This window comes from Saccopteryx leptura, chromosome 1 (assembly GCF_036850995.1).
Source record: "Saccopteryx leptura isolate mSacLep1 chromosome 1, mSacLep1_pri_phased_curated, whole genome shotgun sequence".
Taxonomy (NCBI): domain Eukaryota; kingdom Metazoa; phylum Chordata; class Mammalia; order Chiroptera; family Emballonuridae; genus Saccopteryx; species Saccopteryx leptura.
Genome location: NC_089503.1, coordinates 385,681,473 through 385,751,092, shown reverse-complemented (window position 1 = coordinate 385,751,092; position 69,620 = coordinate 385,681,473). Strand labels below are relative to the sequence as shown.

Genomic DNA, 69,620 nt, shown 5'->3' with positions numbered 1-69,620 from the left:
ACGGACTGAGGTGGCATCAACTACCATGGTGGATGAGCCAGTTTCCATGCCCAAAAAGCATCTAGGAGCAAGGCAGCCAATCTAGGGATAATAGAGAGGTAGCCCAACAGCTTGGGGCTGGGCTGGAACATGGGAGCATTCTGATTCGTTCTAGAAAGAACAGCGGAGGCAAGGGAAGTCATTACCAGCCTCTGGTTCTGCCGGGGCGCATTAACCGCGGTTCTGGGAGCAGACGAACGAGGCTGTGGTGCAGAAGGAAGCCGTCTCATTTCCTCACTCACCAAGGGACCGTCCCGGGGAGCAGGGCGCGGCGCCGAGGGCGACCACCAGGGGGCGCAGGGCTATGGGATGTTTACCTCAGTGAGGTCCAGGTGGGCCGGAAAGGGGCAAAGCCAGCCCTGCCGCCCAGGGGCTTCTGGGAAGAAGAAGATCAAAAGAGGAAAAACCCTCTCCAGGGTTCAGCCCCAGAGCAGGGGGAGCATTGGCTGGATAAGGTCAAAGCCGAGGGTGAGTGGCCACCCGGTGGCCACTTGGCACCCACCTGCCCCTGGGCCATCTTTCATGGACAGACTGCGGGGTCATTGCATCTTAGTTTTTCTTGACCTGCTCTGGTCCCCACATGCTATTAGGCAGAACCCAGAGGAGTCAAGGTGTTTGGCTGCAGAGGCACCTACTATAGGGGTCACTCCAGTGTGGACACTGGACTGGACCATGTGGCTGCCTGGGCCTGACCAGGCAGTGGTGCAGTGGATAGAGCACGGGACTGGGATGCAGAGGACTCAAGCTTGAAGTCCCTAGGTCGCCGGCTTGACCAGCTTGAGCACTGGCTTGAGCGTGGGATCATAGACATGACCTTGTGGTCGCTGGCTTGAGCCCAGGTCGCTGGCTTGAGCAAGAGGTCACTCACTCTGCTGTAGCTCCCTGTCAAGCACATATAAGAAAGCAATCAATGAACAACTAAGGAGCCACGACAAAGAACTGATGCTTCTCATCTCTCTCCCTTCCTGTCTGTCTGTCTGTCTTTCTGTCTCTGTCACACACACACACGCACACACGCACACACACGCACACGCGCGCGCGCACACACACACACACACACAGTGCTGCATGGGCCGCAGAGGAGCCACACCCTGCACCCAGGGGGCAAAGTGCCCCCTCCTGATGACCTGAGCTCACCACCTCTGGGCCCAGGGAGAGACCCTCCAATACCAAACAGGACTGGGCATTTGGGGAAGGTTTTTATTTAAACTACAGACAGAATAAAGAAACTATATTTTCTCTACTTCGTTGCAGTTGTGTTGGTTAAGCGTTGCAGCCACCACTGCGGCCGGGGCTGCGGCCATCTAGACGAAGAGCTCCCCTGAGCTGCCAGAGCTCCTGGCCCTTCCCCAGGTCCCCAGTGTCGTCCACATTGAGAAACAGCCAAGTGCTGACCAGTCCCGCCAACGGCCTAGGCCTGAAAGCCCAACACCCTTCCAGACAGCGCTGGGCCCCAGCTTTCCAAGGGGCGGGCCAAACATACACACCTGGGCCAGGCTGCGGCTCCCCACGCCCCGGCCTCAGGCCAGGTGACCCCTGGGACCTGGGCCAGGCTGCGGCTCCCACGCCCCGGCCTCAGGCCAGGTGACCCCGGAACCTGGGCCAGGGGAGCCTCCTCGGGGTCTCTTCATCGACCCTCCGGGGTAAGTGACAAGCCTTGCGGGCAGGGGGTTTCGGCAGCCACAACCAAGGTGCATAGGACCAGACAGGCCAGGGCCGGAGATGGGGCAGCGTGCTAACCCCTCCTCCAGAGGTGAGGGGCCCTCGGCCCAGACAGAGCATGAAAACGCAGAATGCTGACGTGCTGCGGGAGCCTGGGAACACCCGGCTGGGTTCTCTCGGCCTAGCAGTGTGCCCACAGCGGGGTCTCCTGAGCGGGTGACAGGACCGCAGCCAGGGAACACCCGCTGGGCTCTCTCGGCCTAGCAGTGTGCCCACAGCGGGGTCTCCTGAGCGGGTGACGGGACCGCAGCCAGGGAACACCCCGCTGGGTTCTCTCGGCCTAGCGGTGTGCCCACAGCGGGGTCTCCTGCACGGGTGACGGGACCGCAGCCAGGGAACACCCGGCTGGGTTCTCTCGGCCTAGCGGTGTGCCCACAGCGGGGTCTCCTGCACGGGTGACGGGACCGCAGCCAGGGAACACCCGGCTGGGTTCTCTCGGCCTAGCAGTGTGCCCACAGCGGGGTCTCCTGAGCGGGTGACAGGACCGCAGCCAGGGAACACCCCGCTGGGTTCTCTGGGCCTAGCAGTGTGCCCACAGCGGGGTCTCCTGCGCGGGTGACGGGACCGCAGCCAGGGAACACCCGGCTGGGTTCTCTCGGCCTAGCAGTGTGCCCACAGCGGGGTCTCCTGAGCGGGTGACAGGACCGCAGCCAGGGAACACCCCGCTGGGTTCTCTGGGCCTAGCAGTGTGCCCACAGCGGGGTCTCCTGCACGGGTGACGGGACCGCAGCCAGGGAACACCCGGCTGGGTTCTCTGGGCCTAGCGGTGTGCCCACAGCGGGGTCTCCTGCACGGGTGACGGGACCGCAGCCAGGGAACACCCGGCTGGGTTCTCTCGGCCTAGCCGTGTGCCCACAGCGGGGTCTCCTGAGCGGGTGACAGGACCACAGCCAGGGAACACCCCACTGGGTTCTCTGGGCCTAGCAGTGTGCCCACAGGGGGGTCTCCTGCGCGGGTGACAGGACCACAGCCAGGGAACACCCCACTGGGTTCTCTGGGCCTAGCAGTGTGCCCACAGCGGGGTCTCCTGAGCGGGTGACAGGACCGCAGCCAGGGAACACCCGGCTGGGTTCTCTGGGCCTAGCAGTGTGCCCACAGCGGGGTCTCCTGAGCGGGTGACAGGACCGCAGCCAGGGAACACCCGGCTGGGTTCTCTCGGCCTAGCAGTGTGCCCACAGCGGGGTCTCCTGCACGGGTGACGGGACCGCAGCCAGGGAACACCCCGCTGGGTTCTCTGGGCCTAGCAGTGTGCCCACAGCGGGGTCTCCTGAGCGGGTGACGGGACCGCAGCCAGGACGGCTGAGGGAGGCAGGGGAGAAGCCTTCCCAAGGGTCCAGCCGGGAGCCTGAGCACTGCCGCCAGGCCCACCAGGAGAGGCAGCGTGGCACGCAGGGCTGGAGCCTGGCCATCGGGACCCTGTCCATCTTTCTGCCGTTCTTAGCACGTCACCTTATCCTCGTGGTCACAAGATGCTGATGCTCCTCTTGGTCCCAATGCCCACAGGGAAGGGACAGAGGCCTGCTGGGGCATCCTGGGCCCTTTGGGCCCAGCACCTCTGCTTAGACCCATCAGCCAGAACCACCCACACCCTCCCTGACGGGGCAGGGCCTCTCCACCGGCCCGGAGTGCTGACTGGGCTCTGCGGCCATGCAACAGCAGCCACGATGCACAGGCCTCCGCCACCCCTACAGTGCCCCGGGGCAGGCGGGCACAGCGCGGGGTGTCGGGAAGCACATAGGAGGGACGCCATCCCAGTCTGGACAGGGCAAAGGGGCACAGCGCGGGGTGTCAGGAAGCACATAGGAGGGACGCCATCCCAGTCTGGACGGGGCAAAGGGGCACAGCGCGGGGTGTCGGGAAGCACATAGGAGGGACGCCATCCCAGTCTGGACAGGGCAAAGGGGCACAGCGCGGGGTGTCAGGAAGCACATAGGAGAGACACCCTCCCAGTCTGGACGGGGAACAGCAGGGAGAGCTCCCTGGAGGCGGAGCTGTCTGAGCTAAGACCTGAGGATGGCGGGGAGTGAGCCATGCGATGAGTCAGGGAGGGTGGCTGGGCACAGCGGAGGCACCGGGAGGCATTCGGCTGGAGTGCCAGGTGAGGCCCACACTGGGCGGAGGAGGCAGGGCCCCGCCAGGAACACGGGGCTCCTCGGGCCACACGGAGGGGAGTGGACAGCTGTGGGACCCAGTGTGGGCTGGAGAGGGGCCTGGGCCTGCACTGGCCAGATGAGGGGCAGAAAGCCAGTGAGAAAGGCAGGGGGAACCGAGGCCGGAGCTCAGGAAACGACCAAGAGGGAGAGAGACGTGGGAGACAGACCCCACCAGAGCGATGAAGAGACGCCCGCGGGCTGCTGGGGTGGGAATGGCCGCTCGCTGGGGAAGCCAGGGCCAGGCGGCCCCCAGAGGGGAAGGGACTCCGGGTAGGGGCCGGCTCCAGGCACAAGAGGCGTGTTCTGTCGGGAGAGGTTGGGTCGCAGTCTGCTGAGGACGAGATGCACGGTGCAGGTGTCCAGCCCAGTGGCTCGGAGAGGCCCGCTGTGCGGGGCGCTCACCAGGGGAAAGCGTCCGCCACTGATGACCAGGAAAGCAGGAAAGGGTGATGACGTGCACCATGGCTTCTGTCTTCCTTCGGGCGAGGCCACACACACAGCACGTGCTCAGGAAACCCGAGCACTCGCAGCGGGATTCAGGGCACACGGAGCACGGATGGCCCTGCCTCCCTTGCACCCCGCACCCTCCCTCGCTCAGCCCGGGCTCCTTGGTCCCGCCACACTGCCAGCCTCTGGGCCCACACCCCCTGCCCACTGTCAGTCTCAGTTCCATGGGTCGGACTTGCCCTCGAGACACGTCACCCTCCTCCCCTCCTTTTCTCCATTTAAGTCTCGTGGCACCTACCCACCCATCCACAGGAGAGCCCTGGGGGCAGACTAGCCTCAGCCAAGCACACTGCACTGTGGAGGCAAGTTCTCCAGCACTAAGAAGGAGCAGGTGAGAACCTGACTCCCACCCCTGGAAGCGGGACAGTCTTGGTGGCCATGGGAGGAGATCACAGTCTGCCCTTTCTCAACTGGTTCCTGGATTCTGAGACCTTCTGACATCAGCAGGGCTGTGGGCGTGGCAGCTGGCAGCAGCAGCCAGAGGCCAGGAGTCCCACCTCTCCCACCAGAACTGAGCATCCATCCCCCCGGGAGTACCACAGCCACCACGGGACATCCCTCCCCCCGGGAGTACCACAGCCACCACGGGACATCCCTCCCCCCGGGAGAACCACGGCCACCACGGGACATCCCTCCCCTCGGGAGTACCACAGCCACCACGGGACATCCCTCCCCTCGGGAGTACCACAGCCACCACGGGACATCCCTCCCCTCAGGAGTACCACTGCCTTTTTTCTTTCTTTCTTTCTTTTTTGGTGACAGATTCCTGTTTTTTAGGTGGAAGATAAGAGGTTGTGCAATTTCACAGTCGTCTTTGGCAGCCAGATGTGGTGAGGGAGGAACAGCAACAACTGTAGTGAGGGAGGAAGGGCCCAAGGACTGAGTCTGTTTAAAAAGTAACAAACCACAGCCATGCAGCTCCTTTACCAGCTCCCTGAAGCAACTTGCAACACAAGCAAGGAAAACAGGATATGTGAATGGTCAAGGACAAACGGTCAGGTCCGAATCTCCCCTTCACACCCCTCCCCTCCGACACACGAGGGACACATAGGTCTGCAGACAAAGAAATCAGGCTGAAGCTATAAAGGTATATACCTTAAGACTCAGAAAAGCTAACTTCGGGGAGCCCGTGTCTTGGTGCCTGAAGGTTACACTGCTCTGCGGGCTAATAAATCCTCTTCCTCTTGCACACTGTCGGAGTGTCTTCGTCCTCTGGGGTCACTTCCTTGGTTCCTGCGACAGTAGACATCAGGAAGCACCTCAGGGGGGCGCGCTGCTCATCTTCCCGGCTGGGAGGCAGAGAAGTGATGGCTGCTGTGTGTGACCATGAGGTAGAAGTCGTTGTGGGCATGACAGAGCAGCCAGAGGGGCATGGCACCACCATGAGCCAGCCCTGGACTGCCTAGTTAAGGTGGGAGAGAAGGAGAGAAACATCTATCCTATTTAAGTCATCGTTTCTATCGTTTCTGTTTCTGTGCAGGCAAACCAGATCCTGATACATAGTATCAGAACCCTCCCTCCCCCCCTTTCTCCTCTCCCCTCTTCCCTCCCTTTCCCCTCTCCCCTCTCCCCTCTCCCCCACCAACCCTGGGGAAGCGCCTACCCAGTGAAGAGCAGAGGAGGGAAACTGAGGCGCTAGGGGCAGTTTAGGAGGGGTGAGGATGCCATGGTAATGGAGGTGGTGTGGGCAGAGGAGGACAGAACCTGGGGAAGGTTTGTTAGATACGGGTAGTGGGCAGAACCTTCTGGAAGGGCAGGGGCAGCAGGACCTGCCCATCCATCCCCATGTCTGCCCCAGTCCTTCCCTGGAGGGCCCAGAACCCCTCCTTCACCTCCCCACCTGCCTAAATAGCCTTAATTCCCTTCCTGGTGAGGCATCTGGACTGGTCTGATGAGAGGGGCGGTCTGACGAGAGTCTGAGGCCAACAGGGAAGGAGGGACTGTCTCACCAGACCTGAACGTTTTTCCAAATCAAGACACTGGGTCTAGAGGTGACCACAGGGCTCCCGCCTCGTCCCGGAGTCCCTGCACTGTCCCTGTAACTATCCCTGTGGCTCACTTCTTAGAAGTGGGCTTCCCACTGTGGCCCCTCTGAACTGAGTTCAGTAAGCACGTAGAGCCCTGCTGCGTGCGCTACGTGTGAACGTGTACACAAGAAGGCCAACACCGAGCCCAGGGCACCTAGGGCACGGCCCTGCTGGCCCAGGACAGCAGCCTGCGGGCCGCGCTCAGCAACCAGCCTCGGGTTTATAGGGTTTATACGGTTTACCCTTTCCCGCGGTCTAACTCCTCCGCGTGGCCAGTCCAAGCTGCACATGAGGTGCCTGGCAGTGGAACTGGGCAGGGAGCCCAGCTAGCTCCACGACCCGCACACCCTTGCCAGCGGCTTCCATCACCAGCTACAGGTCCCTAACCTCTCCACGGGGTCTTGGCCCTGAGCGCACAGGTGGCCTGGCCTGGGTCTGTCCCCTGGGGAGGCGGGGACTGGGCCCCAGAGCCCCCTACTAGCCTGCCCCTTTGTCATTAGCAGATGAGCCACCAGCACGGGGTAGAGGAGAACTGGGAGCGAGTCAGCCTCCAGAGCGCCCTCGGGAGGTGCTCAGTCCCCAGACTCCTCCCACCGTTGCCCCACCCCGCTGGGTCGCGGACTCCGCCTCCTACTTTCCCCACGTGGCGCCTCCTCACCTTCAAGTCCTCCTGCTCCTGGTCAGAAGGGACCATCTCCCAGCATTTGAGACCGAGCCTCCTCCTCCCAGCCCCAGAGCCATTCTCTTCCTCCAGCAGGGATTCTGCTTCCCCAGCTGTCTCCGCCTGTCACCCCCTCCCCCCTTCGGCCCTGCAGCCAACCTCCCTCCCCCAGCCCCGTCCCGGCTGCTTGAGGGAGGAGCCGCTCTGCTAACTGCTGTCTTCCGGAAGGCGGACCATCGCCCTCGGCCTTCCTCCCGGCTCTCCCGGCTCAGCCCCCACCCATCCTGGCATCTTCTGGTCCACCTCCAGGCCACTCAGAGCCGGGCCCACTCCGCCTGGCGCCCGGGGCGCTGGGCCTTTATGGCTCCCGGTTAGGACTCTGGATCTGGGCCCCAGGCCCCAGGCTCCAAGGTGCCGGCCCGGCAGGAGAGTTGCCTTAATGACCTTGTGAGCAGTAATTACACCCCAGGGCCCGCTCTTAACTACCACGTATTCTCCCTGTCAATGTGCCTTAATTGAAAATGAGTAGGCGATACAAGTTGCTGTGAAGTTGGCTGGCAAGCCCTTAACGTGATATTAATTGTAGTAATTAGTAGTCACTTTGTGTTGGAGTCATCTATAAATAGGGGGTCCATTAGTTTAGCAAAAGAGCATGATTTAAAATGCAAATAAAAGCCCAATTAGACAGATAAATCACCGTTATTCCCAGCAAATGAGGGGGAGGGGGAATGGCAGCCACTTGGAGGATACATTGGTCAGTTCAGGGGCTCGTGACTCTTGCTACCCACCTGAGCAGCCTATCGGGGACACTGTCCCTTTAAACAGGTGTCCCCCTGGCTCCCTGAGGAGGCTGTCACTCTTGGGGAGTCCCACGGATTCTTTACTGGCACAATTGGTGGTCAAGCCCCAAAGTATCTCCTCCCCATCTGTTGATTGGCTCCCTCCAGTAACAGGAAAACACGTGTTAAAGGGACAGCAGTACAGTTCATTTCTAAGCCCTAGATTAGAGGAAATGGCTGGGGTGTGGAAGGACTCTTCTTGAATGCAGCTCTTCCTAGTCCACAGAGTAAACCCATGCGTACCACATGGTGTTCGGTGATCCATATGAGTAAAATTAAAAAACAAAAAGAACAGACCCTCAATATTGTTCCGGGCTGAACAACTTACTCTCCACTCCTTCCTTCCACAAAAACACTTATGATAGTTACCAGAGACAAACACACAAACCACACACACACACACACACACACAGAATATTTCTCACAGGCTTTGGGCAAACATTGAAAGTGGGAATGACTGAAAACACAAGGTGGCAGCTGTGAGGCTGAGAGCGTCAGCATCACGGCCAGAGGGGAAGTGGCCCAGTTCAGCCCTAATCAGATGAGAGCCCCACTATTCCCAGCACCTTCTCCCACGCCTGCACCTCCGACCTCACAGTTAGCAGCTCCCCCGTGAGGTGCGCCTGGAGACCCGTGTGCCAGTCCTTCCCTCTCGGGAGAGTGGCGCTGCTGGAGACCCAGTCTGGGCTCTGCACGCACCCGCTGCCACCTGCCACCAGCCCCTCCCCTTCCCAGAGCCACTGCGCCCTCACTGGGCAACTGAGGCTGGTGCTCTCACAGTATTTGCATTTTAATGAGTCAAAGCCATAAGATAAAGCAGTAATTGTCCATTCCAACAAGACTTTTCACCTTATCCAAGAAATGAGGGGAAGCAGGCAATTTGAGAGTATTACTTTTTAATTTTTATTTAATTTCATTATTATTTTTTATAACAGAATACTTGCAACAGGTGATAGTACTTGTAATTTTTTTTTTTTTTTAGGTGAGAGGAGGGGAGTTAGTGAGACTCTTACACGTCCCCCTACTGGGATCTACCCAGCAACACCACTGGGGTTGATGCTTGATACTGAGCTATTTTTATTTATTTATTTATTTATTTTTTTTTTTTTTTACAGAGACAGAGTGAGTCAGAGAGAGGGATAGACAGGGACAGACAGACAGGAATGGAGAGAGATGAGAAGCATCAATCATTAGTTTTTCATTGCGCATTGCAACACCTTAGTTGTTCATTGATTGCTTTCTCATATGTGCCTTGACCACGGGCCTTCAGCAGACCAAGCAACCCCTTGCTGGAGCCAGCAGCCTTGGGTTCAAGCTGGTGGGCTTTTGCTCAAATCAGATGAGCCCGCACTCAAGCTGGCGACCTCGGGGTCTCGAACCTGCATCCTCTGCATCCCAGTCCAACGCTCTATCCACTGCACCACCACCTGGTCAGGTGATACTGAGCTATTTTTAGCACCTGAGGCTAATGCACTGGGACCAACAGAGCTATCCTCAGTGCCTGGGGCCACATTCAAACCAATCAAGACAACTGTCTGCGGGAGGGGAAGAAGCAGAAAAGGGGAAGAAGGAGGTGGGTGAGAAGCAGATGGTCGCTTCTCCTGTGTGCCCTGACTGAGAATCAAACCCGGGATGTCCATATGCTGGGCCGACATTCTATTCACTGAGCCACTGCTCAGGGCCAGTACTTGTGATTTTTAATGTCTTATTTGACAAAATAATATATTGGCAACCCTATGTGGATCTTAAAACTAGGTTTTAGACATTTTTCCAGGATATAAAATCCAAATGTCTGGAACCGCTGAGCTAGAAGACTGAATCAGGCAGGAACTTGAGGCCAGATGAGTCAGCTGTGTGTGGGGAGAGGGGGAGAGGGAGAGAGGATGGTGAAACGGGGACATTATGGGCGGCGATTTCCCGCTCTCTGAAATAGCACAGGAAGACAGCTAGATCGTGGATAAGGACCTGGGAGGAGGCCAGGCACTGTCCCAGCTGATCTCCTTAAGTCACAGGTGAAGACACGGAGGCCCAAGGAGGGAAGATGACGAACCTCAGCCACTCCGTGCGGGGGAGGTCTAGGCTCTGCCCATCACATCACACGCCGAGGGTGCCTCTCGCCGTCCCACCAGCTCTTCGCCCCCATGTTGGCCCCGCAGCGCGTATCAGAGTAGATGTCCTAGGATAGGTGAGGGGGGTCTTGGCACACTGTTGAAGTTCCACTTTTTCTGCAACAGGGACAATTTTTTATTTTACTCCCAAAATGTAGAAAACATCCTTATTGATGATCAAAACAAGAAGTTCCCAAAGAGACAAAGGCCATTGTTGGGCAGATAAAATATATTATGCTCACTTTGTTAAAAATAGCACGCCCACGTGAGGCCATTGCCCAGGTGATATTAATGTGTGTTGAGAATCCTTGTAACCTGGGGCTTGGTTTTGGGATTAAGCCTTTCCCACACTTTTTGATGTGGGGCGGTACAATCCAATCATGCCTCAGAAAGTGACTTTGTATTAGAGACTTCCCTATTTTGTATATTGGATTAGAGGTTGTGAAGCTACAATATAAAATGGGGGCAGAACGAGAGTTTGCCCTCTTGGTTCCTGGGATGATTAGCATGAGAGAGCAGAGGGAGCAGAGCAGAGAGCAGAAAGAGGCCATGTGGCCAGGAGAAGCAGCCAAGATGGCGGAGTGCTGAGTGAGATGCCAGTTTGTGCAGAGTTTGTATCTGGGATAAGAAAGGAGATGGGGAACTGAGGAGAATAAGGCTGGTGAGCTAGAAACCTTTGATTCTAGGACACTCGGATAAGTCAGTGGCTTTGTGAGCACTGAATGTGAGTGGGTTTTGGAGCCCAGTGTGTGTTTTTACTTGCCCGCCGGGTGCAAGCTAGAATTAAAGACTATGGCCCACCAGTTTGTGGCTCCATTGTTTCTTTACCGACTGTCCGAATCCAATGCGAACCTGCATGGGCTGGGCTGCTGTGATAGTGGCCCTGGCCGTGGCTCCTGGCTTTACAGCCATGCACAGAAGAGCACACAGAAAAGGCCACTCGGGCCAGCCTGGGTGATGCCGCTTCTCCACCAGGGACAGTTGATCACCACGCTAACCTCCCGCCTCCCAGATAAGAACTGAGATCCTTATCACTGAATTGCTCTACTGCTTCCGGCACCAAACCCAGACTGGCCTCTGCTTCCCCACCCTCCCTGGCAGACCCCTCGGTACCAGCCCAAACCCTCTAAGAGGCTCTTCTCAGAACCCTCCTTTCGAGGGGCTCCAGAGGTCCTCAGGGTGTGTTCTCCTTGGCTGCAGCAAGCTAACTAAACTGAACTTTTATCCATGACAGGTGTGTTCCTGGCGGTGTTTGGTTGTTGGGCTTTGAGCATCTAACAAATACCTGAACCGTAGTGTTCAGGCAAGGTGGTGGTGAGGAAAAGCAATGAATATCAAAACCGTGTGACTTAAGCACAGACATATATATACTGAGATTGGTGGAATAAGACTGGGAGTCCAGAAATAAAATGTGTATAGTCAACTGATTTTCCACAAGGGTGCCAAGACGGTTCAATGGGGGAAAGAAATCATCTTTTCAACAAACGGTGCTGGAACAACTGGATAGCCACATGATAAAGAAGGAAGTTGGACCCTTACCTCACATGATATACAAAAGTGAACTCAAAGTGGGTCAAAGACCTAAAACCATGAAATTCTTCGAAGGGATAAATCTTCAGAAGCTCAGATTTGGCAATGAAGTTTTGGCACCAAAAGCACAAGCAGCATAAGAAAAATAAATTGAACTTTATAAAAATTAAAATCTTATGCTCACAGAAGATGATTTGACTTTGGGTGATGGGTAGACAGCATAATTGACTGTCCAAATGATGTGGAGATGTTTTTCTCTAAATCTATGTACTCTGGTTGACCAATGTCACTCTGTTAAATTTAATTATCTAAATAAATAAAAGAAGAAAAGAAAATACAAAAAAAAAAAAAACCCCAAGAAACAACAAACCCCAACCTATGTCCTTCAAGGGCACTATCAAGAAGAGGAAAAGACAGCCCATACAACAGGAGAAAATATTTGCAGGTCAGCTATCCAATAAAGGACTTGTAGCTCAAATAAAGAACTCTTACAACTCAATAAAAAGAAACTTAATTTTAAAATGGGCAAAGAGTCTGAATAGCTATTTTTCCAAGGAAAATTTACAAATGTCCAATAAGCACATGAAAAAAATGCTCAACATCATTAGCCCTCAGGGAATGCAAATCCGAACCACGAGATATCACTTCACACCCTCTAGGATGACCATGATCAAAAGTCAGATAATAGCCTGTCCAGGCGGTGGCGCAGTGGATAGAGTGTAGGGCTGGGATGCAGAAGAACCAGGTTCGAGACCCTGAGGTCACCAGCTTGAGCACGGGCTCATCTGGTTTGAGCAAAGCTCACCAGCTTGGACCCAAGGTCACTGGCTTGAGCAAGGGGTTATTCGGTCTGCTGAAGGCCTGCAGTCAAGGCACATATGAGAAAGCAATCAATGAACAACTCAGGTGTTGCAGCAAAAAACTGATGATTGATGCTTCTCATCTCTCTCCGTTCCTGTCAGTCTGTCCCTGTCTATCCCTCTCTCTGACTCACTCTGTCTCTGTAAAAAAAAAAAAAAAAAAAAAAAAATGTCAGATAACAAGTGTTGATGAGGCTATGGGGAGATCGGGACCCTCAAATACTTGTTGCGGGAATGCAAAATGGTGCAGCAACTTTGGAAAGTAGTCTGGCATCAGAAGTTCAACAGAGTTGCCATTTGACCCAGCAATTCCACTCCTAGGTATTGTGGATCCTGAGATAAAAAGATACCTACTGAGAAGGGCTCCTGGTGGCTAACTGGGCTCAAATTTAAAACAAACAACAACAATAAAAACAGTCTACCAGTCATTTCTATATATGGACCTCTCACATAAATGGCACATCAGGGAGTTTCTGGAGTCCTATTTCAACCAATAGGACAGAGCCCTTTCCTGTCCAATTGGAGCTTAGCAGCGATAGCCCTATCCGCATCTTCACTGACCAATGAGAGCAGCTTCATTCTGACCAGGAATGCCTTTTGGACCAATCAAAATGCAAGGATTTGGAGTCCTCATTTATAAGAATAGACCAATCAGGGACCAGGGGCAAGGACTTCTGTATATATAAGCCAGCTTCCCTCTGGCTCAGGAAGTGCATTTTCCCTCTTCATCAAGCACTGTGTTTTCCCTGGCTAAACCATTGAAGATGTCTTACCAGAACATGCCAGAGAAAGGCGGAGAAGAGCAGGGCTGCCTCGTCAGCGAGGGGCCTTACCTGAGGGTCCCCTCACCTCGCCCCAAGGCTGCCAACAGACATGCTGGATCACAATTGAGCTGTTTGCACTAAATAAAATTTCCTTCTTCCCACCCCAAATTGGGGGTTCTTGTTGGCACTGAATTAGTTCAACAGTATACATCCTAAAGAAATAAAAACATATGTCCACACAAAAACTTGTACACAACGATTCACAGCAGTGTTATTTACAACAGTCAAAGATAGAAACAACCCAAATGTCTAACGGATAAATGGATAAAGAAAATGTGGTATATCATATAACAGAATATTATTCAGCCATAAAAAGGAATAGAAGTATTGCTCCACACTACAACATGGGTGAACCTTGAAAACATCCTACTGAGTAAAGAAAGTCAGCCATAAAAGACCACATGGTATGTGGACACGAAGTGTCCACAGTAGGCAAATCTGTGAAGACAAAGTAGATTAGTGGTCGCTTACGGCTGAGGGGAGTGAGGGGTGGGGGTGGTCACCCGAGAGCACGGGGCTTCTTTTTGTGGGAGATGAAAATGGTTCAGCGTTGACCGTGGTGATGATTGTGCTTATCTGTGAATATACTATTTCAATATACCACTGAGTCTTAACACTTTAAGTGCATGAGTTGTTATGGTATGTCAAGTATGGCTCAATAAAATTGCTTAAAAGAAAAATAGAGCCAGGCCCTTCCCCACAAAGGCTTCATTCTGGAGGAGGAGGAGGTTTGCGTGAATCAGATCACCCACAAAGGTGGTTTCCAGCTGACAGCCCTGTGGAGCCAGAGGGCGGGGACACAGGCCCAGAGGGCTGCACTGGGAGGGGGCTGGGGACAGGTGTCAGCGAGGCCGATCTGGGGCAGTGACCCTTTTAATACCTTTCCTATTTTACAGTTTTACTGAGTTTCTTGTTCTATTGATGTGAGAGGGGGAGAGGGAAGAGGGGGATGGGAGAAGGGAGAGAGAGCAAGAGAGAGAAGCATCAACTTGTTCTACTCAGCCGTTTCATTCATTCGTGCACTCAGGTGCTTCTCGTGCACACCCTGACTGGGGATTGAACTTGTGGCCCAAGGGCACCAATCACACTCTATCTGCTGAGCCAACCAGCTAGAGCCAATGAGTATTTATTTATTTATTTATTTATTTATTTATTTCCTCCCTCTCTCCCTTCATTTTCTTCCTTCCTCCCTCCCTCCCTCCCTCCCTCCCTTCCTTTTCTTTCTTTCTTTCTTTCTTTCTTTCTTTCTTTCTTTCTTTCTTTCTTTCTTTCTTTCTTTCTTTCTTTCTTTCTTTCTTTCTTTCTTTTTTCTGGCCATAAGTTTATTCCACACAAAATAATCCTTTCAACTTTACTGAGGTGGTTGACCACATCCACCACCAAATCTGCCTCTGAACTGAAATTCGGTTGCCCAGCCTGGGCATTCTTGTGGGCACCAGGGGGCCACAGTGCTCTCCATCTGTAGGTGTCTCTGTCACAGGGTTGCAGGCACAATCTCGGGGGGCAGGTGGAAGTCATCGCAGAGACACTGGATACCGCCGTTGGTAAGGTACCAGGAGAAATGTCTCCAGGCAAACTGTTTGTTCCTGCAGCCTCGTGGTTTGAGAGACTACGTGGCCTTTGTGATGTGAAGGTTAGGCATGTTCCCGTCTTCCAGTGCTGGGCGTTTTAGGCAGGTGTGCACGTTCCCGGCCATCATCACCCCCTCCTTTAAAAGGAGTTCATAAAAGTCAGTCTGGTTCTTCTTGGGCATCAACATCACGGCTGCTGCATCTGGTGCTGGAGCTGGTGTTATAGTTCATATATCATAAAACTGACCCGTTTCAAATATACAATTCAATATTTGGTAGATTCACTGTGTGGAGCAACCATCAACCATAACACAGTTTTCGGACATTTTTGTCACCCTCAAAATATTCCTCAAGCTCAGATGTAATCAACCCCCTTCCTGGAAACCAGTAATCTACTTTCTGTTTCTGCAGACTTGCCTTTTCTGAAATTTTCGTATAAATAGATCATAATCAGAAATTGTATGTCTGGCTTCTTAGCGTGTTTTGAAGGCTCGTGTTGCAGTATGTCCCGATGACAGCTTGTGCCTTCCCATTGCAGAATAGCACCCCACTGTAGGACCAACCACACACTGTCCATGTCTTCCCCAGCTGAGGGACCACTAGGTCACTTCCGATTTTTGACTATTATAAATAAAGCCGCTGTGCCCTTTTCACACACACACACACACGTATTCGTGCAGACAGATGTTTTCACTTCTCTTGGACAGATTCCTGGGAGTGGAACTGCTGAGTCATATGGTAAAATTTAACTTTTCAAAAGACTTTGTTGTCGCCTGACCTGTGGTGGCGCAGTGAATAAAGCGTCAACCTGGAAATGCTGAGGTCGCCGGTTTGAAACCCTGGGCTTGCCTGGTCAAGGCACATATGGGAGTTGATGCTTCCAGCTCCTCCCCCCTTCTCCTTCTCTGTCTCTCCTCTGTCTCTCCCTCTCCTCTCTAAAATGAATTAAAAAAAAAATAGTAAAAAAAAAAAAAAAAAAAAAAAAAGACTTTGTTTTCCAAAGCCTCACCATTTTACCCAGTGTGGGGAACTGTGCAACACTGAAGCTGAGACCTCACGGAGGAGGAGGAGCCAGCGGGGCTGCGAGTGGGGGACAGCGTTCCCTGCAGGCAGAGGGGAGGGCGCACGGCAGGCAGCCGCTTACCTGGATGAGAGAGCTGCCGCCCCTAGGAAGAAAAACAGCTAAGTTTTTTTATAGTGAGCTTCGGAAATGCAAAAATGAGTCAGAGAGAACGAGGCCCCCAGGCAGGACGGTCTGTACACTGGGTGTGTGCGATGAACACGAGATAATAGGAATGCTAGTGACGTCACCGAGATCGGCCACCGAGGCATAGCTGGAGGGGGCAGGACCAACTTTGGAGTGAAGCTCAGCCTCGGAGACACTGGACACGGTTCTTAACCTCTCTGAGCCTCAGTCTCCTCAGCTGTAAAGCGGGAACTAACTTCCCGGTCACAGGTCACAGGAGGTTCCGAGAACCAGACGCCATGGCTATGTGGACAGATACCTTTCTTGCGGCTGAAGCGAGCGGGGCAGCGGGCAGCTCCTGGGGGCCTGGGCCTCGGGGCTGTGACTTTATTCACCCTGGAGGCAGTGAGAACCCGCTGGAGGACCCTGGGGGTGTGCAGAGCATGGGCTAGGGCCAGGGAGGCCAGGAGGGGACCCGTCCTTCAGCTGTGACTGCTGTAATCCAGGCAAAGTGACAAGAGCCGGGGGGGCAGAGGGAGAGGGTGGAAAGGGGAGGGGGCACGGTGACCGAATTCGGGTTTGGGGGAGAGATGGAGAAGTCTAGCACATCTGCAGTCGAGTGGCTGGGGTTGAGCACCTGGGGTGGACTGAGGAGGGGGCCGCAGCTGTGGCGGGGAGGGGGGGAGGAGGGAGGGTGCTGGGTGTTCGTTTTAGACCCGCTGGGTTAGAGGCACCCACTGGCCCCGTGGCAGAGCGCGAGGGGGCCCTGGTTCCAGGAGACCCAGGGTGTGGACGTCTGTGTCCAGGAGACCCAGGGTGTGGATGTATGTGTCCAGGAGACCCAGAGTGTGGACGCGTGTGTCCAGGAGACCCAGAGTGTGGACGCGTGTATCCTCAGGAGCGGCCCCTCCTTGCTGCAGACAAGCCTGCTGCCACTGACCTTGGGGGGGGGAGTGGCCTCCACTCTCCTTTCTTATCTGTCTTGCTTCTAGCATGGGACAGAGCCTTCCCTGATTCCCGAGCTCCATGGAGGGTTCCAGCTGTGGCCTTCAACCAGTCCCTGAAGATTTAGGAATAGTCGTATCACGTGAGCACATTGAAAGCTGTCTTCTGAAGCTGGCTGTCTGCCTTGGCCCCGGCTCTGCCCTCTGCGCCCTCCTGCGTGTCCGGCTCTCTGCCTTGGCCCCGGCTCTGCCCTCTGCGCCCTCCCCTCCTGCGTGTCCGGGCCAGCTGATCCCGGCATCCAGGAAACACGGGTTCCCCCAGCACAGAGTCTGCTAGTGCCCCGGGAGCCCCCGTCTTCTCTGAACTCCCGATTTGCAGCTGGGCGTGTAGCCATCCAGAGTAACTCTTACACTTCCAACCTTGCTTACAGCTGGATGTGGTCACACGACTGAGTCTGGATAGTAAGCGGAAGTATCTTTTCCAAAAAGTGTCTCTAGAGCGAGGAGCTGTGGCCTTCATCACTCCTCCTTCCTGACAGCTGGAATGCAGACATAATGTCTGGAACTGCGGCAGCAACCTGAGATCATGAGGTGGGGGTGACCTCGGAAAGGGAAGCCACACACGATGGGGAAACAAGATGGCAGAAGCCTAATAGTACCCTACATTGCCCAACTTTGGGGGGGGGCACCCTGTACATTATAGTCTATGGTGAAGAGAATACACAGTGGGAAAGGCACCCCCAGAGTTTGCAGAGCAGGGACCCTGGAGCCTGGGCCCCTGATACCAGAGTGCCGGGTCAGCCTCGACTGCCTACCTCTGGCCCCGGTGCCAGCTAGGAACCTACTTCCATTGAGAGCAAGAACAATCGGAGGACTTTCTGTTATCTGCAGCTGGACCTACCCCTAAAACCCCGGGTCTAAAACCCAGTCCCACGTCCTCCTGTCATTTGCCCAGATCCATTTGTGCCCAGGATGAGAGACTGTTGATTCCTCTCAGGACAAACCCCACCCCACACCTGAGAATGGCCCCAAGAGTCAACCCACAGAGGTGACATAGCCAGGACTTCCCGAAGTCCAGGCCAACCTGCCTTAAGTCTCACCCGGCTTGCTGTTTGATTACCTATCGCCAACCGCTCCGAACTTAGTGGCTTCACACTATACTTTATCTCCCAGGGGTTTTCCGGGCTCACCAGGCATTTCTAACTTAGGGTCCCGGGGAGGCTACAGTCAGACGGGGCTGGGGCAGGAGTCATCTGAAGGCTTAGAAGGACTTCCACCCACACTGGCAGGTGCTGTGGGCCGGGAGCTCAGCCGGCGCTGTCGGCAGGAGCCCCTATCCGAGCTCCTCACGGTGCGGAGGCTGCGTTCCATGACGTGTCCCGGGAGTGATCATCCCGGGAGGCCCAGGCAGGACGCGCACGGAGTCTAGCGCGCCCGCCTTCAAAGTCACGTGGCATCACCGCGGCCGTGTGCTTAGGGACGGCGCTGGTTCGGGAGGAGAAGACGACACAGGCCGTGACTACCAGGAAGCAGGGCTCACCGGGGGTCACCTTGTCACAGAGATAGGAGTCTAGAGCTGTGTCCAGAGACGCGGGTTTGGGCATGTGCAGCATTTACCTGCTAGTTGGCAGCCCAGGAGTGGACGGGCTTCTGCATGCACTTGGGCATGTGTGTGGCACGCCGGGGGTGTGTGTGGTGTGTGTTATGTGTTACAGGGGAGGGGGTGTTTATGTGGTGTGTGCTGTGTGGGAGTGGAGTGACACATGTGTCTGTCTACGCATGGCAGGGAGCTGGAAGCTGGCAGAGAACAAATGGGATTCGAGGGAGCCGTGTGTCTTTAAATTCGTCTTCAGGGGTACGATTCCCTTTTTCGCTGTTTCCCACTCTAGTCCTCCAGAGCCTCTGCCACCTGCAGGCAGGGAAGAAGTTACCAGGGACCACCTCCGGGGAGGAGCCAGGCCTGGGGCAGCTGGGGCAGCATGACGGCTCACCCCCTGAGAGGTCCTCCCCTCCTCCCACCAACGAGGGTCCAGGTGGAGTGCCCGCAGGGAGGAGGGCGGGGCTCACTGAGGTCCCTGCCTCCCCAGCAGCTCCCAGGGGATGCTGTTCCTGTCACACCTCTGGGGACGGAGTGGGGACCCTGGGGTCCTGTATGCTGTGACCCCTGGGCCAGAAGTCAGAAGTCCTGGGTTCCACTCCTGCCGCAGGACTGTCAGTAGGTCCCTGGCACCCTCGGGGCCAGAGAGAAGGATTGAATTAGTCCCCTTAGGGTGTCACGCAGGGTCCCGGGGCTGAATGGGGCCCCACTCGGCCCCCTTGCACTCTCTCTCGGTCACGTTCCGCTTTCCGGTGGGGGGGGGGGGGACCTGGAAGGGCCCACAGAGGCAGGACGGCACCTGAGCTCCGAGCCTTTCCGGTGGGGGGGGGGACCTGGAAGGGCCCACAGAGGCAGGATGGCACCTGAGCTCCGAGCGGTCTCAGGCAGGCAGACCCCTCTCTGCCTGAGCCGGAGGCCTCGATCCATCAGCTGTCAAGCAGGGCCCAGGGGCTGCAGGGGGGGAAGTTAATCTTCCCTGGAATATTAATGGCCCCATCAGGAGTACTGGGGGCGAACTGGGCAGCAATTGGCCTTTATTAAGGAGGCGGGCCACAGCTGGGCCGGAGAGCCACACAGCGCAGCAGCTGGAAGGGGCCGGGAGGGCCAGGCAGCGGGTAGCCAGTGGAGGGGTCCCCGTGCCTCAGAGCCCCCTCCCACCCTCAGCCACTGCACCTTCCCCTAACCCCATGCCCTCATTTCTTCTGCCCCTTCCTCCAGGAAGCCTTCTGGCAGTCATGCCTGGCTGAGAACCACTGATGGCCTGCATTTGAACGGACCTGTCACCTAGACTTGCTGCCTCCACAGGACTCTCTAGCCTGATGGTTCTCAGCCCTGCTGCACATTAGAATCCCCTGGAGGCCCTGGCCGGTTGGCTCAGTGGTAGAGCATCAGCCTGGCATGTGGATGTCCCAGGTTTGATTCCCAGTTAGGGCACACAGGAGAAATGACCATCTGCTTCTCCACCCCTCCTCTTTCTCTGTACCTCTCCATGCCTGGCCCACGATTGGTTCGAGTGCATCGGCCCCAAGTCATGAGGATGGCTCTGGGGCCTCCGCCTCAGGCACTAAAAATAGCTCAGTTGCAAGCATGGCCACAGATGGGCAGAGCATCAGCCCCAGGTGGGGGTTGCCGGGTGGATCCCGGTTGGGGTGCATGCGGGAGTCTGTATCTCTATCTTTCCTCCTCTCACTTGGGAAAGAAGAGAAGAGGAATCCCCTGGAGAGTTTTAGCATGCTGGTGTCCCACCCACATGCAGAGATCCTGATTTGCGTGGTCCAGAGGGGACCAGGTCGGGGACATTAACATGTCGATAGTTTCCCAGATGCCTTCCTCTGCCGCCATGGTGAGACACCCTGCCTGACCCAGGGAACCCCTCACTGTTCCCAGCACCCGCTGCCGCCCCCAAGGGTGCTGACACTTCTGTGCACTCACCATGGGCCAGGCCCAGCACCACCTCACGTACACACTCACTGAACCTCACAACAACCCAACCATGTCACTCCAGTTTACAGATGAGGAAACTGAGGCATGGAGAGGTGCATGCAGCAGCGGGCTCCAGAACTGGCTCTCCGCCTCTCTGCCTCTCCACCAGGCGCCTGTGAGGGCTCGTGGGGAAGGAAAAGGCTCTCACGGCAGAGACACGGGCACACGGCCAGGCCGCCGGGAACCGGGTCTTTCTGAGAACAGACGCCAGCAGGGGCGTGGTGGGGGTCACAGGGAGGGAACGAGAGGGCTAGCGAGGGCCAAGCTCCGATCAAAGGCCGGGGCGGCTCATAAAGAGCTGCCCCCCGAGGCCTGTTCCAGTGCCCGCATTCCTGAGGGGAAAACTGAGGCTGGGGGTGGTGAGGGGCCAGGCTTGCTTCTCAAGCCAGTGTGGGCAGAGGCTGGGGGGTCCGCCTGTGACACTGTGCCCAGTGCTGGGGTGGGAGGGCCTCCTCGTCGGCCAGACCATGTGTGGACACGTGGGAGCGTGCATGCAGGTCTGCAGGTGTGGGGGCTGCGTGTGACCTGATCCTGCCTGGTGCCTGGCCCCCCACTGTCCCGGGTCCCCAAGGGCATCTGCTCCAGGGACCACACGAAGCATTGGTTCCCCTGCAGATAATCCAGGCTCGGGGAGGGGACACCACTTAGCGGGGTCTTACCACACTAATGACTTCAGCCACCACCAGACTCGGCTACGAAGCCGAGGTGAACCACTGGCCCCCTGGCTGGAAGCAATAGGTATTTCCCTCCTTTCGCCTGTTTTATGTTCATCAAATTGAACCAATTTACTAAAGTTGCTCATCATAGTTGTGTTCTGATTTCCCAACAGTGAAGAGAAACGAGTCGTTGGGCCCCAGGGCCAAATGTCACTCATTAAAATGAATCCCTGCCAACTGGAGGGGACCCCAGCCAGCCTGTCACGTGCCACCTCTGCCCTCCCCCTGAGCTGCCCCACCGCCCACGGGGAAGGTTGCCTCGCCCCGGACCTCAGGGCATGGGGACACTCCCACACCCAGCTGCGTCCTCAATCCGGGGGCCCCTCACTCTGACCCTGAGCACACCTCAAACTGAAGCCAAACCCCGGTCCCACCTGCCTCCCCCGGGGCTCGTCCCCCACACCTGAGTGAGCTGCGCTGTCCAAGGCAGAACCCTCTGGGGTGGGACGCCGTCTCGCCCCCAGCACTGCCCCTGGGCCTCAGATGCCACTTCCGGATCCATGGATCACTAGTCGTAACAATATCGGCTACCATTTTTTTGAGAACTTCTCACACACCAGTGGCCGCTGTATGAACGCACCTAATGGTGTAGGTACTATGATCATCTTCCTTTTCTCAATGGGGACACTGAAGCTGGAGGTTAACCGGCTTTCCCAAGGCCATGTAGGTGGCTAGTGGTTGTAGCACACGCGGTAAGTGAACCACCCGAAAGCTATCACCAAACCCTTTTTCTTATTCTACGGCTAGAAAGCGGAGGTGCTCGCCTTCCTAGCCTCCCTTGCTGCTAAGATTAGCCCCATGGCACGATTTTGACCTATGAGCAAGAGGGGATAATCCTTGGAGCAGGCATTCCTTTCCAAATAAAATAGCAGAGCCTAGCTAGGGGGAACCCTTTGCCCTCCTCTTTCCCACTCCTTTCTGGTGGCCTTTTTCCCTTCCCCTTATGTAAGGGGAGTGCAGATGTGATGACCGGAGGTGCAGCAGTCACCTTGTGATGATGAGGACTAAATCAACATGCTAGATATGATGGAGCAGGAAAACAGGAGGACCCCAGGTCCCCAGCGATACCTTTAAGCTGCTGTCCCAGGCCAGGGCTGCCTGCTCCCAGACTTGTTCTGGGATGAGCCAATAAAGCCCTCCTCTCGTGTAAGCCTCTGACTGTCCTTTCCCATTACTGCTGGATACACTCCTAGCTTCAGACATAAGCCATGTGGCTCCAGAGCCCTGATCTTACCAATCTTGTCCTGCCTGTCACTGAACTTGTTGAGGACCCATTTGGAGGGCTACACCCTCTTTGTGGTCCCCTCCCGTCCCTACCTGAAGTGCTATTTGTCCCAAATAACTCGGCAGCCGCCTGAGAGCCGCTTGTTGGCTTGAGTGTGGACACCTGACCGAGAACCGAGCCAGACTCCTTCTCAAAAACTTGAACCAAGCCTGGAACGCGGTCTCGAGACGTCTCTCAGCTGTCGCCCTTTCAAGAACTGCCCCTGTTGAGGAGAGCCGCCTTGGCAAGGTCGCCCTCTCTTTCCCGGGCAGCAGACCCCCAGTTTCTAATGGTGAGGCGAGGGGTTTAAAAGTCCTGCCCCGCCCCCACTATTTCAGTCCAGTTTCCTCTGAGATCAGCTGAGGACATTTGGGGACAGTGTCACAACCCAACTTCCCCTCTGTCCCCTCCTGCGTCCTCCCTCCCTCCCCTTTCCTTCTGCAGGTGCCAATCCCGAGAACATTCCTCATCAACACCCTCCACGGTAAACTCCACCCCACAGTCTGCCTCCCAGGGGGCCCAGTCCATGACGCAAGGGCTGGAGGGACCCCAGACACACAGACCGAAGAGACGGACCACTGCCATCCGTGAACAGAGGACCCGGAGGGGCGGGCACGAGAGAGCACGTGGCCCCCCGGAGGGAGCAGGTGAAGGGGGTGTCCGTGCGGATTCCCGACACTTCCCAGCTCCGGGCAAAGCCCTCAGGTTCCATGGACACCCCTGATTCCTCGTAACTACCCCCCTTGTACAGTTAGCTTGAGTGGGTTTCTTGCCATCTAACTATCCTTGAGCGAGACCTGCTGCTACTCTGCATTTTATGAATGAAGAAACTAAGGCTCAGAGGGGCGGGCCTTCCCAGAGGTCACAGAAGGTGAATGAAAGAGCCAGGTCTTCCTCCTTTATTTATGCCACAAACAGCTGTCGAGGACCCAGCATGTGCCACGAATGGTGTCGATTTGGGAGTCCTAACTGTAAGCAAGGCGAACTTAATCCCTCCGATCACTGAGCTCACAGTCCAGTGAGAGAGAAGGACAAGTGAACGGACAATTACAATACAGGGAGAAACATAAAATAAAACCACTTAGGAGGGGGACTTATACCAGGCTTGGGATCTCAAGGAAGCTTCCTAGGGAAGGTGACATCTATGCCAAGGCCCACAGGAGAACAGAGCCCTCCAGAAAAAAGGAAACAGAATGTGAAAAGGCTCAGAGCTGAAAGGAAGTGGTATGTGAAATCCACATTCTGGTTTTGTCTGATTAGCATTATTTCCTTGGGGTGGGGGGTGGGGGGACACAGTTTCCCTGGTCCCTGTACTTCTGGGAGGTGGCCATCACTAAGCCTGGGACCCTCCCCGTAAGATTAGGGCCATAACCCCATCTACCCAATCAGGGTCTCTCTCCAGAATCTGCGTCTCTGGCGGAGACTCACCGGGATGGGGGGGGGGGGGTGAGGAGAGCTGAGGCACCTGTGGCCGAGCCCCAGAGACTTGTAGCGCTACCAAGGTCCCCAGGGCTGCACTGAGGCCTGTCGACCTGAGGCCACTGTCTAACACTTCCTTCCACTCTGTGACCCGTCACTCTCTCTTCAGTAAAGCCCTCTTCCTGTCTCGCTTTTCCACTGCCAATTTTGGGTTCTTGAAACCCAACAATCCCAATTTAAAAATTAGTACCAGGAGTGGGATTCATGAAAAACCCATAGGGCCTGGCTCGTGGTGGCGCAGTGGATAAAGTGTCAACCTGGAATGCTGAGGTCACCGGTTCAAAACCCTAGGCTTGCCCAGTCAAGGCACATATGGGAGTTGATGCTTCCTGCTCCTCCCCCTTCTCTCTCTCTCTTTCTCTCTCTCTCTCTCTCATATATACATATATATCTATATCTTTATCTATATCTATATATATATCTCCTCTCTAAAATGAATAAAATCTTTAAAAAAACTACAAAAGAATTTTAAAAATAAGAGAAACCCGTAGGTACAGATAATGTATTATAGAATTGTGCACCCGAAACCTATATAATTTTATTAATCAATGTCAGCACAATAAACTCGATAGAAAAAACAAAAACAAAAATAAAAGGAAAAAACTCCATAGCGATATGTGAGCTACTTGGAATTGGTTTTCATAACTCTATGAGGTCAGAATCAGCAGTTGCTCTGGTTCCCATTATTTAACAGAAAAAAAAGGTACCAATGGCACACTGCGGCAAACAGCGAATCCTGCTGTACCCTCCGGCCACCTGCGACCACATGCCAGCCGAGAGTGGAGGACTCCAGCAGGTGCCATGGGCCAAGCTATAAGGGTGAGGAACGCTGGATAATTTAAAGCAAGTTGACGACAGGCTCAAATCAAAATGTTTGCCTCAAGACACGGAATAAAATTCAGGGCCGTTCTGTGACCACACCGAAAGAAGCTTTCATCGCGTGGAGCCGTAGAACTGAAGTTGCTGCAGGCGGAACTTGGAGACTGGGTTTGACGTTCCCGAATTGCAGGGTCAGTTGAGTCCCCAACCTCACCAGGTCCCCTCTGTGAAAGGGCGGGCAGTGTCGGGCATCGTCAGTATCCTACCGGGATGGCAGCGTCTGGGAGGATTGCCAGGACTCGGAGGACACTCTCCAAGCAGCTCACTGTCCCGCCCTTGAGTGGCCCTCATGGCCCACCCACCCCTCACTGTCTCCCCTGACTGTCCCGCCCTTGAGTGGCCCTCATGACCCACCCACCCCTCACTGTCTCCCCTGACTGTCCCGCCCTTGAGTGGCCCTCCTCATGACCCACCCACCCCTCACTGTCTCCCCTGACTGTCCCGCCCTTGAGTGGCCCCCATGGCCCACCCACCCCTCACTGTCTCCCCTGACTGTCCCGCCCTTGAGTGGTCCCCATGACCCACCCACCCCTCACTGTCTCCCCTGACTGTCCCGCCCTTGAGTGGCCCTCATGGCCCACCCACCCCTCACTGTCTCCCCTGACTGTCCCGCCCTTGAGTGGCCCTCATGACCCACCCACCCCTCACTGTCTCCCCTGACTGTCCCGCCCTTGAGTGGCCCTCATGACCCACCCACCCCTCACTGTCTCCCCTCACTGTCCCGCCCTTGAGTGGCCCTCATGACCCACCCACCCCTCACTGTCTCCCCTGACTGTCCCGCCCTTGAGTGGCCCTCATGGCCCACCCACCCCTCACTGTCTCCCCTGGAACTTTCAGGACCCGGCCTCCATGTGGTCCAGATGATACAATGAAGCATCAGGGGAAGAGAAGACTTATCCCAGAAAGAACTGCAGGGACTCCCTGACTGACAGTCCCAGGGTATGGAGGAATATGTGTAGTGATGAACTCTGAAGGTGCCTCGATCAGGCTGGGAGGCACAGAGTGTGGGCTGGGCTGTGTTTATTCACTTATTTATTTTTCTAAGTGAGAGGAGGGAAGATAGTGAGGCAGACTCCCATATGTGCCCCAACCTGGATCTAACTGGCAACTTTGTCTAGGGCTAATGCTTGAGTACCAAGCTAGTTTTAGCGCCTGAGGCTGATGCACTCAGACCAACAAAGCTATCCTCATTGCCTGGGGCCAATGCTCAAACCAATCAAACCCACTGGCTGTGGGAGAGGAAAAGGGAGAAGGTGGAGAGGAGGGCAGAAGCAGATGATCACTTCTCCTGTGTGCCCTGACTAGGTATTGAACCCAGAACATCCATACACCAGGCCGATGCTCTATTCACTGAGTCACTGGCCAGGGCCCGGGCTGTGTTTATTGATAGAAGTATCATCACCAGAAATTTCGCATTCAGGGTGCTCTCTCCGGCAGCTGGCAGAAGTTCTGACATTTTGCAGAAGTCACTAATGAGAATCTGGACCAAATGATGATCTGTGCTAATTGGCTAAAAAGGACCAGAAAATCCCTGGCATCATTAGAGGAAGGAAAGCAAAGCATCTAGGGACAGGAGTGCTGAATGGATCTATCAATTCCAGGACACTCTCCCTTCCCACCCCCTGTGAGGATGCTGTCTGTGAGAGCGGGCCATAAGCTTGTCTTTTTCAGTCAGAAAAATTAGTACCGCGTTTCTGATACACAAGAGGTGTAAAGAATAATGTAACAGACATCCGTGAACCTCTTACCACTTAAGATATGACATGGGTGAGTTCAAATCCTCTGGGACGCGGGCATGGAGATGGGATTAGAGAACACCTGTGAGGGAAAATGGGGGGGGGGGAGTGGGGGGGGCTATTGGCGCACCCTGCAGTCTGACCAATGAGAAGGACAGCGTGAAGGGAGGCAGGCTGGGCAGGAAGAGTCCCAGACTGCAGCAAGACCGATGGAGCCCAAAGTCACCCGCCCGTAAGAGAGGAGCCCCGCGCCTCACGAAACAGGCCTGCCTAGTGTCCCTGCAGGGGAAGTGTGGCCTGGACACCAACCCCAGTGGAGATCTCAGAGAACAGGGAAGGGGCCGCTGGTCAGTTACGGGCACCGCAGTAGGCACACACATTCCCACGGCCACACAAGTAACGTGGCCAGGAACAATCAAGCCCTTTACTAACCGGTGCTTCCCAAATCTTTACCATGTGCTCAGCCGCCGTAGCCAGGAGCTCTGGCAGAAGGTCGCTCTGAGACGGGATTTTTAATCTTAGAGTGGCTGGGAGGAGCCCAGCGCAGGTGAAGCCATGTGAAAATTGGGGGATGGCCATCCTCCCCCAGGCAGAGGGACGGGGCTACAGGAACCATCCAGGGGCAGAGATCCCTGGACATGGGTCATGGACCACGGGTCCCCAGGAATAAAACCAGCAAGCAGCCCACTGAGCTTGCTGAGCCCACTCAGGTCTACGACCCAAATCCTCCAGGTTTGGTGAGTGATGGGCCCCCTCAAGCACAATGTAACTAGGAGCCGTAGCCTCGCAAATGCCCGTGGGGGGGCAGTGCCTCTGAGCAGGACCTGCTGAGACAGCGCACGGAGGGGGAGGGCCGGGGAGTCTTCCGTCCAGCCGCGTCCCTTCACCTGGAGCGCTGAGCACAGGTAGAGGCGCAGGCTAACTCTTAACTCCTGGGGACCGGAGGGCCACCAGGTCTGTAGGCAGGAGAGGCACTTCAAGGAACTCACGGGTCACGCGGTTCCCACTAGTTCACTCTACACTAGGTCAGTGAGCTCTCAACCCCCTCTGGGAGTTACTTCTCAGGTTCCTGGGAGAAAACAATGGTCCCTGTGGCTGACACAATTCAGGGCCCGCCATCTCTGTGAGGAGCCCGCAGGTCTGTGGTCTGAGGTGTGTTGGAATGCTCAAGTCAAGGTGAATGGAATTTGCTACAGCTTGAACCCCCTTACCTCTGACAAGGAGGCATTGTGGCCTGACCAGGTGGTGGCGCAGTGGATAGAGCGTCGGACTGGGATGCGGAAGGACCCAGGTTCGAGACCCCGGGGTTGCCAGCTTGAGCGCGGGCTCATCTGGCTTGAGCAAAAAGCTCACTAGCATGGACCCAAGGTCACTGGCTCGAGCGGGGGGTTACTCAGTCTGCTGAAGGCCTGCGGTCATGGCACATATGAGAAAGCAATCAATGAACAACTAAGGTGTCACGGCGAGAAACTGATGATTAATACTTCTCATCTCTCTCCTTTCCTGTCTGTCTGTCCCTATCTATCCTTCTATCTGACTCTCTCTCTGTCCCTGTAAAAAAATTCAAAATAAAAAAATATAATATGCTTGCTAAAAAAAAAAAAAAAAAGGAGGCACTGTGCCCAGCAACCTTCTTTGGATTTTGAAAGCAGCCTCAAGGGCAACCCTTTTGACCTCCAGCTTTGTGTGCGTGCGTAGGGGGGGGGGGGGGGGGGGTTACTGAAAAAGAGACAGACAGGAAGGGAGGGAGATAAGAAGCATCAACTCGCAGTTGCAGCTCCTTAGTTGTTCATTGATTGCTTTCTCATATGTGCCTTGACCAGGGGGGCAACAGCAGAACGAGTGACCTCTTGCTCAAGCCAGTGACCTTGGGCTTCAAGCCAGTGACCATGGGGCCGTGTCTATGATCCTAAGCTCAAGCCAGCGACCCCGCGTTCAAGCCGGCAATCTCGGTTTTCGAACCGGAGACCTCAGGGTCCCAGGGGGACGCTCCATCCACTGCACCACCACTGGCCAGGCTGACATCCGGCTTTGAAGGTGCAGTGGAGGCTCTGCAGGGGCCGGGCTGTGGCGCAGGCCCCTCTGCCCTCAACCCCCTGCCTAGTGGCTCTCAGAGCACTCAGGGTAGGGTACAATGCTGCGTGGGGCTCTCCTGTCACTAGGGACCTTGTACCTGCCTCTCCACTCCGCTTTCCACGGTGGCAACCTCATTCTAATGTCCCCTCCACCCTCCTCAGGGTGGCTGTCGGCGTTTCCCGCGCTGCACTGGCTTCCTCCTTCCTGTCCGGTGGCGGTCGGCACAACTCCGCTGGCCGCTCTCGGGAACACAAGGGGGCTCCTTTCCCAGAACCCCCCAGCATCCTGTGTCTGGTAGCGAGAACTGGGTCATGTGCCATTTGTAGACCAAGTCCTGTGGCTGGGATCTTCACTGATTGGCTGAAGACATCTAGGCCCCTCCCCTGGGGCTAAGGGGAGCCAATCCTACCCAAGCAGCATGATCAAGAGGGCAGGAGAAGCTGTCTTCCAAAGGAAGGGGGGGGGGGGGGGGAGTTGTTGCCAGTAAGGCGAGGAGGATGGACCCGGGGCCCTGCAGACAGGGGCTTTGCACAGGGAACCGTTGGAGGGGATGGCAATCAGGTTTGATTATAGACTCAGAGGCCCATATTTTGGCTTGAATCTGATGAAGTCTCTGACTCCCATCATGTTCCAGGAATTTTTCCTCCTCTTGGGCCCCTGGTAGCTGTGGGGCGCGGGGCACGGGGCCTCAGGGGAGGGCAGTGGGAACACTCGGGAGCTGCAGCTCCAGCTCTGGTTCTCCTGAGTTCCCCGGTAAACCCCCTTCACCACTCCAAGAGTTGGCTTTCCCTCCCGGCTCTCCAGTGGGCGCCCGGGGTGGGGGATGTAGAGGTCTCCTACTAACAAGGCAACTGGGAACCCAGCCCTGGGGAAACAGAGGCCCCGCCTCCCGCTTTGCAATTGGAGACTGTTTGCCCTATCTGCTCTTATACAACTTTTCAGACAGCAACCCCCCTCCCGACACACACACGCACGCACGCACGCACGCACGCACACACACCACCACCACCACCACCACCACTGCCTCTTCTGATGTTCGGGTCTACCTCTGTCCCTGGAAAGGGGACTGGGTCAGAGTGACCTCCGTAGTGTGTGGATTCTTGACTTTGTGCAGAAAGATTGCACAACACGAGCCCAGGTGATCTTGAGAGTATGTTTGTTAAAGCTGGGGACAGTGACACAAGGAAGGACGGAGGACAGGAGAAGCGACAGGAACACCTGGGCGGGGCTGCTTTGGCTCGCTGGAGAGTCAGAGAAAAGGGGCCTGGGAGAGGGACAGGTTCAGGGGGTCAGCCTGGGGCCAGCTGCCACTGCCCGCTGCCCCCCTGGTGGCAAGTCTCGTGGGGACCCTTAGAGCTTAGGAGATGCACGCCCAAGAGGGAGGGAAGGACCTGAGAGAGCATACCCTGGGTCCTTAGTGCTGAGTGTTTTAAAAGCTGGGGATTTAGGGAACGTCTTAGGGAAGGATTTCAATAGAATAGTCATCAGATTTATGCCGAGGCACTAAAATGAGATTTATTCCCCTGACTTTATCCGTCCTTGGGTGTGGTTGGCACAAACGGGACTAATTGGATATCTGCTGTCTCTCTCCCTGGGTAGGGTGATTAAAGCTACTGGCCCTCTGGTTTGGGGAGGAAAAGTGTAAACCATTCTCTCTGCTGTCCTTGGTTAGGGAAGCTAGGATTTTGCGATTTACTAGGTGGCTGCAAACTGCCTGGCCATTTATCTGTCTCAGTTTCCCTGTCCCACTCATCCCGGCTCACTGGCCTGTCTCACCTCCAAGATAAGGTAGGTTTGCTTCTGGACCATTCCAATAAAGTGAGCAGTAGAGAGGTTTTCCTTCAGTTTGTACGAAAAAAAAACACAAAAAAACAAAAAACAAAAAAAAAACCACACAACGCAACATCTGCGAAGTGTGCCGAAGCGAGATGCAATAAAGTGAGGCCTGCCCGCGCAAACGTTTTGCCCCCAAACCCGCTAATTAAATGCCCTCTACAAAGAGACGCTGCTGCCTTACAGTTTCAGATGAAGACACACACACACTCGCCATCTGTTCCCTGGACCCTGGCGTCTCTAGGCAGAGATTGTCCTGTGAACACATGGGAGCCGCGGGCCGCCTTTGCAGAGACCAAACTGTTTGCTGCGTTGCCATGCGCCAGGCCGCGCAGAGAGAGGGGGGTCATCTTCCGTGGCTCCTCGGGCTGCCGCCTGCCTAGCCGCGTCCATCTGCTCCGGAAGGGCTCTCCGGTATGCCTTTACCTTGCCCCCAAGTTACTTTTCTCTGCTAGGACTTTATTTTTTTCAGGGCAAGATCACCAGGATGCCCCAAACGGGCACTTGCCTGAACGTCATGGGTCCCCAGAGGTGCCCACGCCTCCCACCCTCCTCTCTGTCCGCTTGAGGGCAGGAAAAGGTAGACTTCATCACATTACACACGGTAGTACAAACCGTAGTACTGAATTAATTTCCGGTCCTTGTTTATTGTGTACATAAACTTGTTTCCCTTGTTCAATTGCTACGTTCTTCTATCGGTGAGAAATTGAGTGTCTTGGCATGGAATAGAACACACTGTAATTTTTTCATTAAAATTAATGAAAAACATTTTTCATTTTGTAGCGTTTCATCCAAAGGGCAGCGCAGGGTTTGCAGAAGTTGAAGGAAAGTCACTGAGGGAGGGACGGCCGTATGCATCCTGGCCTCACTGACCGTGACCTCTTTGGGCGGGTGGAAGGGGCAGCTGGCCCGGGGGCTGCCCACCCAGGACACGAGCCCCGTGGCGCCTCTGTGTTCTCTGCAGTGACCCGTGCACTCCTTGGCCACCCAGCGCCCAGTGCTCAGTGCCCTGGTCCTTCATAAACACTGACAATGGAAAAGAAAGGCAGGTGGCAACCCTGCCCTCACCAGGAGTGGCACCCCTGGGGCTGGGCACCAGCACCTGGAGACCAGAGATGCGGGGAGAGGGCCAGCCAGGCCTGGGAGGTCCCTGGGTCCTGTAGGCCTCCTGAGGTCAGGTGGCCCACTCCCTGCAGCCACTCCACCCTGGGCCAGGGGCTCCCCGGGGCAGGCAGACTGGCACTGTCTCCCCATAGGCTCATGTCCAGACCTGGCTGGAGGAGCAGGACAGGGACAAACTCTCATACCATGTGCCTCCTGGAGATTCTGCTGGGAGCGGGGGAGGAGGGAGCGCACGCTGAGTAGGAAGCTGGCCCGAGGAAAGGTCTGCCACTCTATCCTGGTGTCCGTCTGGAGTATGAAGACATTTTCCTGGCAGCCAGCAGGGGCCATCTGACTAAGCGGTCAGGAATTCTGCTTCAAGACAGTGGCATGCACACTTTGCTTCTTCTTAGTCATCCCTTCTTCCTCTCTGCTGATGGGATGAGGATGAGATAGCTGGGGCTGCAGCAGCCACAGTGGGCTATGAGGTGACCCTGGAATGGAGGGGGGAAAAAACAAACAAGTCCCTGAGGACATTCAGTGGCTCCCTATTGCCAATGTCAGCTGTATCTGAGCAGGATCTGCCTCTCCACCTTGAGTCTCTCCCTGGGGCCTCCAGTCTCACACACACCCTGTGCTCCAGGCATGAGGCTCGCCAGCACCACAGGGCAGGGCAGGACCGCGGCTCCTGTGTGGCCTCCCCACCTGCCCAAACGTCTCCCTTCCATCCTGTGAGGCCCTGCTTAGCTGTGTGTGTGTGTGTGTGTGTGTGTTTTTACAGTGGAGGTGGGACAAAGGGGGGGACTGTGGTGGGGAAAGCAGTGCACAGGACGGGGTGTGTGTGTGTGTGTGTGTGTGTTTACAGTGGAGGTGGGACAAAGGGGGGACTGTGGTGGGGAAAGCAGTGGACAGGAGACGGGGTGTGTGTGTGTGTGTGTGTGTGTGTGTGTGTGTGTGTGTGTTTACAGTGGAGGTGGGACAAAGGGGGGGACTGTGGTGGGGAAAGCAGTGCACAGGACGGGGTGTGTGTGTGTGTGTGTGTGTGTGTGCGTGTGTGTGTGTGTGTGTTTACAGTGGAGGTGGGACAAAGGGGGGGACTGTGGTGGGGAAAGCAGTGCACAGGACGGGGTGTGTGTGTGTGTGTGTGTGTGTGTGTGTTTACAGTGGAGGTGGGACAAAGGGGGGACTGTGGTGGGGAAAGCAGGGGACAGGGGACGGGGTGTGTGTGTGTGCGTGTGTGTTTACAGTGGAGGTGGGACAAAGGGGGGACTGTGGTGGGGAAAGCAGTGCACAGGACGGGGTGTGTGTGTGTGTGTGTGTGTTTACAGTGGAGGTGGGACAAAGGGGGGGACTGTGGTGGGGAAAGCAGTGCACAGGACGGGGTGTGTGTGTGTGTGTGTGTGTGTGTGTGTGTTTACAGTGGAGGTGGGACAAAGGGGGGGACTGTGGTGGGGAAAGCAGTGCACAGGACGGGGTGTGTGTGTGTGTGTGTGTGTTTACAGTGGAGGTGGGACAAAGGGGGGGACTGTGGTGGGGAAAGCAGTGCACAGGACGGGGTGTGTGTGTGTGTGTGTGTGTGTGTGTTTACAGTGGAGGTGGGACAAAGGGGGGACTGTGGTGGGGAAAGCAGGGGACAGGACGGGGTGTGTGTGTGTGTGTGTGTGTGTGTGTGTGTTTACAGTGGAGGTGGGACAAAGCGGGGGACTGTGGTGGGGAAAGCAGTGCACAGGACGGGGTGTGTGTGTGTGTGTGTGTGTGTGTGTTTACAGTGGAGGTGGGACAAAGGGGGGGACTGTGGTGGGGAAAGCAGTGGACAGGACGGGGTGTGTGTGTGTGTGTGTGTGTGTGTGTTTACAGTGGAGGTGGGACAAAGGGGGGACTGTGGTGGGGAAAGCAGTGCACAGGACGGGGTGTGTGTGTGTGTGTGTGTGCGTGTGTGTTTACAGTGGAGGTGGGACAAAGGGGGGACTGTGGTGGGGAAAGCAGTGGACAGGACGGGGTGTGTGTGTGTGTGTGTGTGTGTGTGTGTGTGTGTGTGTGTTTACAGTGGAGGTGGGACAAAGGGGGGGACTGTGGTGGGGAAAGCAGTGGACAGGACGGGGTCTGTTCCCTGTTCAGCCTTAGATTGGGTTTGAACCTCGTAGGAGAGAGAGGGGAAGGCCAGAAGGTGAAGGAGCCGCTTCTGTGCGAGATCTGCGGGTGTCCAGGTGCTAGGACCCTCCGACTGACCCCCAGTGGCCAGAGTGCCCAGCGCAGCCCCTCGAGCCCAGGGCAGCAGTCCGAGCTCCAAACCCTACCTGTTCGCAAGCTTCCCCTTGCTCTCCTGTCTCCAAGCCCAGTGACAGGCACCCAGTAGTCACGAGAGTGCGAGTGTGACAGCTGCTCCCAGGACAGACACGGGGCACCCCAGGTGCGTTAGCAGGTCCAGGGGGACACACACGTGCACCTGAGTTATGTGACTTTCCGAAGGGTGTGAAATTGCATGGACCACAGGGCCTTCGCTGACTCCCCTCCCTGCATTCCAAGAAGAGCCCTTGTCCCTCGGACCCCAGGGGACCCCACCGCAGAGGCCTCTCTGTCCTTGGCCTGGTGCTACCGGCTGCTGTCCGTCTCCCTGCGGGACTGCGGTTTCCTCAAGGCCGTGACAGGTGATTGTCCTGGTCCCAGGGAGCACTACACCTGGCATATAATAGCTGCTTAAGAAATCCTATTGACTGAGTGGGTGTGCTCTAACACGGCACCCGAGCTGAGTCTGCGGGTGTGCATCCACCCGGGGGGGCCTCTGTTGGGGGGGAGGTGGAGGTGGGTGCCCACACCCAGGGGAGTCTAGCCTGCCTGGGAAGTCTGCCAGGACCAGGCGGAGGGCGGGGTTTCCTTCCCACTTTATTTGCATGACAGATGTTAGCAGTTTATCTAACTGATAGTGAAGAGGATGGGGAGGGGGTGCTAATTCCTTTTCTCACTTTACTGGATCCACCAATCAGCCTGGGGGCGGCCCTGAGAGGGGGTGATTAAAAGACTTCAGCTTACTTCAGCATGCTGGTTATTGCCAATTAACAGACTTCAATATAAACAATTAATAAAGCCAATGTGGGAGACCAGAGGGAGGGACTCCGTGCCCCAGGCTGGGCAAGCTGTACCTGCTGCCCCCTGGGCCCAGCCACACAGATGGCCCCACCCTGGGGCAGGGGGGCAGGGGTAATGGATGCCTGGGAGGTGGTAGAGAGACTCCTGGGGGGAGAGCGATGGGGGTCTGCCCAGCCGCAGAACTGGGGCGGGGGCAGTGGGCAAGGGGGCCACGTGTCCATCCCCACGATGCCAGTAGAGCACAGTCCCAGGAAGGGTGGGTTCTTCTCAAATCCCCCAAAACCACACAGCCACGCCCCTTTTCTCAGCCAGGCAGCCGCTGGGCGGAGCCGGTCGGGTCTCCTCTCCACCCAAGGCGGAGGGGCCTTCACCAGTCACTGTGCCTCTTGGCAGAGCTGGTGTGACTGGTCCACCAGCCCTGCCGTGGTCGGTGGCTTGCTTTCTCCAGGGTAGAATGTGCTGCACCCGCCCAGGAGTGGCCTCACCTTTACCCCTCTCAGAGGCTGCGTCCAGGGGTGTCACTCTGCACCTCGCAATGCCAGGTGCCACTCAAGCCCATCTCATGCAATTCTCAAACGGATCTTGGTGGGAGGTGTGACTTAAAGGAGGGGAAACACTCAGCTGACCCCTCGAGAAGTGACCTAATCACTCCCTGAACCTGTAAACGGTGGGGCCTGCACGGGACCCCCGGTCCAGGCTCCTCAGGCCACGGGACTCTAGGCCGGGGGAGACACACTGGCTCCTTCCATATAGGGCCACACACACACAGTTTGTGTCACCACCACCCAACTCAGCGGACGGTGCTACAAAAGCTGCCTCAGACAACATCTGAGTGAATGTGCATGGCTGTGTACCAATAAAACTTTATTGATACACAGTGAAATGTTCATTTGATGTCGTTTTTACATTACAAAATGGTATTCTTATTTTGGTTCTGGTACTGAGTCCAGAGGTGCTGTAGTCCAAATCGAGACGGTGGTGGCGGTAAGATCGTTTTATCTGCTTGCAGCAGCTCAGGAGACAGGAAACTCACATCCAAAGCTCTGCCTCCCCCAAAGGGAGGCTTGGCCATCGCTGGTGTACACTATTTGGTCAGTTCCATCTTGGTTTCTTCTTTGCAGTCGGCTGGTTTCATCCTGTTTAGTCCTGACCACTCGTCCTGTTTACAGTTACGGCTGCATCTGCAAAATACTGTACTCGATTTTTAACATTCAGCAGGGGAACGTTGAGAAGGGGCCGCCCCGATCTTGAGACCCTTGTCCTCTCTAACAATTCCCTTCCGCTCATTTAAAAGTGAAAAAGCGGTCTTAGCTCACAGACCACACAAAACCAGGTAGCCGTAGGCCATAGCGTGGCCGCCCCCTGATCTAGACTTGAGGCATCTTTGGGACTCCCTAGGCAGGGCATTCCACAGGGGATATGACCCCTGGGGGGTGGGGGACTCTAAAGTTCCACCATGTAGCCTCGCTGGTGGGGAGCGCAAAGGGCTAAAATGGGGGGCCAGAGAACCTGTTTCACCAAGAGCCAAATGGCCACAAAGTATGGCCCGGGAGGGACAGAGAGGCTGGTATGAATGGGTGTTGTACAGACAGACAGACAGACAAGGAGTGAGGCCACCAGCTCTCCTGCTGCCCAACCGTTGTGAGCAGTGCAGGGTGTGGAGCCAGGGCAGCCTCCGGCCGTCTCCTGGGGCCACGAGCTCGGCTGAAACTCCGGTACTCCGAGGTAAATGAGAGGGAAGCAACCCAGGGCCCTGAGCCGGCTTGCTCTCCTACCCCTGGTCACCTCACTCGTTCAGTCACCAAACATTTTCTCAGCGCCCACGAGGGGCGGCTGGTTTTGGTTTTGAGACAAAGCCTCCTACCCTGTTTCCTCCAAAATAAGACCTAGTGTAATTCTTTTCAAGCTTAGAAATATAAGGCCTCCCCTGAAAAGAAGACCCAGCGCGTCTTTAGGAGCAAAAATTAATATAAGACACTGCCTTATTTTCAGGGAAATGGGGTAGATGGTTGTACATGGAGACAGAGTCGCAAGAAATTCTCGATGGAGTTCAGAGTTTGGCTGCTTGTGCTGATGTTTGTGATGACATGACTACGGTATATGAACACATGTTGATTTTTTGTTCAACAATCAGTGTGAATTCTTGTTCATGGAAAAATAAGACATCCTCTGAAAAGAAGACCCAGCGCGTCTTTAGGAGCAAAAATTAATATAAGATGCTGTCTTAATTCGGGGGAAACACGGTGGTTTGCAGCTGTCTTAGGAAATGATCCCGGCGGCGGGCAGCATTGCGGCTGGGTTGCCAAGGACGTTCCTGGGCCACCTGGGAAGCGGGTGAACAAATAGAGGACATCCGTGTCCACAGAGCGGGTGAGCGGTCTCCTGAGGGGACGTCCGGGCATCTGCTGAGCCCGTAACTCGGCAAAGCCAGTGCTCTGTGCAGCCGGCCGGAAGGCTTCTTGCAGAAGACAGAGCTGATGGACGGGAGACTGGGCGCTCACTTTGAGAAACCGAGGGGCGCGTTTGCAATCTGGCCGCTGCTGGGTGCTCTCCCCCACCCCCACCCTGTGCCCCCCGGTTGTCCCTGCTCTCACCTGGGCTTCCACAGGACACCCTGACCACTGGGACAGGGCAGAACTGAGGCTCCGTCACGGCTGGAGCAGCCAGGGAACAGCAAGATCACTTCTGTCTCCAGAAATTCTACCGGCTCGACCTTAAAAATCTGCCCCAAATCCGACCACGTCTCCCCCACCCCAGTGCTGCCACTCTGCCTGGAGCCTGGGAGTCCATGGCACCACTCACAGGTCTTCCTGCCCCACAGTTCGTCCTCCGCCTGCAGCCAGACGACCCCTGTGAGAACATCAGACAGACCGCCACGTCCTCTCTGGTCCCCCTGGTCCCACAGTCCTGCCACCCCCAGAACAAATCCAAATGGCCAGCACGGCTCAGAACTCTGCGACCCCGTGGCCACGACCCTCTCCCCACCTGTGCGCGCCCAGCCTGCCGGCCTCCTCGCTGCCCCCGCCTGATCGCTGCCTGCCCCTGTCCTCTCCTCGTCCTTCCTACACGGCGACCTCCTGGCTCGTTGATCTGTTTGTTTCCTGCTTGTCTCCCTGCCTGTCCCGTGGGGTCTGCAGATCCAGTTGAAGGATCCCCGGATAGAATTGTGAATATGGTTGGGGTAAACAAAACAAAACAAAACAAAAAATCAGGCCCTGGCCGGTTGGCTCAACGGTAGAGCGTCGACCTAGCATGCGGAAGTCCCGGGTTCGATTCCCGGCCAGGGCACACAGGAGAAGCGCCCATCTGCTTCTCCACCCCTCCCCCTCTCCTTCCTCTCTGTCTCTCTCTTCCCCTCCTGCAGCCAAGGCTCCATTGGAGCAAAGATGGCCCGGGTGCTGGGGCTGGCTCTGTGGCCTCTGCCTCAGGCGCTGGACTAGCTCTGGATGCAACAGAGCGACGCCCCAGAGGGGCAGAACATCGCCCCCTGGTGGGCGTGCCGGGTGGATCTCGGTCGGGTGCATGCGGGAGTCTGTCTGACTGCCTCCCAGTTTCCAGCTTCGGAAAAATGAAAAAAAAAAAAAAACCATGTCTTTATTCCCTCCTCCCCCATCTTTAGTTGAAATTTAGCTCTCCCTCCCGTTGTACGCACCACAAACCGTGTAGTAGTTAGCGGTCGGTTGTTGTCACAAAGCCTGTGGCTCTGCCACGCAGAGGGCAGTGCAGACAGTTTCAGATCACAGTATAATTGCGGCAGGGATCTTGAGGTGTCACATCTGCTGAGCCCTACCCCAAAACGACGGTCGCTTTATTGGGCTCGCTGCTGGATCTGACCGTGCGGTGCGTTAATGGAGAAGCGCACGCAGGTTGTTATCCCACCCCAGGTGTTTCTTAATACTTTGATAACTGAATGTTAATAGGACTGATTTCCTTTGAATCTTACAAATGCTCTCGTGTGGATTTACAAATGCTCTTCCAAGAAGAAGGAGGCCGGACGCCGGTGGAGTCCACGGCAGAGCAAGACCGAGGAGCCTGCTTTTAGAGGAAGACCCACCCAAGGCGGGCGCTCCGTCAGGGTGCAGGGGGGAAGGCAGGCAGGCAGGCGGGGAGGAGGTGGGGCGACGGAGGGCGAGAAGGAGCTGGCCCAGGATGCGTACAGGCCGGCGGCGAGTGCCCAGCCTGAGTCAGCTGCCCTGGGTGAGCCCAGCGCCACCCCCTGCCCAACGTGGAGCCCGGGGTACAACACGGAACCTCTCGGTTTGCTCATCTGTAAGATGGAGACAGTCAAAGCTGCCTCATTTGGTTGTGGTAGAGATAAAATAGTATTATAAATATTTGGTACAAGGCTTGATACATAGTGAACACTCAGGAATCAGAACGTATTTGGGTCAATGCCAAGGCTGCCCCGGTTCTAGGCTTCTGCCAGGGAGCCGGCTTCTCACAGGAAGGGAAAGGGACCCCACGGAGCTCTCCCCTGCAGGTGTCCAGGGCGTTCTGAGGAGACACAGCCCCAATCTGGGCGGCGTGGCCAGGCCTGGACCACGGGCAGGGTCCGGAAACCGCGTCCGCCCATCGAGTCTGGCTGGCGGTCGTGCCGGCCCCGGCATTCCTGTGTAGGGGGCGGGTGAAGTCTAATCACGCCCTGGAAGGGGAACCCTCCGAGAGCCTGACTCCTGGGTGTGGAAGCATTTTTGAGGCTGGCGATGCCGGGAAGGTACCTGGGATACACCATCAGGCAGAGGTCCTGAGGGCTGGGGGCTGACTGGGCCCCACTGGCCAAAGTTCACGCCCCGTGGCCTGCGTCTGGCTTTCCCTGTTTCACCATAGGACCCCCCCAGGGGCCAGCATCCTGCCCTCCCTGCCCGGGAGCCGGGTGGGCGTCTGAGGCCCTGCCTCCAACCCTTCCGCCCACCACAAGACGCGGAATGACAGCCACGTGCAGGACACACTGTGGTGGAGAGAGGACGCGAAGCCGGAGGCGACCGGCCTGCCAGCCCCTCGCAGCAGCCTCCCTGTCCCCACAGGACCTGTCCCCTCCCTGTCCCCACAGGACCTGTCCCGATCACCTGCCAACTCCTCGCAGCAGCCTCCCTGTCCCCACGGGACCTGTCCCCTCCCTGTCCCCACAGGACCTGTCCCGACCACCTGCCTGCCCCTCCCAGCAGCCTCCCTGTCCCCACAGGACCCGTCCCGACCACCTGCCTGCCCCTCCCAGCAGCCTCCCTGTCCCCACGGGACCCGTCCCGACCACCTGCCTGCCCCTCGCAGCAGCCTCCCTGTCCCCACGGGACCTGCCCCGACCACCTGCCTGCCCCTCCCAGCAGCCTCCCTGTCCCCACGGGACCCGTCCCGACCACCTGCCTGCCCCTCGCAGCAGCCTCCCTGTCCCCACGGGACCTGCCCCGACCACCTGCCTGCCCCTCCCAGCAGCCTCCCTGTCCCCACAGGACCCGTCCCGACCACCTGCCTGCCCCTCCCAGCAGCCTCCCTGTCCCCACGGGACCCGTCCCGACCACCTGCCTGCCCCTCGCAGCAGCCTCCCTGTCCCCACAGGACCTGTCCCCTCCCTGTCCCCACAGGACCTGTCCCGACCACCTGCCTGCCCCTCGCAGCAGCCTCCCTGTCCCCACAGGACCTGTCCCGACCACCTGCCTGCCCCTCGCAGCAGCCTCCCTGTCCCCTCGCAGCAGCCTCCCTGCCCCTCGCAGCAGCCTCCCTGTCCCCACAGGACCTGCCCCGACCACCTGCCTGCCCCTCACAGCAGCCTCCCTGTCCCCACAGGACCTGTCCCGACCACCTGCCTGCCCCTCGCAGCAGCCTCCCTGTCCCCATGGGACCTGCCCCGACCACCTGCCTGCCCCTCCCAGCAGCCTCCCTGTCCCCACGGGACCCGTCCCGACCACCTGCCTGCCCCTCCCAGCAGCCTCCCTGTCCCCACGGGACCTGTCCCGACCACCTGCCTGCCCCTCCCAGCAGCCTCCCTGTCCCCACGGGACCCGTCCCGACCACCTGCCTGCCCCTCCCAGCAGCCTCCCTGTCCCCACAGGACCTGTCCCGACCACCTGCCTGCCCCTCGCAGCAGCCTCCCTGTCCCCACGGGACCCGTCCCGACCACCTGCCTGCCCCTCCCAGCAGCCTCCCTGTCCCCACAGGACCTGTCCCGACCACCTGCCTGCCCCTTGCAGCAGCCTCCCTGTCCCCACAGGACCTGTCCCGACCACCTGCCTGCCCCTCGCAGACGACCAGCCTCCCTGTCCCCACAGGACCTGTCCCAACCACCTGCCTGCCCCTCGCAGCAGCCTCCCTGTCCCCACAGGACCCGTCCCGACCACCTGCCTGCCCCTCGCAGCAGCCTCCCTGTCCCCATGGGACCTGTCCCGACCGCCTCCGCTGACCGAGGCCCGAGCTCCAGCCTCGCCCACAGACAGGCCGGAGTCTGCGGTGCAGGAGAGCCCCGGGCCTCGCAGCCTGTTCGTCTGTGGACAGGACGGCGCCGTCGGCCTCTGGCTCGCCCGTGCGTGGGCCTCCCGGGTGGAGCCGGCACGCCAACCAGGCCCCGGGACGACGACGGGCGGCCCTGCTGCCGCTCTGCCGGTCGAGAGGAGGCCTGCTGTGTAGGGGTGGGATCTCCGTCAGGGGAGACGCCATCCCTCCTGGACCTCAGACGGACCTGCCCGCCTCCCCACGCGGCCTCACAGAGCCCCTGGCACAGAGCACCCTTTATTAACTCCTCAACTCCCCCCCGCCGTCCCGCGAGGGCGGGGAAGCACTTCACAGATGAGGAGGCCAAGGCCCTGCCCAGGGGGGGCGAGGACCACCCAGGTCTTCTCCCCGTGGAGGGGGCGGGGGCGTGCTTTCTGCTGCTGTCTTTTCCTCGGGCTGAGTCATGTGATGGTCCCTGAGCCTCACCTCTGTGCCCAGCGAGGGGCCTCAGTGTCCCCAGCCTTCATGTGTTGAGAGCCCTGACCAAACATTTGACCCTGGGGCTTGTTAATCTGCAGAAGTCTCGGAAGAGGCCTGGCTGTCCCTTGTCCTGACCCTCAGATGTGAGGAACCACGCCAGCCGCAGGAGTCAGCCTAGTCCTTGTGACATGAGGACCTGGGCTCCCTGCCCCACCCCGGCGCCCCACCCCAGTGCCCCCACCCCTGCGCAGCGCGGATGAGAAGGGAGGCAGGGACAGAGCAGGGGGCGGGGGGGGGGGGGAGAGGCATGCTGTCTGTGGAAGGGGCACGTTTGCGGAGTCTGGTGTGCCGGAGGGGAGGAAGGGTGGCAGCTAGTTCAGGAGACGGAGCTGCAGTCGGGACAAGCAAGCTGGCAGCCGCTCAGGAGCAGCCGGTGAGCCAAAGGGCTCAGCAGAAGGAAGCTGCCAGCACAGCTGTGCCCTCAGAGCCACAGGGCTGGCTGCGGACACAGGGCGAGGAGTGGGCTCCTAGGGACACTGGGTGACACTCACGTCCCTCCCTGACAGGCCTGGCCTCCAGGCCAAAACCCCCTTTCCCCAGGCCGCCTGCCACCACAGTACTCTGAGCATCTCAGTCCCTCCTGCCTTGAATCCAAAGGTGGGACCCAGGGATGTCACATGCAGGGCGTCCTTGGGCGTTGACATATGGGTTAAATGTCTGAGGGCCGCTGAACCCCAGCTGTGCAGCTGCGAGGCAGGAGGGGCAACTTGTCACGTTGGGTGGCTAGGTGTTTGTGCACGCTTACGCGTGTGTGTGCATGTGCACACGAGGTATGTACTAAGTGTGTGCATGCATACACACGCATGTCTTTGTGCATAGGCCCACTCGTGTGTTTGCATGTGCACACGGTGTGTGTGTGTGCGTGTGCGTGAGCAGGTATCGGGTGTGGGTGTTTGTGCATGTCTGCAGGTACACATGGCGGCATGAGGTGTGTGGGAGCTTGTGCTGTACACACGCACACGTATGCATGCATGTGCAATGTGTGTGTGCACGTGTGTGTGCGTGTGCGTGTGTGTGTGTGTGTGTGTGTGTGTGTGCTGGGAGAGAACGCGAATAAGGGGGGAAGATCCCGCTGTCCTCGTCACCCCCGCTGAGGCCGGCTGGGTGCGGAGGGTGCCCCGGGGGGACAGGACCTGGACAGGACCTGGAGAGCCTTCTGCTCCCAAAGGTGCCACCACCAGCAGGGGAGAAGTGAGGGGGGAAGGAGCTCCTTATTTAAATGCAAATGACTGAAATACAACTTTCTTTATTAAAATGCAAATTGCACTTCAGCCTCTGACACCTCAGGAGCGCGGAAGCCGAAGAACACAATCAGGAATCAGGGCTCCAGGACCCCCAGCAGCCGGGATGGTGCAGGTGTGGGCAGATGAGGGGGCCCAGGACCCCCAGCAGCCGGGACGGCGCAGGTGTGTGCAGATGAGGGGGCCCAGGACCCCCAGCAGCCGGGACGGCACAGGTGTGCGCAGATGAGGGGGCAGAGAGGATCCTCAGGTGGGCTCCCAGCCAGACGCTCCTCCGGCCTCCAGGGCCGCTGGGAGAGGCGGCAGCCACCAATGCCAGAGCGGGGCCAGAGGTCGCGATGTCCTTCCTGCAGGAGACCAGGCTGGGGCTTGTCCCGGGTCATCTCCTGCTGACTCTCCGCCTGGCTGGGACAATACTGTGTGATTTCCTAATGAGCCTGGGTCTCTCCCTGGTGAGCCCGGGGCCCGCAGCTGGGAGATGGCAAGAACTATTTGCCTGCCCGCCTGCCAACAAGGTGAAACGGATTGCCTCGTGGGTGGTCAGATTTGGCTGCCGGCCGGCAGGGCAATGGGGTCCACCTAATGCAGCCCCAACTCCGAGCTCAGGCCCCAGGTGGGTCTGGCTCCCTCGGCCCTCCTCTTGCCAGGGGCTCAGGAGCAGGCTGCCAGGTCAGGAGGGGGCTGCAGCTGGGCCATGGCCTGCTCCCCAAGTGGGGGGGACGTGACATGGGGCCAGTCCCTCTGGGAAGAAGGGTGCCTTTCTTCATGGAAGAGACACACTGGATTAACTCCTTTTTCTAATTCAACAACCTGCAGAGGGCGCCTTTTCCTATTTTGCAAGGAGTCCTTGTAGAACTGGGGGCCACTGAGACCCCTGACTCCTCTTTCTTCTGTTCTCTACATCTCCCTCTCAGATCTTCCCTCTCCTCCCTGCTTCCCGGTCCCCGGCCCCCGTCTATACTTTGTTCCCTGCACCCCTGCCTTGCTCCCTGCCTCTGCACCCCCTCTCCAAGGGCTCCTCTGGTTTGTCCCCCCTACCACCGCCAGGATCAGTGTGGCACTCAGTCCGACCCCGTAGGGTCTGAGGCAGGTGCAGGCAGCCCAGGAAGGGCGGGCAGGTTCTTCCCGGCTCACGGCCACCCAGGCGCTCACAGACAACCCTGGTCGTGGGGAGGAGCTGCTCCCTCCATCTGCCAGGCTCCTAATATAGGCGGCAGCAGCCCAGCAGCCCGGCGCAGAAGACAGGAGCAGAAGGCAGGTTGGAGCTGGAGGGTGACAGGGCTGCCGTTCCTCATATAAATAGGCCCGTCTGTCACCCTGGGTGGGGGGGAGTGGCTTCCTGGGGTAATTCTGAAGTATCTGCTTCCCAGAAGAGCTTTGCTGGGGTAAGCTGGGGTCTTGTGACAGAGGGGAGGAGGCTTCAGTGCTGGGGACCTGACCCAACACACCTAAGGGGCCAAGGCCTCGGGCAGTGCTGGGATCTGCTGAGGCCCTCTTGGCTGCCCTCACACTGCGGGCTGTGCAGGCCACAGCGTGATCCCCTCAAGGTGCCTGCGAAGGGACCCTCCCTTTGACATCACCTGCAAATCACTCAGCAGGTCCCACCGAGAGCCGGGGGCTGCACTGGCTCCAGGGGGGTCTCCCTGGGGGGCTCTGAGGAGCTGGCAGCCTCGTTTAGACCCCTGCCTCTCCAGGAGGGGTCCCTGTGAGGACAAAGAGCGTGGAGAGGGATGCAGGTGGCCCCCAAGAGCCGGGGGCTGCACTGGGGGGCTCTGAGGAGCTGGCAGCCTCGTTTAGACCCCTGCCTCTCCAGGAGGGGTCCCTGTGATGACCAAGAGCGTGGAGAGAGATGCAGGTGGCCCCTGAGAGCCGGGGGCTGCACTGGCTCCGGGGGGTCTCCCTGGGGGGCTCTGAGGAGCTGGCAGCCTCGTTTAGACCCCTGCCTCTCCAGGAGGGGTCCTTGTGATGACCAAGAGAGTGGAGAGGGATGCAGGTGGCCCCCGAGAGCCGGGGGCTGCACTGGCTCCGGGGGGTCTCCCTGGGGGGCTCTGAGGAGCTGGCAGCCTCGTTTAGACCCCTGCCTCTCCAGGAGGGGTCCCTGTGATGACCAAGAGCGTGGAGAGAGATGCAGGTGGCCCCCGAGAGCCGGGGGCTGCACTGGCTCCGGGGGGTCTCCCTGGGGGGCTCTGAGGAGCTGGCAGCCTCGTTTAGACCCCTGCCTCTCCAGGAGGGATCCGTGTGATGACCAAGAGCGTGGAGAGAGATGCAGGTGGCCCCCGAGAGCCGGGGGCTGCACTGGCTCCGGGGGGTCTCCCTGGGGGGCTCTGAGGAGCTGGCAGCCTCGTTTAGACCCCTGCCTCTCCAGGAGGGGTCCCTGTGATGACAAAGAGCGTGGAGAGGGATGCAGGTGGCCCCCGGCGCTGGCCGCTCCGCGCTCGCCCTCCTGGCATGGCCGGCCCCCTCTCTACACTGGCCCCATTCCCGCTGGGGGGGCAGCACCAAGCTTTCCTCTCCGTCTGTCCACCTGGTGTTCCCGATTGTCACCGCAGGCTTGCTCAGACCCTGCCGTCTTGTCAGGAAGGTAGAGGACACAGAACTGGCCCCTGGACTGCAGCTGTGCCCCCCCCGGGGGGTAATGGGGATGGTCTGCCCACCGGACAGAGCTCCTACGGGGGGTGGGAGGGAGCGGGGGTGTCCTGTGGGCCTGCTGGCAGTGCCCCGCGAACTCTGTCTTAAAGCCTGACCTGGCGTGGCAAGTGATGAGAGCTGCTGGGAGCCCACCCAGACCCTGGCTGATGAGAACGGCCTTAGCCTGGCCCTGGCCAGTTAGCTGTCCGTAAAGAGTGTCGTCCCCAAACGACAAGGTTGCGGGTTCGATCCCAGGTCAAGCACACACAAGAAGCAACCAATGAATGCACGACTGAGTGGAACAACAAATGAATGCTTCTCTCTCCCTTCCCCTTCCTCTCTCTCTCTCTATTCCTCTGTCTCTCTAAAAATCAATCAATAAATTTATTTAAAAAAAAAAAATGAAGCCCTGGCCGGATAGCTCGGTCGGTTGGAGCATCGTCCCAGAGCACAGAGGTTGCCGGTTCAATCCCGGGTCAGGGCACATACAAGAGCAGCTTGATGTTCCTGTCTCTCTCTCTCTCCCTGCCTCTCTCAAAACAAAACAAAACCGAACGGCCTTAGCCGCAGCAGGAGGGAGCCTGCCGCAATGGGAGCAGGCTCCAGGCTGAGTCAGTGTGGAGGAGAAGCCGGCAGGGCAGTGAGCAAGGAGCCCACCCTCACCCTAGGGAGATGGGTTCAAATGTCCTCAGAGGATGAGGCAGGCTGGGGAGAGGCTGCCCGCTGAGACCCCTCTGTGCCCGGGGGGGGGGGGGTGTCCAACAGCGTGGCTCGTGCAGGACAGCGAGCCTGGGCCCTGGGGCCCTGGGGTGCTGCCTGGACCGGCTCCGTGATGCGGGGGACGCTGCGGAACCTCCCTGAGCCTCATGTCCCTCCGAGGGAGCTCACGCCAGGACCCGCATGGTGGGAATGGCACAGTACAGCGGTTCCTGGCCCTGGGGCCCTGGGGTGCTGCCCGGACCGGCTCCGTGATGCGGGGGAAGCCGCGGAACCTCCCTGAGCCTCATGTCCCTCCGAGGGAGCTCACGCCAGGACCCGCATGGTGGGAATGGCACAGTACAGCGGTTCCTGGCCCTGGGGCCCTGGGGTGCTGCCCGGACCGGCTCCATGATGCGGGGGAAGCTGCGGAACCTCCCTGAGCCTCATGTCCCTCCGAGGGAGCTCACGCCAGGACCCGCATGGTGGGAATGGCACAGTACAGCGGCTCCTGGTACGCGGCAAGCTCTGTCCTTGTCCTTAGGACCCAGGCGGTGGGGCCTCCACTTCTTCAAAGGGCATGCATGCCCACATAGCTTTGCCCTTTCCGCTCTGTGCCCACCCCTCCCCAACGTCCAGCCCAGGGCCTGTCAGAGAGCTGACTGACAGCCGTCCTCCCCGCCCTCCCATAGGCTGAGAACCTGAGCCCCCGGCAGGGTAGCTGCGGGGTGGGCTCTGTGTCCCTCCCGGAAGGCCTCATAGCTGCCTTCCCTCCCTGTCTAATTCCCCACTCACCTCCCAGCATTTCCAGAGGTCACTTCCCAGTTTAACTCCAGTCCGTGGGATTTGAACCCTTGTCTTGGGCCTGCCCCTGGGGAAGCCCACACTCAGGGTTTCGCACTGTGGGGGGCTAGTCCTCCCCCAGCCAAGTGCCTGGGAGGCTGGGACTGGGGCGGGCTGGGGGCACTCCTCCCTCAGCCATGCTGAGGCCTCCAGGGCCAGGGCTCGGAGGACATGCTTGGACCTGCAGACTGTCTGCTGCCTCTGGGCTGTGACAAGGACCTGTCTCCTCCTTGGCCCCTGCATCAGTATCCTTTTATCAGCCCTTCTTTTTTTTTTTTCCTGAAGTGAGAAGCAAGGAGGCAGAGAAACAGATTCCAGCATGCGCCCGACCAGGATCCACCCGGCATGCCCACCAGGGGGCGATGCTCTGCCCATCTGGGTTGTTGCTTCATTGCAACCGGAGCCATTCTAGTGCCTGAGGCAGAGGCCATGGAGCCATCCTCAGTGCCTGGGCCAACTTTGCTCCAGTGGAGCCTTGGCTGCGGGAGGGGAAGAGAGATGGGCGCTTCTCCTGTGTGCCCTGGCTGGGAATCGAACCCAGGACTCCTGCACACCAGGCCGATGCTCTACCACTGAGCCAACCGGCCAGGGCTTCAATCCTTCTTGTCCAAGGAGGTTGTCAGCAGCAGGTGGGTAGCAGAAAAGTCACGCCAATTCTTGAGGAACTGGGCATCCCGGTTACTCCCATAACCAGCCCGAAGGCAGGGCTGCCGTGTGCGGCTGGGCAGCCCGTTCACCGCACACGGGTACCGGCCAGCAGGGTAGACCATGTTCTGTCCACCTCACAGCACACCTGGCACGTGTCTGTGTCCCTGGGCGCGGGGGGTGGGGAGGGAAGCTTCTAGCAATTCACGTGTAGGACACGGCAGGTCAGCCACTGCCCTGCTTATGACCTAAGTCCTGTAACTGTCTCCATTTCCTCAGTATGGAAACTGAGGCCCAGAGAACAGAGAGCTTAAGGAATTTGCCCAAGATTTCTTAGCACATAAGAGCCGGAGGTGAGCTGCAGATCCAAGAATTCTGTCTTCAGAGCTAATGTTCCCTGCTACCCTGCCTTGACCGGGCTGAGCAGGTTAGCAGAGCTGGAAACCAAGGCAGGACTCCTGGGGGCCAGCCGGTCCTGAGGCACACGGACCCCAGGCAACCAAGGTCCTGAAGCACACGGACCCCAGGCAACCCAGGCAAGATGGCCATTGCCCCGCAGCTGGCCAGGGCTCCAGAGGCCCAAGCTAGAGGGGCCTGTCGTGGAGGGGGAGGCCAGAGCCAGAAGCTCGCAGACCAGCTCTTGGTGGCTCCGTGATCCTGAGCACATCTCCTGGCTTCCCAGAGCCTCGGTTTCCCTAAATACAAAACGAGAGTGAGCAGGCCCGCCCTGCCCGCCTCACTGGCCGGGATTAAGAACCCAGCTGTTGGGAAGCACTACAAAGGGAAAGAGGAGGTGTCCTGCAGCGCCTCAGACCACATCTAGAAAGTCGAAAGCTCAATACAAATGTGTCATCTGCTTAATAAAATTATTTCCCAGGTCTGTCGGAGGCGGCTCCCCCGCCCCGCCCCCACCCCTGCCTGGTGGCGGCTCCCCCGCCCCCGCCGGGGAGCTGGTCCTTCGTGGGCGGCCTGCCTCGCTTCCCAGACACAACAGCAGCGCCCAAATGCCAGGGCGCCCCCGGCTAATGACTCAGCCTCCCTAACGAGCCCAGACATCTGGCCAACAAAGGGCACGGCCCGCTCCCAAAGCAACTCCTCGCGCACAAATATGTTCCTAATATTCAGTTAGTATTTATCCACCGCGAACAATTACGCCATTGACTCTCCATGAAGCACCCGGTTAATTAATTAGCGCCGTCTTCTTCTGCACGCTGCTGGCGGTGTTTCTCGGTGGCGGCGGGGATAGCAGCAGGCTGGGCTGGGCTGACGGGGGCGCCCTGGCTCCCTGGGCTCCAGGTGTGAGTCCAGAGCTGAGTGAGCGCCACACAGCCGTGTTCTGGAGTTTAAAACAAGAGAAAGAAAGAAAAAGGGGAACACTGGGATCAGCCTGTCCTCTCGCCCAGCTCCCCTTCGCTGACTGTTCCCGCACCTGCTTCTCAGGCCCTGACTCTTCTTCTCGGTCCTTAGCCCAGGGAGGGGGAGAGAGGGGACAATGATGGACAGGGGGACAGGAGCAGCCTCCGCCACATGCCTCTGGTGGGGCTGTTAGGAAGATAAAATAAAACTAAGGTGACCAACATTTTTACAGTGAAAAGGAGGACAAAAATAAACTGAAGAAAACAATATCGTAAATAAAAGAAACATTTTATTCATTGCAACAATAATACACTAGAATATGATAAATGCATAATAAGAACGTTTGTACTCTTTTATATTGTAATTATGCTTACATGTCTATTATTAATTTTTAATAATAATTGTAAGAAAAAAGTACTTATTTAGATACAAATACGTCACATCACACGCAACGGATCCACTCTGCATCGATCGAATACGGACATTTACAGATTAGTCTTCCAACATCTAAAAGGAAGACGTGTAGGAGGACACTTTTCAAGGGAGGACAGAACTTACAAAAGAAGGACTGTCCTCCCTAAAGGAGGACGATTGGTCACCTTAATAAAAACCCTTAGCACCTGGCAATAGTAAGGACCCCACAGGCAATTGCCGTTACTACTACACGCGCCCACCCTAGGCTCTGTGGGTACCGAGGCCAGGGAGACGCAGTCCCACGTGGAAGCCCCCACAAAGGAGCGTGATGGAGGAGAAAGACATGTGGCCACCGACCGTTATCAGAAGGTGCCGCACCTGAAGTACACTCAAGGTGCGGCAGGAAGGACAGGAGGCAGTGAGGGCTGGGAGGGGACATCCCTAAGGTGGAGAGGGGACTCCAGGGACTGGCTTTGCAGGGACATGGCAAGGACCCAGACCTGTGGGCAGTTGTGGCCGCATCAGGAAGACAGACAAGCACCTATTGTTCGCAGGCCGCACCGCTGGTGGTGGAGGGTCCCGTGGGCATCTGATGTCTCCTGATGCCAGCTGTCGTGTGGCCGGGAAGAGTCCTTGACCCCCCTGGACTTTGAGTCCCTGTCGGACTCTGTGAGCGGGTGGCCGAGCTTCGCCCACTTCAGCCCACCTGCACCCGCCTGGTCCTGGGGCAGTGTTCTCCCGGGATCGTCCTGGAATCCTTCATCCATTTTTTACCAAGGGCCCCAACCGGGTCCTGCAAACTCTGGAGCCAACCCTGTCCTGCACCCTGGACTGGAGATTTGGCTCTTGCCACCACAGCCCCGAGCACACCGTCCGTCTGTCCCCTGTCCCAGCAGGTGCTGCTCTCAGACACAACCCGCCTGGACGCCACCCTCTCCTCCCCCACCCCCCACCCCGACACAGTCTCCCGAGCCCCTGTCCCCATCGTCACCTCCGGGGACCAGTCCCTGTCTCTGCCTGGATGACCGACTGTAATCCCTCCTAACCCGTCTCTGGCTTCCGGACCTGTCCCTCCTCCGTGTGGCCAGCAGCCACCGAGATCCGTCTGCATTACAAATCCGATCATGTTTCTCGCCTGCTTGTAACACTTCAGGGAGTCCCCGCAGCTTAAGTTATAAACCCCGGAGCCCTGGGGCCCAGGGCACAAAGCACGCCTAATCCAACCCCTGTCTGCGTTTCTAGAAATTAGCCGCGCCCTCCCTGCCCCCCCCCCCACCTCCTCCTTCCTCCCCGCTTAGTTACTGGTCAGGAACGGGGCTCAGTGGGCCTGCTGCCTCAGGCCCGCCCTGGAGTGCTGCTGCCTCAGGCCCGCCCCGGAGTGCGGGCTCCAGACTTCATGCAGGAAAGATGTCGCGAGTCCGGTGACTCTAGAGTAAATGTATTAAAGCTGGGACAGTGAAGCGAAGGGGAAGGTGTGGGGTAGAAGCTACAGGAGAGAGCCTGGACGGGGCTCTGCTCTGGCTCCCCAGAAACGTTACAGCAGGGGTCCCCAAACTACGGCCCGCGGGCTGCATGCAGCCCCCTGAGGCCATTTATCCGGCCCCCGCCGCACTTCTGGAAGGGGCACCTCTTTCATTGGTGGTCAGTGAGAGGAGCATAGTTCCCATTGAAATACTGGTCAGTTTGTTGATTTAAATTTACTTCTTCTTTATTTTAAATATTGTATTTATTTCCGTTTTGTCTTTTTACTTTAAAATAAGATATGTGCAGTGTGCATAGGGATTTATTCATAGTTTTTTTTATAGTCCGGCCCTCCAACGGTCTGAGGCACAGTGAACTGGCCCCCTGTGAAAAAAGTTTGGGGACCCCTGCGTCACAGGAAAGAGAGGAGCCACGGTGGGACTGCTGTTGGCTCCCTGAGAAGTGGAAGTCACAGAGACAGAGGAGAGCGGAGGCAGGGCTGCTGTGACTTCATGGGAAGTCAGAGAAAAGGGGACCATGGGGACAGGTTCAGGGGATCAGTCTGGGGCAAAGCTGACACTGCCCACTGCCCCATCCTACCCTACCCCCCCACCTCTAGTAGCAAGTCTTACAGGAACCTTTAGAGTTTAGGAGAAAGGAAAGAAAAATGTTCATGCCCAAGAAGCGGCATGAGCGGGCTCTTGAGTGAGCCCAGGCTGGGTGTTGACCTCTCCTGGGGGGTGGGGTCGGGGTGGGGGGTGCCCCAGGGGAGGGTTTCGGCAGAATATTCATCGCCTTTCCTGGTGCGTCCTTCAACAAACTGATCTCATCAAAGCGGGCAGAACGGGAGTTTGGGATTATCCTCTGGTCGGCTCTGATGTTTTACTTTCATCTTGGGTCCATCTGGCTCTAATCGGGTATTTTGTTACTTGTTCCCCTGACTTCATCCGTTCTTGGCTTTGGCAGGGACAGACGGCATTCATTGGGTCTCCGTCCTCTTTTCTCCCTGACCGGAGTGATTTAAGCTATTTACTCTCTGGTCAGAGAGGAGAGGTGTCAGCCACTCGTTCTCAAGTGTCCTTGGTTAGGGGCGGTAAGGTCTTGTGATTCACTAGCTGCCTGTAAATTGGTCAAATTGTTTGACTTCGTTGAATTACCTTGCCTCAGTTTCCCTCGTTCCACCTGCCCAGGAACTCTCCCAGCCTCTCGCCGTCCGTCCTGCCCCAGTTTCATTCCCAGAGGGCGCCTGTCCCGTGCTGGGCGTCCCTGCACGAGGTCTCTGTGGCCGGGTGCCCTTTCCCCGTCCCTCAGCCCGCTTCCACCTGCACACCTGCAGAACCCGGGTGACGGGCGCTGTCTTACATCGGGCCGTCAGGAGGGCCTCTCTGATGAGTGCTCCGCTGAGCAGAGGCCTGGAGGAGGGGAGGAGGGAGTCCTGCTGGTGTGGGGGTGGGGGTGGGGGTGGGGGTGGGGGGCAGGTCACAAATACAGGGGACCTCTAGGGCAGACGGAGAGAGCTTGGCGGTGCTGGGGCCGTGAGGACCCTGGTGCGGCTGGCGCAGGCGGGGGAGGGGGAGATGGAGGAGGCGAGGTCAGGCAGGAGCTGGAACTCGACCTTGGAAGCGTTCCCCAGCTCCTCCTTTGGGACCCCATCCTTCTCCGATGTTTGGCAGCCCGGGGCTCACAGCTGAATGGCTCTCTGGGAGGTGTCCTCAGCCAAGGGGAGCTGCCTCCGCCAGGTTAGCTGGCTTCCTGGGACAGCCCACGTCCCTCACTGTGCAAGTGGGGGAGACAGAGGCCGGCGGCCTGGCTTCTGCAGAGCCATCCAGGTCCAGAGCTCCTTGTGGGCAGTCAGGCCACTGCTGGGGACCGCGTCACAGCAGAGCACCCTGCCTGTCCTGCTTCCTCACTCCTCCGTGGCCCCATCCCAGGACCGCTGTCCAAGGAGGGAGGCCCACAGCGAACAAATGAGCTCAGCAAGGCCGCAGCATATAGTGTTGACACGCGAAATCATTCATAGTTCTATATGCTGGCAATGAGTACTTGGAAATCAAAAAACAAATGTTGACGCTATGTACAATAGTTTCCCAAAATGCGATGCTTGGGTACTAATACGACAGAACGTGTGCAGGGTCTGTGTGCTGAAAAGTACAAACACTGATTGGAAATTTCAAAGACCTAGATAAATACAGAGATTGGAAGGCTCGGTGTAGTTTCTCATCAATTCCCTCCAAGGTGACCTATCAACGTTAACCTAACTCCAATCAAAACCCCAGTAAGATGTGCGTGGAGACATAAGCAAGTGGATTCTAAAATTTATATGGAAAAACAATGGAACTAGAATAGCCAAAACACTTTCTGGAAAAAAAAAAAAAGTTGGAGGCATCAACTACCCAATGTTAAGACTTAGTAAAGTTGCCCTAATAAAGGCTGGGACGTAACGGCAGAGGGACAGACACACAGGTCAATGGGACAGACTAGAGACCAGAAATGGGCCTATGCAAGTACGGTCAGATGACAAAGGTAAAAGGCAGTTCAGAGGAGAAAGGATACTCTTTTCAACAAGTGGCGGTGGGGCAAAGGGGAAAAGAAAAGAAAAGAACCTCAACTTTACAACATATACAAACATGAACTCAAAGGGAATCATAAATCTAAATTTAAATGTAAGATTATAAAGCTTTTTAGAAGGAAACGTAGGGGGGGAAAAAGCCTTCACATCCTGGAGTTAGGCAAAGAGTTCTCAGAAACGACACCAAATGCACAATCCATGAAAAAAAATAATAAAACACACTCATCAAAATTAAAGACTTTTGCTCTATGAAAGGCATGATTAAGAGAACAACAAGCCTGACTAGGCAGTGGTGCAGTGGATAGAGAGTGGGACTGGGATGCAGAGGACCCAGGTTTGAGATCCCGAGGTCACCAGCTTGAGCGCGGCTTGTCTGGTTTGAGCAAAGCTCACCAGCTTGAGCCCAAAGTCACTGGCTCGAGCAAGGGGTCACTCGCTCTGCTGTAGCTCCCCAGGTCAAGGCACATATGAGAAAGCAATCAATGAACAACTAAGGAGCCGCAATGAAGAATTAATGCTTCTCATCTCTCTCCCTTCCTGTCTTGTCCTCTCCTATCTGTCCCTCTCTCTGTCCTTCTGTCTCTCTCTGTCACAAAGAAAAAGAGAGAGAGAGAGAACAACAAGACCAGCAACAGACTGGGGAAGGAAATATTTGCAAATCACATGCCTGACAAAGGACTTTTACCTAAAATATAGAATAAACTCTCAAAACTCAACAGTGAAAAAGCAACCGGTTTTTTTAAATGTCCAAAGGACATTACTAGATGGTTCTCCAATGAGGGGAGGTATGAATGCCGAGGGGGTACGTGGGAGGATGCTCAACATCGCTAGTCACTAGAGAGAACACGAGTTGAGACCCTGAGAGCTACGCTGCACACCCACTGAAAGACTAGGTGGAAAGACGCCCGGTGCAGGTGCACACCCACCGAGAGACTAGGCGGAAAGACGCCCGGTGCAGGTGCACACCCACCGAGAGACTAGGCGGAAAGACGCCCGGTGCAGGTGCACACCCACCGAGAGACTAGGCGGAAAGACGCCCGGTGCAGGTGCACACCCACCGAGAGACTAAGCGGAAAGACGCCCGGTGCAGGTGAGGACACGGAGCCCCCGGCACTCTTCCACGTTGTCGGTGGAAACGCAGATTCCACAGCCCCTCTGAAAGCGTCAGGCCGTCTCTTAGAATGCTCGATATCCGCATTATCATCCAACCCGGCAGTCCCGCTCCTGGGCGTTAACCCTGGAAACGAAAAGTCATATTCACACACTCACGCACACAAAAAATAAATTGTAGAAAAACGTTGACGGCAGCTATATGCCTAATCACGCAAAACCAGGAACGACCCAGATGTCCTTCCGTGAGCGAAGACATGAGCAAACCGTGCGGCGTCCGTGTGGCACGACACGGCTCAGCGAGGAAAGGGGACTCTGGGTACACGCAGTCACTTGGAGCAATCTCAAAGGCATTTTGCCAGATGATAGAAGCCAACCTCAAAAATGATATATTGTAAGATTGCGTTCATATGACATTCTGGAAAAGGCATAACGAGAGCTGTGGAGGCCAGGGGTCACCGGGGGTCAGCGGTGGTGGGTTGGGATGATTACAAAGGGTCAGCACAGGGGAGTTTGGGGGCTGGTGGAATGGTCCAGGATCCAAAAAATGGTGGTGGTTGTTACATGAATATGTACATGTTAGAACTCATAGAACCCTCCCAAAAGTCAATTACTGTACCTTAGTGTATGTGTGTGAGTGTGTGTGTGTGTGTGTGTGTGTGTGAGAGAGAGAGAGAGAGAGAGAGACAGACAGACAGACAGACAGACAGGAAAGGAGAGAGATGAGAAGCATCAACTTGGAGTTGCGTCACTTTAGTTGTTCAGTGATTGCTTTCTCATATGTGTCTTGACCAGAGGGGCTACAGCTGAGCCAGTGACCCCTTGCTCAAGCCAGCAATCTTGGGCTTCAAGCCAGTGATCGTGGGATCCTGTTGATCCCACGCTCAAGCTGGTGAGCCTGCTCTCAAGCTGGTAATCTCGGGGTTCTGAACCTGGGACGTCAGCATCCCAGGTCAACATTCTAGCCACTGAGCTGAATCTTAACTTTTTTTAAATTTTGTATTTTTCTAAAGTGAGAAGCAGGAAGATAGAGAGACAGACTTCCACATGTGCCCAACCGGGATCCACCGGCATGCCCACCAGGGGGTAATGCTCTGCCCATCTGGGGCCGTTGCTCCATTGCAACCAGAGCCATTCTAGTGCCTGAGGTGGAGGCCATGGAGCCATTCTCAGCGCCCGGGGCCAACTTTGCTCCAGTGGAGCCTTGGCTGCAGAAAGAGAAGAGACAGACAGAGAGAAAAGAGGGGGGAAGGGTGGAGAAGCAGATGGGTGCTTCTCCTGTGTGCCTTGTCCAAGAATTGAACCCAAGACTTCCACACGCCAGGCCAACACTCTACCACTGAGCCAACTGGCCAGGGCTTAATTTTTTTTTTTAAGAAAATAATTTGACCCTGTCAATCTCCTGCTGAAAATCTTTACTGGCTTTCCAGTGGCGTCAGACAAAAGCCACACTCCTCCCTGGCAGGGGCTCCAGCGCCCTGCCAGCTCCATCTGCTATCAGCAACCCCTCCCCTTTGCTCCACATCCCAGGCACATTAGAGTTTCCTTGGTCCTTCGAAGGTCCAGGTTCTCTCCTGCCCCAGGGCCTTTGCCCACACTGGGTCCCTTCTCCTGTAGACTGCCTGGTGCTTCTCTGCAGCCAGCACCACTGAGCCCCTGGAAGCAAGTGTGTGAAGGGGCGCTGACCTCTCTCCGTCGCCCCCACGGCCGGTGGGCAGCTGTCCCACAGGCTGCCTCCATCACCCACCTCTGCCACAGCCGCCCCTAAACTTGTCATGATCCCCAAGGGCCAGGGGTTAAAAACGTAAATCGTAAAGTAAATCTCAGAGCACACCCCTCACCAGGGTCTTCAAATTTGTGCACCTCAAAAACAGGAGCAGGGAGTGGGTGCTGACAGAGGCAGATACACGTCCTCGCCCCAGGGTGACTAACGCAGGAGGTTGGGGCGTCGGAATCGGCACTTCAACATGACCCGGAGGCATCGGGCGGGGTCTTGGGCCCCTGGTTCTGGAGGCTTTGCTGCCGGGACAGCCTGGGACGGGCGCCCGGGTCTGCATGGGCCGCGCGCGGAGGAGCCCTCTCCTTAGAAGCGACTCGGAAACCTCGTTACTCCTTTGTGAGGACAAAGGAAAGCCAGGCTGACCACCCATCACGTCGTTCTCCGGGCACAGAGGCACACGGGAATGGCAGGCTCGAGCCACCGGGCCACCGGCTGGATTTCAGGTCAGGTGGCGGACAGGGTTGTAGGTGGGTGACCCACTGGGGGTCCACATGCCTGTGGGGTCAGGGAGGCGGCCAGAGGGCGGGTCTGGGAGCAGGCTGGGGCCACAGGACCTGGACGCTACCCCCGCCGAGGTCAGTCAGGATAGGGGGCTGGCAACTGAAGGCTGGGGGTGAAACTGATGAGGGGGCCGGGGTACCTTCCTAATGCATCTCTCATTCTGACTGTCCAGGACCCCACCTCACCACCGCCTCAGTCTTAAAGAGCCATTTACCAGACCTGCAGGTTCTCCAGTGGTGGTAGAAACCACGCACACGCGTGTGCACACACACACATACACACACGTCCCCACTCCAGCTGGGGGTGGGCAGAGCCCTCTTCCAGCCCAGCGAGAGCCCAGGGCGCATGGACCCCAGGGTGCACAGACCTCAGGGCTCACGGACCCCAGGGTGCACAGACCTCAGGGCTCACGGACCCCAGGGTGCACAGACCTCAGGGCTCACGGACCCCAGGGTGCACAGGCCTCAGGGCTCACGGCGGGTATGCAGGGAGCCCGGGGCTCAGGATGAACAGGAGGGCAAGGCCCAGTGGAGGATTCTCTCCAGACCATGAGCCTCTTCCACGGGGCTCCTGAAGGGGTCTGGAAGGGGCACAGGGAGCAGACACCCAGCAGAGTCAAAGCTCTGGGGAGGGGCAGGAGGGTGGGCTGGATGTGAGCGGTGGGGGGCTGTAGGGTGGGCTGGATGCGAGTGGTGGGGGGCAGGAGGGTGGGCTGGATGCGAGCGGTGGGGGGCAGGAGGGTGGGCTGGATGCGAGTGGTGGGGGGCAGGAGGGGGGGCTGGATGTGAGCGGTGGGGGGCAGGAGGGGGGGCTGGATGTGAGCGGTGGGGGGCAGGAGGGGGGGCTGGATGCGAGCGGTGGGGGGCAGGAGGGGGGGCTGGATGCGAGCGGTGGGGGGCAGGAGGGGGGGGCTGGATGCGAGCGGTGGGGGGCAGGAGGGGGGGCTGGATGCGAGCGGTGGGGGGCAGGAGGGTGGGCTGGGTGCGAGCGGTGGGGGGCAGGAGGGGGGGCTGGATGTGAGCGGTGGGGGGCAGGAGGGGGGGCTGGATGTGAGCGGTGGGGGGCAGGAGGGTGGGCTGGATGTGAGCGGTGGGGGGTAGGAGGGTGGGCTGGATGCGAGCGGTGGGGGGCTGGAGCTGCCGAAGGCCCGAGGGAGACAGACCTTCCTGGACTGGGTCTGCGCTTCCGGACGATTCCACCCTCCAAACATCCAGAGTCCCCGCCCTTCTCTTACCCTCACTGTCCCCCCCACCCAGTCCGGGAGCCGCCACCTCTCCCTTGGAGAGTCCAGGTGGCTTCCTTCCTCACCGGCCTAGTATCGCCTGCCCCTCAGACGCCAAAGACACCCCTACAAAGTGTCGGATGCTGTCACTCTGAACCCTCCCCTCCCCCCCTTTCTTCCAAGTGGACACAGCTGGTACCTTCACACAGTCCTGACCTCACCGCCCCCCCATCCACCAACTCTGCACTCCCATCCTCTTGGCCTCTTTGCTGTTCCAACAGATCAGCCCCGCTCGCTCCCACCGCAGGGCCCTGGCACCCACCGGCTGTGCCCCTTGCTGGCTGCTCCTCCCCCGGACACCCACGTGCTCCAGTGTCACCTCCTCGGAGAGGCCCTCCCTCACGGCCCCCCCATGAGAAGCAGCAGGCCCTCTCCCGCCACTGCCCCCTCGCCATCCCCTCCAGCTCCTTTGCTGTGGCCACCGCTGTGTCCGGCACACAGCAGGTGCTCAGTCCACGCTTGTGACCCCCTCTTCCGCAAATGGGGCCCCGTCTCACCTCCGCACGCACAAGCCCATCCCCCCCACAGGAGTGCTGGGTGCGGACCAGGGCGGGCAGGGAGCCGGCTGGGCCCTGGCTCCCAGAACTGAGTTCCTCCCCAGCCTGCCTCCCCCTCTTGGGTGGCCCCCTGCTCCTGTCCTCTGGGCTTGCCCCCTGTGGACACACTGTGGGTGAGGTCAGCAGGACCCCCGGACACGTCCTGCTATGCCAGGGGCCCAGCGCTGTCAGCTCACCAGGCCTCATGATACTCCCAGAAATTGGTACCCATGCCCATTTTAGAGGTGAGGAAACTGAGGCCCAAGGGGCTCACTGACTTGCCAGAGACACAGGGAGGGAGGGTCCCCCCCCCATCCCTCATCCCCCATGCGACAAGCCCAGGCTGCAGTCAGCCCACAGACCCATGAGCTCAGGCCGTGGAGGTCGGGGACTGCCGCCCAGTCCTTCCTCCACCCTCCCGCGGCCAGGCCAGGTGGCCGGACGTCAGCACAGCAGCTGTGACGATGGGCAACGGAGAGGGGAGGGACTTTGTCTGCTGCGTTCCTGCCACGAGCTGGTGATCCCGCCAGGCGCTCCGCACACATCCGCTCTGGGGGCCTCGCCGTGACCCTGTCACACAGCTGAGTGCACTGAGCTCAGAGAGGTTAAGTAACCTGCTCTGCACCACTCAGCTCACAGGTGACAGAATGGGACTTCCACTACCCGAGAGTCTGCCACGTCCCTGAGACGTTCCTGTCCCTCCTCCCACAGACTCCGCTGCCCGCTGCCTGGGAACAGGCGCCTGCCGTCCCCGGATGGGCAGGAGAGGGTGCAGGGCGGCTGGCTGCTGTGTCGGTTCATTTTCTGCCTGGGCGGGTCGGCGGCCCCAGCCGGAGCCGGCAGCATCGCCACGCAGTCCATTAAATCATTCCCTCTAGGAAGAACCCGGCGTGCGAGGGGCCACGCTGCGGGGCCTTTAAGTTTAATTGCCCTGCTAACCGGAGGAGAAGCGGGGAGGTGGGCAGGGGAGCCCCGGGTGACAGACAGGAGGGTGACTGTGTTAGAGAGGCGAGGGGCCCCTCTGTCAGCCCCTCCAGCCCGGGCCTCCCACACCTCCCGGGTCACGTGGGGGGAGCCAGACCCTGAACTTCCCCGTCACTGGGGCCCTCAGCTCCTTCTCTGGGCTACATCTCCCCTGGACGGCCCTGGACCGGCCCACGTCCTAGCCCTTGCTGCTACCATGTCTCTGGACTGGGAATGTGGGTCTCCCTTCACCAGCTGAAACTCCCACACAACCGTCCAAAGCCCTCTGGGCCCCAGGAAGCGGCAGGGCCCCGCCCTCTGAGGGGTAGGAGGGGGGTCCCACGGGAAAAGACCAGGTGTCCCCCCCCCCCCGTGGTGCTGATCCTCCAGGTGCGCTGGGGAATAGTGACCTTCAGATCTTAAAAAGCCCCTTTTGCAATCTTTTTCTTCCTGCATTTCCCTCCCCCCCTTTCTCTCAGCTACGGAGGTGGCCAGCTCTGGGCCGCCCTGACCCGGGGTCGTGGGGTCTGGTAAAAGCCGAAGACGGGGTCCTGTCCTCTCCCCTCCGTTAGGATCCCTCGCCTTGCTTTCTCCCCTTTGCATAACTGAGACCGGAACCTTCCACCTCCCGGATGGCCTGCTCCCAGAGTAGGTTTTGGGTCTCCACACACCCCAGGACTCCTGCCGCCCCCAGATGCCAAGGCCTCACTGTCCCCCGGCCACTCTTCCCCCCTTCCTCCCTCAGCCCCTCTCTCCATTTTCCCATTCAAGACTCCAAGCTCCTGTGCTTACAAACAGTGATTTCTGCCCTGAAAAAAAAATCACACGCACGTCCAAAGCTCTGAGCTCCCTGACTCCACCAGCACTTGTTGAGCGCCAGTGTGTGTGCCGGGGACAGGGACGGGGCTGAGGACAGAGCCGTGAGCAAGACCGTCACGGTCCCTACCCCGCGGAGCTGTCATTCTGGTACAGAGAGACAAAATACTGAGGACACAAGTAAGGAAATGAGACGGTTGTGGAAAACACAGTGTGTGCTGAGAAGAGAACCCATGTGATGAGGGGACATGGGCGGTGACGGGGAAGGGTGTGCAGGTCAGCCCCCTCCGCCCACAGCCACTGTCCATGCACCTGGGGCTCAGACTCAGGTGTCCACCGTGGCTGCTGTCGCCACAGCCACGGCCAGGCTCACCGAGGCCGTGGCCCCTGTGTCTGGAAAGAGGCAGGGGCTGCTGGCCTGAATCCCACCCCCCTCGCCCCGCCCTGCTGGGAAAGCACTGGGCGGTGGCAGCCTGGGTCACTTGGGTATGGGTGACATCGCCGCATTCGCAACAGCAGAGCACTTTCTGAAATGAAACCCAAGTAGAATTACAAAATGCAAAGCAGATAAAAGTCATACTGGATTAGTACAAATGCACTTGATATAGTCACATGTATGCCGAGAGAGAACAATTATAATAAGATTAGATAAGACAAGAACAAAGCTGTTTTGCGGAAGATAAGATTTAAAAAAAAAGGGATTATCAGCAGCAGTTTCCACATGCGTTTGCGTTGGGCACTATATCCTCTATTCTTACAGATAAGTAATTGCAAGTTAAAAGAGGATTATCCATCCTTGCTGTATTCTTCAATTAAAGACGGAGGCAGGAGAAGCCTTCTCCCAGGTCCACTGAGGGCAGCCTTCCTGGTGATTTCAAACGGGTTAAAAGCCCTGGAACACACTTGCCAGCCTGTGTTTGTTTTTAAGTCCTATTTGATCCGGAAAACCTGGCGTGGAAAACGAGCTTCAGTCAAACATGTGTGTCCGCCACGGTGCCCCCAGAATGCCCCAGGGTCCGCAGAGGCCGTTGGGAAGCCAGAAACCCCGCTCCGTCTTTGTTTCCCAAAGACGAATACAGGCTCAATGTGGGGAAGGACCTGTAAAGCCAGGAGGCACGGCCAGGGCTCTCAGGGCTGCCATCACAGCCGCCCAGCCCGTGCAGGTTCACATTGGATTCGGACAGTCGGTAAAGAAACAGCGGAGCCAAAAACTGGTGGGCCATAGCCTTTAATCCTACCTTGCACCCGGCGGGCAAGTAAAAATACACACTGGGCTCCAAAACCCAGTCACATTCAGTGCTCACAAAGCCACTGACTTATCCGAGTTTCCTAGAATCAAAGGTTTCTAGCTCACCAACCTTATTCTCCTCAGTTCCCCATCTCCTTCCTTATCCCAGATACAAACTCTACACAGACTGGCATCTCACTCAGCACTCCGCCATCTTGGCTGCTTCTCCTGGCCTCCTCCACGTGGCCTCCTTCTGCTCTCCTCTGCTCTCTCTTGCTAATCTCAGGAACCAAGCGCACAAACTCCCGCTCCGTCCCTATTTTATAGTGTAGAAATCCAAACCCTTAATCCAATATACAAAATAGGGAAGTTTCTAATACAAAGTCACTTCTCTGAGGCATGATTGGATTGTACCGCCCTACATCAAAAAAGGGTAGGAAAGGCTTAATCCCAAAACCAAGCCCCAGGCTACAATGATTCTGCCTGCCTTTAGCCCACCCCCAACACACATTAATATCACCTGGGCTACGGCCTCCTCGTGTCATCTTTAACAAAGTGAGCATAATACATTTTATCTGCCCAACAGACCCCGGGGGGTTTTCCATAGTCCAAAGCCTACCTTGCGCAGAAATTCCTCCAGAGTCTCCCCACCCCCACCCAAAGCGGGTCCTCCCACCTCTCCTTGAATGCCTGAAGTGACGGAGAACTCACCACCTTAGGAGGCTGCCTGGCCCGGCCCGTTGCGGGACAGCTGTGACCGTTGAACGTTTTCCTCTCTGAGCCTGTTTCCCCGTCTGTGAGTGGACGTGATGACACGGTCGTGCGGTTGTGAGGATCTGATCTGGCATAGACTGGGTTCAGCTGGTGTTGGGTCTCCGGTGTCCTGCCCTGCCCCCACGCACCGTGACTTCAGAGGGGCAGACAGCCTTACGCCTGCAGGGACGAGTGCGTATGTCATGTGTTCTGTAGAGGGGCAGGGCTGGGGTCAGGTAGGGGCCGCACGAAGGGAAGCCAGCGCGGGGAGGCCGCCCACGGGAGTGAGGACTCGGACCCCCGGGAAGCTGCCCCAACTCCACACGCCGCACCTCTACCCCATCCCCGGGCCCCTCACCCCCGGGAAGCTGCCCCAACTCCACACGCCGCACCTCTACCCCATCCCCGGGCCCCTCACCCCCGCGCCCCTGGCCTCAGAGACTTGTCTGTCTGCCCTCCTGTCACCCACGCTGTGGCCTCGCGGAGGAGGCAGGAGATTAAGTCCCAGGGCCAGCCTTGCCCCCGCCACGGAGCCGGTGCTTCATTACCAACCCGCCCGGCTGTCTGCGGCCATCGATCGGCCCTGGCCTGAGTGACCTCTGATCAATGGGCAGCGTGTTATTTACTGAATTCTGCCCCGAGCCAGCTGAGAAGACAGGAAGGAGGCCCGGTCAGAGCACAGCCACCTTCCTGCGGCAGAAAGGAGCGGCCACCACCAGCCCGTCCTGTACTGGGGCAGGGGGTGAGGGCAGGGCAGGGAGTTGGCTGCGCTCCTTCGCTCTCCCCAGGAGTCAGGAGTCCTGGGCCCAGCACAGCCCTGTGACCTTGGCCAGGGCCTTTGTGCCTTCCCTGTCCCCCGGCCCACGGCCCACGGGGTGGCAGGTAGTGAAGGGGAGGGGAGGAGCAGGTGAGACCAGTGCCTTGTCCAAAGAGGAGGCACCTTGTTCCGTGCCCTGCCCCGTGCCCCACGGGTGCTCACCTCTGACTTGGCCGAAGTTGGGGCGGGGTCCCAGGCAGGCGCTGGCCCCCTCCCCTCTCCACTGTCCCACGCAGGCCTTCTCCCCGCCAGCCCCTGCGCCAGGAAGCCTGGAAGAAAGAGCGAGGAAGTCCCGCCTCTTGGAGGGGCCGTATTTGAGATGGGCCTTGACCTAGAAAACATGGGGTGTAGGGACAGAACTGCTGGGGGTCACGCCCCTGTCCCCGGGCTCTGCCTCAGCCCCTTTGGAGGTCAGCCTGGTGAGAACCACGGGTGCACACGGTCCTGGGCTGAGTGGACCAGAGCAGGCACCTGGCGAGGGGCCAGCCAGTCACTAATGACAGAGGCCGCCTTGACCTATGGCTGGAACTGGAATCCGCCCAGGAGCTTGACCGAGGGCAGCAGCAGGCCAGTTACCCCCCGGAGGGGGCAGAGGAAGGGCCTGAGAGGCTGTGAGGGGCCGTGCGGCATCAAAGGCATGAGGCAGCGCATTCTGAGAGACGTGAGTGATGGGCGAGTGGGACACCGGACGGTGACGCAGGAGAGTGGACGTGCACCGTGGTGGGACCAGCCAGGACCACCCAGGACAGGGGACACTCATCGAGGACCAGTCCCCGGCCCCCGGCCCCCGGCCCAGTCCACATACATCCTTCCGTAAGCCGTCGGTCAAGGTAAGTTGTGTGTGTCTCTCTGTTCTTGGCAACCGACATATCTGAGCGAGGATCTGAATGGGACGGTTCCGGCAGTGGGCACAGCACGGGGCTTGGCGGAGGCTGAGTTACAGAGGTACGAAGGATTCAATCATGGACCCTCGCCCACGGAGTCAACCAGCTTCAGCCCCTCTCCCCCTCTATCACAGGCTTGGTTCTCTCAGCAGGGAGCCCCCATGCTTAGATGGGGGCCAAGGGTCACTTCACTCATTTATCACAAACCAGCAGCGGGTAAGCCTCTGAGGAAGGTGTCCTTGAGAGTCGGGGCCAGGCCTTGCACTGACCCTGGCTCGGAGGTCTGGGGGACAGGCAGGGGGACAGGACATAGTCTTGCTGAATGGCCCAGTTCTGACTAGGGCATCCCACGGGCCTCTCTGCTAGGGGTCAGAGAGAGGGGCCCATGCTGGGGGCGTCTGGGCCCGAACACATTGGGTCCCTGTGGACATCAGCCCCACAGAGTAGGGGGTGGGGGAGGAATGAATCCAGGCCGAAGCGTCTGGTCTGGGGAAACAGTGAAGTCGTGGTTCAGCTGTTCTAGTCTTAGGTAACCCTTCACGTGGGTTTCTGGGGCTCTCCTTATACCAGCCCTTCTGTCCCAATGACTTGAGCAATCTCTTCCCGTCAGTCCGATGTAGCTGAGTGTAAGGACACCTCCTCCTGGGAGCCTTCCTGGCTTGCCCTTCCACCTCATGGCTGTCGCTCCATCTTCCCCACGCACTGCAGAGAGACCCACATTAGCCCTCACTCCCTGAGCATAACTGTTTGCTCGTTCCCACCACACACACTAGACCACTAGTTCTCAAAATTTTTGGTGTCAGGACCTCTTTATACTAAAAGGTTATTTAAGATGCAAAAAAAAAAGCGCCTTTTTTTTAAATTGATTTTTACAGAGAGAGAGAGAGAGAGAGAGAAACAATGATTTGTTGCTTGACTTACCTATGCATTTATTGGTTGATTCTTTCATGTACCCTGAGTGGGGATCAAACCCGCAACCTCAGCATGGCGGACGACCCTCTAGCCAAGTTGAGCCACCTGGTCAGGGCCCAAAGAGTTTCTGTTTGTATGGGTTTCTCAACATTTTACCATATTACAAGTTAAAACTGAAACATGTCTGAGTATTCCTTTATCGACTCACTTTAAAACAAAAATAAGCTCAGTGCATGCTAACGGAAGTCATATATTTCTGTAAAATGATGACTGTTTTCAAAAACAAAAGAGAGAAGAGTGGGGCTGTCTCACATTTTGGCAAATCTCTTCAATGTCTGGCCTGCACGGAAGACAGCTGGATTCTTAGTCCGCCTCTACACTCGGCCCCCCAGAAACATGCTGCCCTGGCCGCGGTAAATAAAGGCAACCGGCCTCGCTCGGATATGCAGGTGGGGAGGGGAGGAGAATTCCAGCAGCCTGTTCCAATATTGTGGCCATTCTCTGATACGACGCCAAAGCTCAACACGTGGTTAAGTTCCAGAGGGTTAGCCGAAGTCTGGGGTCTGCAACCTCACTGATAAACTTTTTACAGTCCGTTACATGAAAATCCATTGATCTGGCCTGACCAGGCGGTGGCGCAGTGGATAGAGCGTCGGACTGGGATGCGGAGGACCCGGGTTCGAGACCCCGAGGTCACTGGCTTGAATGTGGGATCATAGACATGACCCCATGGTCGCTGGCTTAAGCCCAAAGGTCGCTGGCTTGAGGAAGGGGTCACTTGCTCTGCTGTAGCCCGCCAAGCCCACCTGCCGTCAATCAACGAACAACTAAGATGCCGCAACGAAGAATTGATGCTTCTCCTCTCCCTCTCTTCCTGTCTGTCCCTATCTGTCCCTCTCTCTGATTCTCTCTGTCTCTGTCAAAAAAAAAAAAAAAATCCATTGGTCTGTCTTGCGCTTTGAATAGCTCTTTTACCTCCATAAGATTTTGTAATATCATGCACTGGCCATTTGGAAATAAAAAGCCTTTAAGTATTGAGAAGCTGCCACCACGCCCGTCGTCGCAGATAGAAGTTGTCCAAAATTCAAATTTCCGCTTTGAAATGTTGAAGCTCCGATTTTATCATTGCCAACACCTGACATCTTTCCTTAAAGCGACATTCTCGCTTCGTTTATTTTCAAGAAAAATATATATGTCAGCTACCCCAGCCTGAGTCGCTATAGTATGTCTATACAGTTGTTCTTTTCAAGTAAAATTGGTGCCACATGAAAAAGTGGCCATTCCCGCTCACGTCAATCACAATCCCGCAGCCCTGGTTTTGTTGTTGTTGGTTTTTTTAGACAAATGCCACACTTCTGTGTGGGCGCAGCAGAAATGTATTTCTTATTTTATCACCCGAAGTATTCGAAAGATGTGTACTCGATCGAGGTGGAGATGGAGTAAAGCTAATGGTCTGTATTGCCTCATCAAGGACATTCTTGGTGAAACTGGCTCCTTCTCTCCCGCCGCTGGCTGGTAAGGAGCCCTGGGTGACCGGCGCAGTGTGGAGCTGCCACCTAGACCCGTGTGGGGGCACCAACACTGTGGCTTTTGCACCACCAGTTGCAAATATCACCACAGTGAATATGGTGAATACACTGTCTTTGTGTTCCAGTGAAAGCCGTTTTGACCTTGTGGTCCCCGTGGTAGGGGTCTTGGGACCACACCTTGAGGACTGAGCCCCCGGAAGGCAGGAGCTGTGTCATCTCGTCCCTGCATCCTTGTGTCACAGAGATGGTGCCCCACACCTGGGCAAGGTAACAGGCCACACCACGGAGCACTTGCTGGGAACCTTCGGGACGAATCCATTACCCTCACCGCAACCTTGAGGCAGGTACCTGTATTAGAGGACTCGTTTCACCAGTGGGGAGACTGAGGCACGGCGAGGCAGGGAGTGCCTCCCTCTACCGCCTCTCAGTATTAAAAAGAGAACCATGCTGCCTGACCAGGCGGTGGCACAGTGGATAGAGTGTCAGACTGGGATGTGGAGGACCCAGGTTCGAGATTCCGAGGTTGCCAGCTTGAGCACGGGCTCATCTGGTTTGAGCAAGGCTCACCAGCTTGAGCCCAAGGTCACTGGCTTGAGCAAGGGGTCACTGGCTCTGCTGTAGCCCCCCGGTCAAGGCACATATGAGAAAGCAATCCATAAACAACTAAGGAGCCACAACGAAGAATTGATGTTTCTCATCTCTCTCCCTTCCTGTCTGTCTGTCCCTATCTGTCCCTCTCTCTGACTCTCTGCCTCTCTCTCTCTCTCTCTCTCTCTCACACACACACACACACACACACACACACAAAGAGAACCATGCTGACTTCCAGGAAGGAGGCTGGGAAATTTGATCAAGCTCCATCAATGTGTGTAAATTCCCTGGGGCGCCCCCGCTAAAGGCTGGGGGGAAGGCCTCTTCCTTAGGCTGCAGTCACAGAAGCAAAGGCCCCAGGATGTTAGGGGCCTGCTTGGGACTAGAAACCAGCTCTGCCGGGGTCCTGGGCCCCAGGGCTGCCAGGTCTGCTGGTGGCAGTGCCCCTCACCCAGACACTCTCCCCCCCACTCCCAATCCTGGGACCAGGGCCCCGCGGACAAGTCCAGCTCTGGTTGGGCCATGTCACCTCGGGGAAGCGAACCATCCCCTGCCTCAGAAAAACCTAAGGAGAGCATCTGTCACCTAGTAGGTGTTGAGAAAGCAGTAGCTCTAATTATTATTGTTGTTGTTATGATTACTTTACGTATTAAAGCTATGATGGCGGACTGTATAATGGCCCCAAATCCAAGAGTGGTTTCTGTAAGGAATAGTTTCACCAGACAAACACCCCCACCCCCACCGATGGCCCCAGAATAAGAACTATTAGCCAAGGGTTAGACTCCTGCGGCTTGGTTGGGGGTGGGGGTGGAGGTGGGGCGGTGACAGCCGGGCTCAGAAGCACAAGCCAGGGGGGTGGCGGGCGCAGTCTGACAGCTGCCTGCCAGCAACGCCGAAGGAGCTTAAGCCTTGGCATGTGAGCGTCTCTGGACATCAGCAAGAGGCCAGGAGGCTGGTCGATAACCAGCTGCGAGGCCAGATAAGGAGAACTGCTGGATCCCCGGGCCTGGGAGAAGGGCCGTACAGGCCTGAGACGGTCGTCTGGGGACACCGGTGGCAGCTTGGGGCTCACCCACAAAGCACCGGGCTGGGGAGCCGGTCCAGCCCTGAGGTGTCCGATGCCGGGCGCCCCCACATTCTGAAGGTTCTGCCTCAGGCAGAAGAGGCCACCGCCCAAGGTACAGGCAGGTGTCAGAGGTTCACCACAGTGTGGACCAGAGGGGCACCTGCAGCTCCTGGAAGGCGCCAATGTCCTGTGGCAACCTCAGGTGTGAGGCCCAAGGTCCACGCTTAGGGTTCAGAGACTAGCCACTGCCCCGGTGTGGGATGTCGGGAGGGAGGGAGCTGGGTCACAGATCTGCGATATTGGCTGGCTTGGGTCTTGACTTGCAGAGAAAGACACTTCTGTCCGTTTAAACCACTGTGACCGTGGGCCTCTGCCACGGGACAGCGATCCTCCCTCGTCACTGACAGCTTCGCCGCCCCTCCGCTGGGTGGGAGGCAGGTGGCAGTCTCTGCCGCAGTCTCTTCTTGTTTGTTTTATGTGTATAATCTTGTGTGATGATTTACTTTTTTCGGATAGGTCGTACACTCACATAAGTGCAACATCTAAAAGGCACTGAAGTTTGTGATTGAGACTAAGTCTGACTGTAACAGAAGACAGACACTTGGCAGGGACTGAAGCAGGGCAGACGTTTCTCTCTCTCACACACACAATAGTCTGGAATAAGAGGCTCAGGCATTCTGCTCCACGAGGAGCGCAGGGACCCAGGCCCCTTCCATCTCACCGGCCCACCGCCCCGGGGGGTCCCCTTCTCCGCGGTCCAGCATGCTGGCCGTGATGGCTGCATCCCAGGCAGCAGGAAGGAAGCAAGGATGACAAAGAAAGACACACTAGTTGTCTTTTAAGGATAGCTTTTAGAGGCTGCTGCATGATGCTTCCATTTTTACTCCGTAGACGTGAACCTAATCACGGAACCTGCCCAGCTGCAAAGGAGATTGGGAAATGTAGTCTTCCGGGGCAGTCATGTGCTCAAGGGGAGAACAGATGTTGGTGAACATCATCACACAAAAGATGTACAGTGGAGAGTCTCTGGTGGGAATCTCTGGAAAGGGGCATGAGGGAACCTTTTGGGGTGATGTCAGGTTCTGTGTCTTGATAGGTTAGAAGACGTAAGTGTGGCCCTGGCCAGTTGGCTCAGTGGTAGAGCATCGGCCCAGCATGTGGATGTCCAGGGTGCAATTCCCAGTCAGAGCACACAGGAGAAGCACCCATCTGCTTCTCCACCCTTCCCCCTCCTCATTCTCTCTCTCTCTCTCTCTTGTCCTGTCCTGCAGCCATGGCTTGATTGGTTCAACTCCATCAGCCCCAGGCCCTGAG

At 57.3% G+C, this 69,620-nt stretch overlaps 1 protein-coding gene, 1 long non-coding RNA gene and 1 pseudogene across 3 annotated transcripts; 1 reads left to right on the top strand and 2 right to left on the bottom strand.

The window, feature by feature from the left end:
* Positions 1 to 14,621: 14,621 nt before the first annotated feature.
* On the bottom strand, positions 14,622 to 15,029 carry LOC136389605 (small ribosomal subunit protein eS10-like; annotated as a pseudogene).
* A 1,297-nt stretch (positions 15,030 to 16,326) lies between these two features.
* Positions 16,327 to 41,340, top strand: LOC136388489 (uncharacterized). The gene is made up of 3 exons (XM_066360315.1): positions 16,327 to 16,459; positions 18,861 to 19,004; positions 39,773 to 41,340. Exons 1-3 carry the CDS (start codon positions 16,327 to 16,329, stop codon positions 41,338 to 41,340), a joined length of 1,845 nt encoding a protein of 614 aa, XP_066216412.1.
* Positions 41,341 to 61,141: 19,801 nt separating this feature from the next.
* Positions 61,142 to 63,611, bottom strand: LOC136389604 (uncharacterized). Of its 2 annotated transcripts, none has more exons than XR_010748320.1 (3): positions 63,487 to 63,611; positions 62,469 to 62,687; positions 61,142 to 61,474 (listed from the first exon to the last, which is right to left on the bottom strand). It is a non-coding gene; the product is annotated as an uncharacterized lncRNA (long non-coding RNA). The 2 variants fall into 2 exon arrangements; XR_010748319.1 differs by lacking the exon at positions 63,487 to 63,611 and adding an exon at positions 62,926 to 63,145.
* Between the last annotated feature and the right edge of the window lie 6,009 nt (positions 63,612 to 69,620).

Excerpts from the sequence above, each read along its gene's own strand:
- LOC136388489 (XM_066360315.1), top strand. The coding sequence starts at position 16,327 with ATGGCTATGTGGACAGATACCTTTCTTGCGGCTGAAGCGAGCGGGGCA. Across the intron at positions 16,460-18,860 it reads CCCGCTGGAGGACCCTGGGG|TCCTCCAGAGCCTCTGCCAC; the intron begins GTGTGCAGAGCA and ends TTCCCACTCTAG. Across the intron at positions 19,005-39,772 it reads TCCCACCAACGAGGGTCCAG|GACCTGTCCCGATCACCTGC; the intron begins GTGGAGTGCCCG and ends CTGTCCCCACAG.